Source organism: Ceratotherium simum, chromosome 15, assembly GCF_057802395.1.
Source record: "Ceratotherium simum simum isolate JZ-2026a chromosome 15, ASM5780239v1, whole genome shotgun sequence".
In the NCBI taxonomy this organism is placed as follows: Eukaryota; Metazoa; Chordata; class Mammalia; order Perissodactyla; family Rhinocerotidae; genus Ceratotherium; species Ceratotherium simum.
Window position 1 is genome coordinate 50,493,328 of NC_141914.1, and position 72,089 is coordinate 50,565,416.

Consider the following 72,089-nt stretch of genomic DNA (forward strand, 5'->3'; position numbering starts at 1 on the left):
CCATGCTTCTCCTCTTCTTATAAGGACAGAGTCATATTGGATTAAGGACCCACCCTACTCCAGTATGATCTCATCTTAATTAATTACATCCGCAACAACCCTATTTCCAAATAAGTTCACATTCACAGGTACCAGGGGTTAGGCCTTCAACATATCTTTTTGGGGGTTACAATTCAGCCCATAGCAATTATAATCATTGTCAAATCAGCACATTTTAGACTGGGTATTTTCATGTGAGGTAAAAGGTGATCGCTTCTTTCTTGTCATAGCCCTGGACAGAGCAGGCTCAGAGCATACTTGTACTCATTTCAGTCAGAAAACTGATTTAAACACCAGGTTTGTAGAAGTTTCAGATCTGCTGAAGAGAAAAGAAAAGAGCATTTTTAATTTGTGAAGAAATTGCAAAGCCAATGCCTTCATACAACTCTCTTGTTTTCATTTATGGAAGCTATAAAGAAGTCAGAGTAGTTTCATTGTGGCCATTTCTCTCTGACCAGCAATTTCTTAGTATTCTGGGTTTGCACAACTAATTCCTCCAGAAGTTCCCTAGGGGGAAAAAAGACAACTGAACTTGAATAAAACGATGACTGTGGCACTCCATGTATATCTAATCCCAGTCCTGAGACTCTCCAGGACAATTTGTTCTCACAGTGTATTCAGAAGAAGGTACAATAAGAGCAATGCACACATATGTGTATATGTATACGAATGTAATATATATGTGTGTGTGTATATATATGTGTATGTGTATATACATACAAATATATACATACACGCATATGTGTATACATTGCTTATATATGCAAAGGGTGAGTCATTATCATTGCTCCCCAAATTGATTTATTATTTGCCATTGATAATGTAAGTGTAGGAGACAAATGTTATCAATAAATTTCAAGGGAAATGAGTAAATAGGAAAAATAATTCAGTAACATTTGGTGATGATTTGAAATCCCCACTCTTACTTGGCAATATGTTGCGGACTCTTGCCAACTGACTCAAAAACTGTGGGCCATTTCCCGTTCTCCATGTCACAAACATCTTAAATCAGTCATCATTTCTATGGCCACTACTAAAATCTTGTTACATCACCGTATTGGAAGTGTTATGGAGATCATATTTTTATTCCAATTTGTGAGCTTTGAGTTGTGCATTATTTTCCTGTGAGTCGTTTTGAAACCCAGGATGCTGCTCAAGATCTCAAATTACAGTGATTTTAAACGCCGTTGTTCGGTTTCTTCCACATGGAGAACAGATTCTAATCTGAATCTAATTGAGTTAATATAATAAGTGCACTTTTCATGCGAGCAAATCCCTGGTGGGCTGCTGCTTTCTCTTTGAACATGAATCACAGGTTATGAAATCTATAAATACCAAAGCACATTTGCTTGTGCATCTAAAGGAGGAAAGCTACCTTGTCATATCTTAGTTTATATTCAAAACTCCTTTTCACCGAGGGTGAGATATTTACTTTCTAAATCTTTGACTAATAGTAGATTTCTCAGTACTTCCTTGAGGTAGAAAATAAGATAAGAGAGCTAAAATGGATGACAAAATGTCCCAAACCCGTAAGGATAATGTGAACCAGTTTTGAGTCTTATCCAAACTACATTTTCAAAACATTGCATGGGAGTTCTCGCCAGAGCATTTCCCACTGATTTTTATTTTTCTCCATTAATGGTTTGTTCATTCCTGAACCTTGCTTGTTCACATTGAACAAGCAACAGTGACAGGCAGGAATGACTCTATTCTCTCTCTTCTTCTAAAAATGGCCTCAGGCAAAATATCATTTTTTTCTTCCTGCTTTCTTAATGAAATCAGAGAGTGGGATGGCACCCATTCCAAAACGAGGGCAGCGGCATGAGGTCTGTGGCGGAGCCCAGTCACTCTGACTTGAATGTCTATTAGTCAGGCATCTTGTAGGGCATCAGAAGCTCCTGGCAACTGCTACCAGGTTTTCTCCATTCTCCCACCCATCACTTGACCATCACACTACTTGCACCAAGCTTTTGAAGTCCCTCCGTCATCATGCATTCATTCATTAACCAACATTTATTAAACCACTGCTATGTGCTAGACACTGGCCTAGGTGGTGGGGACCCAAATATACTGTCCCTATCCTCAAGGACGAAGTCTGTTGATCTCTTAATCTCTTGGGGCCCCTAGAACACTTAGGCATTAGTCCCTGAACACCCCAGCAAACCCTTTCTGAGTCCCATAGAACTGAAAAATCTAAAGGGAATGAGTGTTTTAGTTAAATTTCTACCTTCCAGTCTGGCTTTGTGGATGCAAGGGAAACATTCAGAAGTGGGGTAGGGGGAACACTGACATTCCTCTGCCTAGTTTTTTTCCATAATATATAACCAGCCTTGTCTGTGGGCATAGTAACTTTTGGGAGTGGCTGGTGCCGTTTTGTTTATGTTGCTCTGTAAGCTTAAACTTTCTTCATGTCTCCTCAGCTGTATTATCAACAACTAGAGAGAAGAGGAGGGACCATGCCTTCCGTTTATTTGGACTCTGCATATGGTATTATGCACCCAGTAGGTTCTAAATACATGCTCTTGAGAGACATATGAATGCTTGTCACCGATTCACCATCAAATTTGTTCTCAGTGTGAATGTACAGATCAGTGTTGGCACCAGCTACTTCGGAGACTGCTTCCTCCTTCCTCCCTAAATGGCTCTTGTAAGCACCGGCCTAGCAAACCCCAGGCCTCTTTTTTACACACTCAACACACCTGCTCCTCTGTGATACCATGCTCATATCGTCAGAGCTATAATAACCTCTGGGGTAGTTCAAAAATTCTGAATCAGGGGCCGGCCCGGTGGCACAGTGGTTAAGTTCGCATGGTCCGCTTCGGTGGCCTGGGGTTCGCAGATTTGGATACCAGGTGTGGACCGATGCACGGCTTGTCAAGCCATGCTGTGGTGGCGTCCTGTATAAAGTAGAGGAAGATGGGCTTGGATGTTAGCCCAGGGCCAATCTTCCTCAGCAAAAAGAGGAGGATTGGCAACGGATGTTAGCTCAGGGCTGATCTTCCTCTCTCTCCCTCTCTCTCTCTCTCTCTCTCTCTCTCTCTCTCTCTCACACACACACACACACACACACACACACACACACACACAATTCTGAATCAAACCACCACTAAGCACAAGGCTAGGCATACAAGACAGGCTTAGAAGATATTTGGAGTTGAAACCGATGTTCCAAGAGAGCTGTCTTAGGGGATCCTTCTAAGATTCAGACCCTGTGACTTTGACTTACTCTTGCTGTTGTTAGTGCCCTCTGTTGAATTTCTACTCCTAGCAGCCCTGGGGACAGCAGAGTGAAACCCTGTCCAGTCTTTTTGTGGCATCCTCTCACCTTCTGGTACTATATCAGACAACGCTCTACTACTACTCATAGGGTTTTCATGGCCAATTTTTTCAGAAGTGGGTGGCCAGGTCCTTCTTTCTAATCTGTCTTAGTCTGGAAGCTCTGCTGAAACCTGTCTGCTATGGGTGACCCTGCTGGTATTTGAAATACTGGTGGCTTAGCTTTTAGCATCACAGCAACTTGCAGTCACCACAGTATGATAACTGATAGATGGGTTAGTGGGTGTTACCCTGACCAGGAAAGAACCTGGGCTCTTTCCTGTGAGAGCTCAGATTCTTAACCACAAGACCACCAGGGCTGACTTGACTTACTCTAGCCCTTCCCCTTCCCCCTCTCTAAAATACATGCCAACCTGCTCTCCTCCCTCTTCTTCCCCCAATTGCCCTGGAGGGCACAAGGCATGCTCCCTGTTGTATCCTGAGTGACTGGAGTTTACCTTCCTGGTAACATTCTTCTGCTGCCATCTAAAACAAAAGAAAACAAATATCTGGGACAAGGAGGCCAGCCTGCATATTTGTTACAGGCTGGGACTCTGGAGTCGGGAAAACTTGTGTGCAAATTCAGGCTCATTTGCCAGCTTTGTGAGTTTGGACCAATTATGAAACTTTCTTAATGCTTATTTCCTGATCTGTAAAATTAGGCTAATGATAGTGCCTACCTCATCTGTTTATAGTGAGTATTAAATAATAATGGCAAGGGTTTAGCAGAGAGCCTGGCACAGAGTGAGAACTCGAAATAAATGTTCCCCATGATCCTTCTTCTTAGGTGTTCTTTTCATATGCTTCCTGAGATGCATTTTGGCCATTGTAACTCTCTGTAGTTCCTGGAATCCCTGCTCTTGAGAGTCTCCTCTGCTTGGCTGCCTCTGCCACTTCTCTTTCTCATCCATTGCCCCACGTTGGAGGTGCAGATTCTGATGTACCCCAGCCTGAAGGTCTAACTCCCAGGAATGAGTGTTCCCAGTTGGCGCTTCGTAAGCAGAAGGCTTTGCAAGGAAATTTGAGAGTCAAAGGTCTCCCTGACCCCAGATCACTCTCGACCAAGCTTCTCTTGGCTGGTTAAAGGCGGCTTGTGGCCTGAATGAGTTAACACAATAAGGAATAATTTTGCTCGATTACAATTTGTAAATATGTTTTTGATTTTATGGGTATTAAGAGGTATGAGCATAAGCTTTATTTTTTATTTTATTTTTTTTTATGAGGAAGATCAGCCCTGAGCTAACATCCATGCTAATCCTCCTCTTTTGCTGAGGAAGACCGGCCCTGGGCTAACATCTATTGCCAATCCTCCTCCTTTTTTTCCCCAAAGCCCCAGTAGATAGCTGTATGTCATAGTTGCACATCCTTCTAGTTGCTGTATGTGGGACGCCGCCTCAGCATGGCCGGAGAAGCGGTGCGTCGGTGCGCGCCCGGGATCCGAACCTGGGCCACCAGTAGCGGAGCACGCACACACAACCGCCAAGCCACGGGCCGGCCCGAGCATAAGCTTTATATTTAAGTAACATGTCATAAAGATAATTCAAGCAAATGCTGGTAACCTGCAATAATTTCTTTCCTTTAAAAGATTCTATGTGTTTTGCAAGTTGGAAAAGACTTGTTTAATGGACTAAAGTTATAACATTGTGGACCTTGTTTATGAAATATATAACATACTAGTATTCACTATATTAGAATTTATGTAAATGCCTATTAGATTGTAAGCGTTTTGAGCAGAAATGGATACATTTATGTATTTTCTACAGTGCCTACCACTGAGCTTTGCCTATAACACGTCTTCAATAAATATCCCAGTCATGAAACAAATACTTACTGACCGAATGTCTGCTATGCGGGAAGCATTTTACAAGGCTGTGAGGAACACAAGGACGAGTAAGACACAGGTTTGTGGTCTGGGAGGACAAGTGATATGTAAACAGCCAACTACAATACTCAGCATAAGTGGAGAGTGATTGGTGTGGTTGGGAGGAGAAATTAAATGCTAGAGGTTCAGAGAAGAAGCATGTGCCTGTGAGTGAAAACCTCTTCCTGGAAGAGGGGGCATTTGAGCTGGGATTTGAAGGCAATGTAAGATATAGACACAATGAGATGGTGCAGGAAGGCTTTGTAGAGAGACTTGACAGTCTAATCAAAGGCCAGAAAGCACAGAGCACAAACAGGACATGACCAGACATTGACTTGGTGTTAGTTAGGCATGCTAAGTAGAAGGTCAAGCTGTTAAGGTTGATTGGGGTCAAATCCTAAAGAGCTTGAGTGCCAGCTGTGGGGAGTTATTTATGGAAGATTTTTGACTGAATAAACAACATGAATGAATTCTCCTGGCACCTCCCACTTTCTCAGACCAGAGAACAAATATCCTGATGAAATTTAATCCAGAATCAGAAAATTTTGAAGGATGTGATATAATTGGGAGGGTAGAGAATTTTCCGGAATCCACTGCAAAGGCCAGAGTGAGAATTTCTCAGGAGCTTCTGGCCTCCATGGAACTTAGAGGTGAAGCCATACATTTTAGCTCATTGTCATCCACATTATTGTGCTGCTTACTGTTCAGCTCAGTCAAATAAGGTTACTTATGACTTACTGAAAGCCTCAAGGTCCATGCCAGCTGATAGAACCAGTAAATGTTTCTCAAAGATGAGTAAGACACTGTGTAGTCCTTGCCTTCAAAGAGATTTCAAGGTAATAGGAGGAATAAGACAATAATTCAGATGGCTGTTGTTGAAAGTTTGTGCCCAAAGTAAAATGACCCAATGAGAATGGAGCCGGCTGAGTGAGAGGGGAAGAGACTGGTTGTAGAGACACCAGTGAGGAGGCTAACTCAGCCCTCTGTGGATAGTAAGGAACTAAATGTGAGGGCCACCAGGCGGAATGGAAAAAAGGGAAGATGGAAGTTTAAGTGTAGAATTAAAACAAACAGAGCTTGTCCCATCATTGGATATTAGATGAACAAGAGGAAGGAGGAGTCCAAGATGACCCTTGTGCTTTGGGTGGTTAGATAGATGATGGTGCCATCACCTTAGCAGTAAGAGCATGTCGGGAAATGGGGGAGTTGATGAGTTTAGAGTATTTGAGACATCAGTACCACCGGATTAAGAGTATCTTTATTTGGTGGTTTATGCCCAAAGGAACAGATTGTGTGATGTTCACCTTAGTAGCTCCAGCACCCAGTGTAATGCCTGATATTGAGAAATTGCTCAATAGATGTTGTGAAGCTGAATTGCTGAATCGAAGGGCTCAGTGCATGGATTTGCTGGCCTGGTGCTAGGGGAGGAGTGGATCTGCTAAGAGGTGAGAGTTGAAGAGGAAGAGTGTGGAGCAGAGGCAGAGGGCAGTACCTTCCATGGGGGATGACCACACTGGAGATGGGCCAAGGAAGAGAAGCCCATGAAGGAAACTGAGATGGATCCTTACAAAGGAGAAGAGAATTGAGAGAATGCAGGGCCCCAGAAACATTGAGAAGAAAGGACTTCGAGAATAAGGGTTAGGACACCAAAAGCACTAGCCATTAAGGAAAAGATCAAGCAATTTAATTAGGATTAAAAACTCTGTCCTTCAAAAGTAACCAATGAGAGAGTGAAAAGGCAAAGCACAGAGTAGAGAAGATATTGTTGACACATATAACTGTTACTGGACATGATGGAGACTTTATGAAAAACTACTACAAAGAAATGAGAAAATGAAAGACAACACAGAGGAAAAACAGACAAAGACTTGAAAGTGTACTTCATTAAAAAAGGTTATCAAATGTCCAAAACATGGAAAAGTTCCCTATTAGCAATCACAGGAAAGCAAATTAAAAACACACACCTACGTTTATGGCTAAAGTTAGTAAGACTGACTTGCCAAGATTTGATGAGGATTTAGAGCTGTGGAAACTGATATATTGCTGGTAAGAGGGTAAATCAGGACAAACACTTTGGAGAACATTTTGGCATCGTTTACTGAAGTGGTAGATACATGCAGTCTATTACTCAATAATTTCACTCTTAGGCATATCCCCAAAAGAAATTTGTGCCCACACACCAAAAGATATATACAGGAACATTCATAGTACATTATTCATACTACCTCCATCTGAAAACAATCCAAATGGCCATCAACAGTAGAATGGATAGATAAATTGTGGTATATAGTGTGGAACTCTATAAGAGCAATAAAAATGAATAAACTACAACTGAATGCAAAAACTGACAAATCTCACAAATATAATGTTCAGTGAAAGAAGCCAGATCCAAAAATGTATGTACTGTGTAGTTCCATTTATATAAAGTTCAAAAACTAGGGATGCACATTAGTAGTAAAAGAATAAGGAAAAGCAAGTAAGTGATTGACATAAAAGTCAGGCTATTGGTTGCTTTTAGGAGGATGGAATGGAGGTTGGAAGGGTCATAGCCCACTCCTGGGGTACTATATGCTGGCACTGTTTAATTTCTTGTCCTGGGAAGTTATTATATGGACAGAAATCCATCAAGCTGTACATTTATGTGGCAGGCACTTTTTGTATGTATACTTTATTTTATTTTATTTTATTATTATTATTTTTTAAAGATTTTATTTATTTATTTTTCCCCCCAAAGCCCCAGTAGATAGTTGTATGTCATGGCTGCACATTCTTCTAGTTGCTGTATGTGGGACGCGGCCCCAGCATGGCCAGAGAAGCGGTGTGTCGGTGCGCGCCCGGGATCCGAACCCCGGGCCGCCAGCAGCAGAGCGCACGCGCTTAACCGCTAAGCCACGGGGTCGGCCTGTATACTTTATTTTAGAGTAATAAAAAGTTTTTTTTTAAAAGAAGAAGATAAAAAATTACAGATATTTCAGTGTGGGATTTAGGCGGATAATAGCATGGAGAGACTCAGCTTTGTGGGTTACTCACTGTTAACCTTCAAGAAAGAAGTTTCAGTAAAACTGTGGGGGCAGCAGCCACATTTTAAGGGGTTAGGAAAGAAATAGGTTTTAAGGAAATGGAGGCTAATAGTAAAGACTTGCAAAAAGCTTTCTGGTGAAAGGAGGGGAAAAGATGAAGAAGTAGGTTAATTGGGTAGGAAGTTTAAATTTTTATTCTATTTTATTTTTAAGGCTGTGAGAGACTTCAATGAGAAGACAACATGGAGAGATTGAAAAATGCCAATGATGGAGAAGATAATTGATGGATAAGGTCTAGGGTTATAAACCGTAGGTGATGGGATTGGCTGTCGCAGGGAGGAATTGCTTCCTCAGGGATGGGCATAAAGGAAGAGAGAGCTCTTGGGGAATGGAAAGGAAGAGATCAAAGAGGATGGCTGAGAATCACTGGTTCCCCTTCTGTTCAGAAGGTAAGAGGTGCTAAAGTGGCCTTGGGGACCTAAGAGAGGTGCACATGCCCTAGGCAGATCCAGGGTTTGTGGGTTGCCATCCAGATCCAGCTGAAGTTGGCAGTAAGAATTTGGGTGGATTCAATCAGCAAGGCTTTGGGGATTCTCTGGAAACACAATAGCTTGAGAAGAATAGCAGTAGATGGGGCAGTGCCGTTGATCATGGTCTGCAGGTTGATGGTATGGACAAGCATTGCTATGGACATATTTGCAGGGAAAGTTCGGAAAGCTGAAGAGGTCAGAAAAATGCTATTTCCTTGTTTTTCTCAATAAGGTAACAGACAAGATTATTTGCTGAGGATGGAGGGATTGAGAAAGAATCTTAAAGAAAATGGAGAAAATTTGAGTCATTGAGGAAGGAACTGATCAAAGTCAAGTACAAGAATTGAACTGGCAGCACGGAGAGTCTGGCTGAGGTTTGAGGCCATGAGTCTGCTGTTGCAAAAATCTGTGTGGTTGTAGAATTTTCTCCATTAGCACTCAGCATGTTGGAGAAGGAAAAATAAAACTGCAGCACTAATCCAGTACCATATTTTGCTGGATGGGTATATTTGCTAGGGAGAATGGGTGGTGGCAAGAATGTGAAGATGCTGGCAGAGAGTGGTTTAGGCTCTCTAGATTAGCAATATTTGCCCATGGCATCAGTGTTGGAAAGAAACACCAGAAGAGCAACTGCTGAATAAAATGGAGGTGCCATGGTCAAAGAACAAGGGCAGAAGAAGTGGAGTCATGGGAATATTGGAAAGATTGAAGATTGTTGTCACTTGGAAGGATGTTATACAACTGTTCCAACTGATGGCAGTTTCTAGGGTGAGAGTGGGTAGCTGAAGTGAAGAGGTCATTCAAATAATGAGGTCTAGGAATTACAGGGCTGGGTTATTGGATTAGTCTCTTAAATAAACGTTGAAAGCTTCACAGGATGGTAAAGAGGTTTCAGATTTTATGCCAACTATGATTGAGTATTCTGGCTGCCTTGACTGTTCTGTTGAGAAAGATTCTGAGGCCATTTTAAGGTTCAGATAGAAAGAATACCATGATAGATTAGCAATATTTGCCCATAGGAGGAGGAAAACGTAACAAATGTGCCATATATTTGTGATGCTTGTTCAAAGATCACGGCAGGATTGAATGCAGAAGAAACTGAGTGAGTTATGACTCAGGAATTCAAAGAATGAGAGGTAGTGACTAGTTCAAGATTAAGGGCATGCAGTATATAGTAATCATTTAGTTGATTTTCTTTTCTTTCTAACTATGCTTTATATCTTCCTTCCTTCATGTCTCCTCAACTAGTTACCACCATGAATCCACGTTCCCATCCATTTTAAAGGTGGTCTAAAGTCTTCCTTCACCAACTTTTTGAGGTTTGCTCAGTCAAAGGTTATTCAGTGGAAATCTCTACAGCAATGTCCATATGCATTTAAGGAATTCTAAACTACTCTTGCAGAACCCCGTTGAGCCCTTAGGAAAGCTCACAGGATTTTGCAGAAGAGAAAGAAAGCAAATTGGACCTTTTATAGAAGACATACTTTTATTATCTGTGAAATTCAACTGGCTATTTAGAGTAGGATTGCTGTGTACTTGGAACAGTGGAAAGATGGGCTAAATTATAACTCCACCTTATTGAGCATGCATATTGTTTCAATTAATACTTATGATGGTCTTGTGGGTCAGATATTATCACCGTCATTTATTGTGTATTCTGTTATTTTACATTATTTTTAAAATTACAAGAAAATGATTCCTCCTTATAACAAAGCACAGAGGTATGCATACCATAAATTGAGTCTCTTTCTTAACACATCTCATCTTTCACCCTTGTTGTTTTGCTGATAGAGACAGTGGTAGAGCCAGTGAAGAAAGCCAAGTTTGCTTAACTAAAGACACTTTAATCCCCGTTTTATTGCTTAAACACTGCTGCCTCGCACTGATCTTTTCAGGAAGAATGTCACAATGAAAAGGAGAGATAATCAACAGAAATCCTGTGGACTACTTTTTGTCCATTGTTAACTAAGCAGAAAGATCAGGCAATGTCAAGAAAATGAAAGATGCTGTGAATAAAGAAACTTTATCAAGATAAGATGACCTAAACTGGTTCTGTGTACGGTTCTGGACTTGCTCATAAAAGCAAAGGAACACATAGCCGACTTCCACTCCGGCCAAAGATGGAGTAATAAGCACAGGTTTTACCTTCCCATTTGAAAAACAAAATCTGGGCAAAATATATGTAACAACCAAGACAATGGACATCAGCAACGAAGGACAGTGAGTGCTATGATTGCCCCAGATGACTGCCTGGAGAGGATGTGCAAGATGTGGCACTGGCAGGTGGAATGCAGGTGGGCCCAGTGGCCTCTCTGAGTGGAGAAGGTGAATGACGAGCCTGGGGTGGCCAAGTCAGCTAGAGTTCTCAGGGCAAAGTAGCAGAGAGGAGAGTGCTGCACACACAGAGAACTCCAGACATCTACAGAAGGTCTCCCTTGAGTCTTCAGCTTCATACTGATTGGCACATGAAACTATCTGGGGCTAGTAAATGAACCAATGAAGAGGATTCTGGAGAACATAACTGGGGCTCACACAGAGCAGGGCATAGTTTCTGATCCCACCAGCTAGCGTGGAAAGCTTCATAGTCCACATCTAATAGAGTACTGGAAAGGTAGTAGCTTTCCCCATCCCATCTTCACCTCTTCCTTGCTTTCTCCTCTTTAAATCTCACCACATGCTCCAGAGTGCAGAGGATTTTCCTTTTTTTTTTTTTACCCAACTTGGGTATTAGCATGAAAATCTGTTTTTCTTTCCCACATCTTCTCAGCTGCTCCCCTTTGCCTCCTTCCCCAGGCCTCTTTCCACTGTTTTACCTCTGTGTTCTCAGCTTTGTAAATCCCCAAGCTGTTACTGACTGTGTGAGACGAAGTTTAGTTCTACCCCTGGTAACCGATGGAAAGGTCTCCCCATCACCTGCCCCACCGAGGTCCAGACTTCTCCCTCCTATGTAACTGCTTGTCTCAGTTATTTCCCAACCTCTGGTCTATTGCTCAAAGCAAGTCACAAGGCTGATCCAGCATTCATGTGGGAGGGCAAGTAGACCCCACCTCTTGATGAGAGGAGTGGCAAAGAATTTGTGGCCATGTAATCAGTCACTAGTAAAATAAAAATAAACAATAAACATTTCCATAGTTAAGATATTTTTTTTTTGGAGTTAAGATATTTTTACAAACATTATCTCATTTTAAAAGATTAGATTTTACTTTTACTCCCATTTTTCCAAATGGGAAAAAAACACATGGCATAGTGGAGTTAAGGGACCTGCCCAATATCACTTGTCTAGGAAATGACAGAGTGAGGGCTTGTGTTAGGTCTCCCTGCTGTTCATCTCGTGCTTGTCCCGTTACTTCTCATTGCCTAGCTGTAGCCCTAAGGGAACATGGAAGGCATTATTTTTATTTTCCATTTGCCTTTATTTTGGCAACCCCAAATAAAAATGCTAAACAGCTAGAGAGAGAATTTGAAGAGCTATGAAAAATAGAACTGAGGAAACAGTGGACTGAAACATATATTTATGACCCTAAATCGTGACTTCAGGCTTTGTCGAAACTATGTTGAATAAGATAAGAGGCAAAGCACAGAGAAAGCTATTAACCACGGTGGGCTATGGACATGGTTTTCATTTATCAAGGAAATGATTAGAGACATTTCAAGGGTGGATCTAGGCAATGTTTCCCTTGAGCTGATGACTTGCAAGCTTAGGTACAAGTGTATAAATCTAGTATGTTATTCTGAAATAGCATCTTAGTGCCCAGGATGGGGCCATGCCAGCCAGTTAGCTGACAGTGAGAATACAAAGGAGATAAAGGAGGAGGGACAGGAAAAAGGCAGGAAGAGAGGTGGAGCAGCTTAGAGAAGCCCAGGCCTTCTCTAGCTGCCCAAGCCCTCTGCTGTTCCCCCAGCCCAGTGAGGACACAGCTCTGCAGAGGGCTGCCCTGGACAGTTGGGCAGGTTGTTCTGCAGAAGAGCACCCAGCAAAGGGGCAAGTGGGAGCTAAAATCCAGCCTGCACTCTACTTTCCAACCATGCACTAAGGACAGACTGTGTCTACTCAGGGTGGGGAAGGGAGAGCTTCCTGTTTTACTCAACAGCACGTCTCTTTTCTCGTGTCACATTCATGGAGGGGGTGCCTTTTTCTACCCTGTCACGAAGGCACCTTATGGGCTACCAGGGGCCCTGCCCCAGCAGCAGGTCAGCAGCTTACTGCAAAGTAGGCTTCAATTTCATAAATTAAAAGCGATGCTCAAGCACTGACCTTTCTAAAGCCTGTCACCCCCGACCTCAATTCTCATTCAGATCACACAGTCGGTGGCCTCGCAGCATGAAAACCTGCCCAGACTTGTGTGGGTTTTTCCCATTGGCTCTTCCACAGGCCATTTGGACTGGTCACTTAGCTTCTCTTCCTCCCATTCCTATCTTTGAAATGAACAAGCTGGACCAGGTGACATTGGTGTCCCTTCCCGGTTCTAACATGCTGTAGCTTATAATTCTGTGAATGACAACAAGTCAGGGAGAGGGTCAAAGTGAAAGTCCAGTCTGGGCTTTTCTCTGGATGACTTTACTTTATATTTTCTTCTTTCTTGCCCTTCTGTCAGTCTTGACTAACACTTGTGATCAGAAGACCACAGGTATCCAGAGAAAAAAGATTTCAGCTTGAGATAAGATAAAGACTAGTAAACACAAGCAAACGTTAGGTCTCTCGCTCTCCCTCAGTTCACTTTCTTATCCAAACACATATGTATACCTGGGTGTAAACATACACACGTGCACATATATGCACACACACGCACACACATACCCATGCTGAACTTAGGACCGAACTTCCCTCATTTTAAAGCATAAGTAATAAGATACAGTTTCCCAGACATGATCATTTAATACACTCTAATTTATTTCTCTAAAACCCAGAAGCAACTAAAGGGCAGAGACTCCATGCCCGGGGCATTTCTATTTGCATGTTTCCACATACAATTTTTGAAGGAAGTAGTTCATATTAATAAACGAGTTGGTTTCCCTCCCCAGCTCGCTCCTCACAGTAAGTGCTTTCAAACCTCATAAATCATTCCACACTTCCCAGACTCGTCTTTGTAACACAAAAGGAGCCCTACTCCACTCTGAAGCCTTCTATTTATCTCCCATACACTCCATGCATTTCCATTATTTATATTTTTCCATAAAGCAAATGATTCCCCAGCTACCCGAGGCAGGCAGATAGATGCTTTAGTCTTTCTGCTGATAGGTTATAAGGAGTGGGAGAGAGAAGAGTGGAGGTGGAGAGGCTGGTGGAGGAAGCCTGACTTCTTGGATTATGAAATGAATACAAATGAGGGAGAGGGAAATTTGGGGGCAGGGAGAATAAAGGGATTCGATCAACGTTGATTTAACACTTACCCAGCACTGCCTTTGCCTACTAGAATGTCTGCCTGGATGTCCCACAGGCACCTGCTAATCAGCAATTTGAACTCATTCCCCACTATTGCACAGACATGTCCTCCTATCCCCCACACTGTGAATGGCACCTCCATCCATCTGGGGATTTCACATATTATCTCATTCAATCCTCGCATCCACCCATGAAACAGAGATGATCACCCCTAGTTAACAGATGAGGAAACTGAAGCTCAGAGAGGCCATGTGTGACAGTCTGCTAGGGCTTCCATTACAAAATACCAAGGACCGGGTGGCTTAAACAACAGAAATTTATTTTCTCACAGTTCTGGAAGCTGGAAGTCCAAGATCAAAGTGCAAGCAGGGTTGGTTCTTCTCTCTATGTCTTAACATGGCCTTTTCTCTATGCACCTGAGTTCCTAGTATCTCTTCCTCTTCTTCTAGGGGTACTAGTATTATTGGATTAGGATCCACCTGTATGACCTCATTTGACCTTAATCACTTCTTTAAAGGCCCCATCTCTAAATACAGTCATATTCTAAGGTACTTAGACTTCAACATATGAATTTTGAGGGGACACGATTCAGTTCTTAATAGCAAAGACCCACCTAACACAACAAGGATCCATGTTCAGGTCCTTTCAGCAATTCCAAAGCATCTTTACCTGCTTTCATTTACTAACTTTTCAGAATAGATGGTAGGTAGTAAATTGAGAGGAGGAGGAATCCCAGAGCTTGCGGGATTCAGCCATGGACTGGCTGGCTTAAACAACAGAAATTTATTGCCTCACATTTCTGGAGGCTAGAAGACTGAGATCAAGGTGTCGGCAGGGTTGGTTTCTTCTGAGGGCTAAGGGCCTCTCTCCTTTGCTTATAGATGGCTGTCTTCTCCTTATATCTCTTCATATTGTCTCTGTCCAAATTTCCCCTTTTTATAGGGAAAACAATGGTATTGGATTAGGGCCCAACCTAAAGACCTCATTTGAATTTGATTACCTTTGTAAAGAACTTATCTCTAAAGAAGGTCACATTCTGAGGTACTGTGGGTTAGGACTTCAGCATATGAATTTGGGAGGCCACAGTTCAACCCAAACATGACCTAAACCAACAGACTTTTCTGGGAGGCAGCATTTGGAGAATGGCATTGTCTAGGTAGAAATAGGGGCAGTGGGCAGGGATGGTGAGAAAAGAGTTCTAGGGAGAAGCAACATTATCTATGAAGACTGGAAGGGAGAAAGAGCAGGACACAGCCAAGAACAGTTTGTAGGGAGGAGTTTGAGGCTGCCAGGAAGGGTCCTGACCATTCATGAACAAGCCATTCATGGCCCAGCCCAGCAGGGGCTGAATGCCAGGGTAACACCCAGCAGGGTGCCCTGGGGCTTGCCAAACAAAGATGTGTTTCTGGGTGCATCATGACAGAGGGGAGAGCTGAGTTCGGCTGGGCCAGAAGAAGTTGCCTTAGGTTGGAGCCAAAATATACCAAAGAGATCTTTGAGTTCTAAGACTAACTAGAGCCAGGCAAGGGGTGAGGCTTAGGCACGAGGAGACAGAGTGGAGAGCAGTACTTGAAAGATAAGCTGGACAAAAAGGGACAATTTACAACTAAGGCCAAGAACACTGGGGTCCCCTACCCACCACAGCCCTGACAGAGGGCGTGAAGGAGAAGGAGAGAGCGGGAGGAGGGATAAAGCTATATTTCCCCTACTTCACAGTCTCGCCTTCTCCTGGTACCCACAGAAAGATGCACTGGCTACAAAATAGGGGCATTTAACCATTAAGGTAATATGGAATAAACTGTGAGAAGAGGCAGACCCAAATAAGAACATCACTAAGCGAGGAGCTGGGTCTTAGCTTCATTTATTCCCAGCCTTTGGCACACAACACGGAGTCTGGCACAGGGTAGGAATATGAGGAATAGTTGAATATTTGTCCCTTTGGTTACTTAAGAGGTCTTCCCAAGGGTACCAAGAGTTTCCGGGTGAATCCTATGAACCTATCCCCAGCCTGGGAGACCTTCTCCTGAAAAGGCAGAGATTATTACAGTTCATTCCATTTTCAAATATTTTCAATGTGGATTTTGTTTTTGATGTATTATTACTGCCAGGGGCTTTTTAGTAAGGAGAGATATTACACGATGCACAGATCTTGGAATTTAATAGCTCTTCTTCAAGAATGAAATCAGATTCTCTCTAAAAAATATCTAAAATATTTTTGGCTTAATTACCCAAGGAGAGCATGCTACACGGGAAGATGTGGATATTTTTAGAGCATGTGTTTTGAATTTTATATTTTTGGTCCCATTTACCTGGCTAAGCCACATTTTTAACTTTCCCTATTTTCTGCCTTTAAACCTTAAGCTTCTTGTGTCCTTGAGGACGTCTGGTTAGAAGAGGACCCAGGATGCAGATCTTTGCATCATTGAACTGCTACACTATTTGTCAAACCTACTGTTTGCTGGTTTTTGTATTGAGTGGCATCATAATATGAAGAAATTGTCAGACAAACTATATTATTCACTCCCAAAGTTGCAGCTCTGAGTAAATGAATTACAAAGAAAGAGCTAGAGGGATTTTTTTTTTTTTTGCCTCTCCTCTAAAATGTGTCTTTAGACGACTTTAGCAGGAGAGCAGAGAGAGAAGTGAGGCCTGGAGTTCTCCTGGGGAGAAAATGTCTGGTGGAACTAGGAGTTGCTGAGAGCTGGGAGAAAGTGGGAGAGTTAAGTAGAAGACACATTTAACACCTACCATCTAAGGTGCAGGTGGGAATAGCATGGAACAGATTGAGCAGAACTGAGAACACAGATTGAGGAAGAGGTATGCTGGGTAATTTTTTTTTTATTGATGTCCTAGTAGTTTACAACATTGTGAAATTTTGGTTGTACATTACTGTTTGTCGGTCACCATATAAATGCCTCCCTTCACCCCTTGTGCCCCCCCTAACTCTCTGCCCCTGGTAACCACCAGACAGTTCTCTCTGTCCGTGTGTTGGTTTATATTCCATATATGAGTGAAATCATGCAGTGTTTGTCTTTCTCTCTCTGGCTTATTTCGCTTAGCATAATACCCTCCAGGCCTATCCATGTTGTTGCAAATGGGACGATTTTGTCTTTTTTTATGGCTGAGTAGTATCCCATTGTATATATATATACCACATCTTTATCCAATCATCAGTCGAGGGACATTTAGGTTGCTTCCACTTCTTGGCTATGGTGAATAATGCTGCAATGAACATAGGGGTGCATAAACGTCTTTGGATTGTTGATTTCAAGTTCTTTGGATAGATTCCCAGAAGTGAGATAGCTAGATCATAGGGTATTTCTATTTTTAATTTTTTGAGGAATCTCCATATTGTTTTCCATAGAGGCTGCACCAGTTTGCATTCCCACCAGCAGTAAATTAGGGTTCCCGTTTTTCTACAACCTCTCCAACATTTGTTGTTTTTCGTCTTGGTGATTATAGTCATTCTAACGGGTGTAAGGTGATATCTTAGTGTAGTTTTGATTTGCATTTCCCTGATGATTAGTGATGTTGAACATCTTTTCATACGCCTATTGGCCATCTGTATATCTTCCTTGGGAAAGTATCTCTTCATATCCTCTGCCCATTTTTTGATCGGGTTGTTTTTTTGTTGTTCAGTTGTGTGAGTTCTTTATATATTATGGAGATTAACCCCTTGTTAGATATATGATTTGCAAATATTTTCTCCCACATGCTGGGTAATTTTTGACTGAATGTTAGACATTGACAATTTCACCTGGTTGAGTGCTGGATATTTTTGTATTCCTATAAGCATTCACAAGATTTGTTCTGGTGCAAAATTAAGTTACCTAGAAGCAGTCTGATCCTTCTGGGTCTTGATTTTAAGGTATTTTATGTGAGATCAGAGCAGTATTTATTCTAGAGCTAATTCTGTTCCTCTCTAGAGGCAAAGACATTTTCAGTACTGGAGGGAACGAGCAGCAGGACCCACAAACAAGTAGCCAAACAGATAATGGAGCTGATGGTGGAGGCGTCCTTAGGAAAAGTAGTAGCCATGGCAACAGACATCCAGCAAGGCCATCAAGAGGCTGGGAGCACAGAGTGATCCAGCAGGGACAAATGCAATGGGAAAACTTGAATAGCAGAGATGTGGAAGCCGTTTAGACCCCTTGGGTGAGGCAGAAGTGGGGGTCCCGGGTTTAGCTTGGAGCACGTGCTGCACTTCCCCTTGCCTCGCTCTCCTTGCCGCAAGGCGCACATAAGCTTGGGGGATCCCGGTTACAGAGGGAGCAGAGGAGGATGAAGAGATCTGGGAGCTGGGATCTGCTTGAGTCCTCTCCTCTTCGACTTCTCTGTGTTTCTGAGAACTTCTCTCCCAGATCTTCCTTAGCTGTTTCCTAGGAAGGTAGAGCCCAGGCTTCTGGGCGGACTAAAACATTCCCGAGATGAATGGAGCCCAAAACACTTACTAAGAACCATTCTTAAGAGTTTATGTGAAGTGTGGGGGTGGAGTAAAACAGCTCATTAGAAGGATAACTGATGATTTGGGCGAGTCTCAGAAGCAATTGCTTTGAGCCATTGTTTATCCTATTTTCCTCTATGCACCTTCTCCCATCCCAGCCTAATTTCTCAGATCCTTTACTAAGTGGTTAAGAAATCCATTTACTAAGTGGTTAAGAAATCTTCCTTCTCTTCCCCAACCTATTTTCTTTTGCTGTCAGAGTCTCTATTTCCACTTCTATTTTTTTCCAGATATTAATGCAGCAAACCGTGCGAAAACCTAATTGAACTTTTTTTTTTAATGTGAGGATTTAGAGCAGAATCGAGCTGAATGGATGCTGTGCAGAGGGTCAATTTTATTTCAGCAGAGCATCCTTTTTATGTGCTAGAAAAGACATGATATTCATTAAAGGATAGTTTTCAAAAAAAAGCCAAAATCATGACTCTGATAGAGCTATAAAATGAACATGTGTTAAAGATTTTATTTGACTCATTAATTAAGTGAGAGAACCAGGCAGATATTATAAACTGGATTAAAGGAGGAGTCAAGGAAACACAAATTTATACTCCAAATTTATATAGAGTAAAGGAATGCTGAAATGAATGTGCAAATGAAGGCAAAACTGCCTTTTTCTTGGAGTCAGGGAAGCGTTGTCCCTCCCCTGGACAGAATTCATTTGCATGTTTATAGACAAGAGTTCATTTGCATTGCTATCAGTTATCTACAATTTTCAGAGTAAAATAGGTCCCATGGAATCAGAATCAGACAACCCAGAAGGGTGTGTTTAGACAAGGCAGAGTTTTCCATTGAAGCATAAATTTTTTCTTATACATTTAGACCAAATGCTTCCAGCCCAGGAACTCACTCACTGGCTTCTTCCATGGATGGCTTGGGCTACCTCAGAAAAAGTAGATTACAGTTAACATCTTAAATTTATAACAATCTAAGTTGAATTAATACTAATTAACTTCAAGAGTATACAAAAACTCTGCTCCTAATGAGCTTCATCCCCCTTATGTTGTGATTGTCGCAAATTACACTTTTTTACATTGTGCTAAGAAAGAAACCTGGGGGCTGGCCCCGTGGCTTAGTGGTTAAGTGTGCGTGCTCCGCTATTGGTGGCCCGGGTTCGGATCCCAGGCGCGCACCGACACACCGCTTCTCCGGCCATGCTGAAGCCGCATCCCACATACAGCAACTAGAAGGATGTGCAATTATGACATACAGCTATCTACTGGGGCTTTGGGGGGAGGAAAAAGCAGGAGGATTGGCAATAGACATTAGCTCAGAGCCGGTCTTCCTCAGCAAAAAAAAAAGAGGAGGATTAGCATGGATGTTAGCTCAGGGCTGATCATCCTCACAAAAAAGAAAAAAAAAATAGAAAGAAAGAAAGAAACCGTAGTCTAATTGCAATTAGCTTTGCAGTGGCCACATGAATAACCCAAATCTAAACTTCACCCTAATTTTCATGGAAGGGTATTAAATTGTATTTCGTGCTGAAGTAAACAACCAATATTGACTTTGGCAGTCAGAGACCTGAGATCTAGTTCCAGCTTCTGGCTAAAGGGGTATGTAATCTCTGAACCTCAATTTTCTTATCTGCAAAATGGGGAAGGGCAGACTAGATGTTCTCAAAGCTTCCTTTTTGTTCTCAATTCCTGTGATTCTACTTCTCATATCAGTGGGCTGTTTTCTGTTTTATATTACTGTGATGGTTAATTTTACGTGTCAACTTGGCAAGGCCGTGGTGCCCAGATATTCAGTCAAATATCATTCTGGATGTTTCTGTGAAGGTGTTTTTGGATGAGATTAACATTTAAATTGGTAGACTTGGAGTAAAGCAGATTGCTGTCCATAATGTGGATGGGCCTTATCCAGTCAGCTGAAGACCTTAATAGAACAAAGACTGACCTCCCCCAAGCAAGAAGGAATTCTGCCAGGAGACTGCCTTTCGACTTAAGCTGCAACTCTTCCCTGAGTCTCCAGCCTGCCAGACCAACTCATTAGATTTTAGACTCTCCAGGCCTTCAGAATTGTGTGAGCCAATTCTTTAAAATAAAGCTCTCCTTATCTATCTATCTATCTATCTATCTATCTATCTATCTATCTATCTATCACCTATCTATCTATCTATAATATAACATATAGAGAGAACCAATAGGAGGTGTGCGTGTGTGTATACATATATGTATATAAACACACATGTATATATTAGGCTTCGCCAGAGAGACATATATAGAGAGAGAACCAACAGGATGTGTACATATATACATACATACATAAGAGGAAAAAGGGAGGAAGTTGTTGAAAATGGACATGTTTAGACTCCTCTGAAATCTGATAAAACCTATGATCTTCTGCTCATACTCAGGACAGAAACACAAAGTTTTGCATACAATGTCTACCTATTCAAAGAACCTTCCAGACTTCTTTCATAAAATCCAGCACATTCATTGAGTAGCAAGAAGAATAGAACATGTTTGAAAGTGAGAGTCTGGTTCTCTGGTCACAGATGTTTCATATTTTGACCATCAAGTGGGGTGGGCAGCTGTCATGTAACTGACCTGGAGAGTCAGCAGCCTGTAAGTCCCTTCCCAACTTCCTAGTAAAGTCTGGTTTCTTCCCCAGGAACTAGAAAGTTAGGGTTATTATCCTTGATTTTTCACTGCCACATCCACATGAGACAGGATGAGAGTCATCAAGTTTGAAAACACTCATCTGATTCATGGATTTATTAAAGCCCAAAGGTGAACAGATGGGATGAGGCAGAGGAAGCTGGTTGGAAACCAAGGGCCCATTCCATACTGGCGACACATCAAGACCATTCAGGTAATGACACCAAGTGTGCCAATGATCTGTTATGGAACAAGCAATTCTTACAGCATCACTTTTTTCAGCATAAAACATGCCATGATGATATTGGGCTCCTACAACATGTTAGGCTCTATTCACACACTCATGCTAATACATGAATGTGTACATTCATGCTAATACAACGTCCTTACATCCTTTCTCATCTTTCTTTTCTTTTCTTTATTTTTTTAAACAAATAAGAAAATTGAAGGGACAGTAGAGTCAAGTGCCTCACACAAGGCCACAAAGCTAGTCAGGAGCAGCGACAAGAATCTAACCCAGATTCTCTGGCTATAAACCTCTTCTCTTTTTATTGCATCATAGCACCTCTCCTGTGGCCCATCCTTTCTCTGCCACCCCTCCTATTGAGTGGCCATGGACAAGTGCATCACAGAGAATGCCAAAGATGAGAAGGTGATGCTGCAGTGAAAAAGAAGGAAAAGAAACACAGATTCTCAATGCAACAATCATTGGCAAGGGAAGCAATGTTGTTGTGAAAACATGGTTCCCACAATACTGGGAAGGTAAGGATCACACACACACATACGCACACACACAAACATATGACTAGTAGAGTCCAGATTGGAAAACCAACAGGATAATCCTCATGACTGTTTCCGACTGAGGAAAATTCCCAAAAGATTCCTCTACATGGTTTGCCCACATATGCCTCCTATAGAAGAGGCTTATAATTTCACATTGCAGATAAGCTTTATGGTGAATATGTAGGGTTTTAGTCACTAAATGGAATTTATTAAGCATCTATTATGGTCAAGACTCTGACTCCAAAGAGGCTGCAGAGGAGCTCCAACATAACAGAATTCCTGGGTTCTGCCCTCCAGGAGTTTTTAATCCAGGCTTGCCAAGGAATATTAACACTAGTGCTGGATAGACATATAACCAGTCTGCCCTATTAGCTCCAAGAAGAAGTGTTTAATTTCAATTGGGGAATTGAGAAAGGCTTTATAAAGTAGGTGAAACTTGAGCTGGACCTTGCAGGCTGAGAGCAACTTCAGTTGGCAGAAAATGGAGGGAACTGCGTTTCCAGCTAAGGAAACACTCCATGGAAGTGCGTGTGGTGTTAGGGAGAAAGGAGACCAGCTGATGTGGTCAGAGCACAGACAAGATAAGGGATGTGGTGGGAGATGAGGCTGGTTCTAATATGGATTTTGAACACGAGAATAAGGAGCATGTGGTAGATTTTATTATCGTTACCAGCTCTTCACTCTTCCTTCCTGCAAGAGAAGTACACATCTCCAGTCATTGCCGTGGGGTTTTCAGTGCATTCTGTAGGAGGAGAATACATTTCTGCTCTGATGACATTGGGCTTGGTCGTGTGCTTGCTTTGGCCATGACGTGTGGACTACACATGCTGTGTTTGAGTAGAAGCCTTAAGAGCAATTCTTTGTTCCCAACAGCTCTCTTGCTTTTTTCCTTCTGCTACCAGAACGGCTTATCCCATAAAGGAATTGCTTCTTCAGCTGAGTTCTAGAATGAAGATGACCCATGGAGCAGACCCAGAGTTGACCTATAGCTAACATGTAACATGAGTAAGAAACAAATCTTTGTTGTTGTAAGTAACTGAAATTTTGGGGATGGTTTGCTGCCACAGCAAAACCGAGTAATTTTTTTTTACTTTATTCTATAAGCAATGGATTTTGGAAAAGACAACGGAATTTTTCCCTTCTTCACTCTCTGGCAGTCCCATGAATTTCAGTGGTGAACAAAACCATATTTTGATTTCTGACTCTATTCAGATTCAGTTCCTTTTTTCATACCAGAGACATTCTGGAGGGAATAGAATGACAATTAGCTTAATGCTCACTGTTTGTAGCCACTGGATCGGATTCACCTGGAATCCATGTAAATTTGATAAACAGTGCTGTGGGCTCCCAACATTTTGTAGCTGATGGCAGCAGAAACATCACTTCCTTCCAAATTGTTAAGTATATTGCCAATTTGCCAGATAGGAATAAAGATTTCAAAAGTAAACTTGAAGCTTTATTTTTCAACGATGGAGTATTCCATTCAGGCTCAGGAAAGAAATACACAGACAGATGTTTCGTGCTGAGATGACCACCAGGGAAAAGGCTTGGTAATGCTGGCCACAAAGCTGAAAGTTCATGCTGCCACCAATGTAAGCAAGCTCAGAGAGGTTTAACCTTCATTAGGTTAACAGGAAGGATTTGAGAATACATTTGTTAGTACCTCTATTTCTTATGTATCACTTAATTGAGTACCGACAAGGGTTATCATTCATCATGCAGTGTAGGAGGGAGCATGACAAGTGGAGAGCACATGAGCATAAATAAGACCAGTAATAGTGACGATGATCAAGAAATAGAAAGAGTGGGCTGGCCCTGTGGCCTATTGGTTAAGTTCAGCATGCTCTGCTTTGGTGGCCCAGGCCTGGTTCCCAGGCACAGACCTACACCACTCATCGGCGGCCATGCTGTGGTGGCGACTCACATGCAAAATAGAGGAAGATTGGCACAGATATTAGCTCAGGGTGAATCTTCCTCAGCAAAAAAAAAAAAAGAAAGAGAGAAAGAGAATGGGCTCTGGATTCAGTTAAAACTCAATTGTAAGAATGGCTTGCAATTTACTAGTTACAGGTCTGGGGAGAGCAACTTTTTAAAGTCCCTGGAACAAAGTTTTCTCATTTATAAAATGGATGTAATAATACCTCCCTGCTCTAGGGGTCATGAGGATAACACGAGATAATGAATGTAAAGTACTCGCGTGTAGTTGGTGCTCCAAAAATGTTGTTGGAGTTTTCGTTCTTCGACTTTTAGTTTTTAACCTGCATCTCACCTGAATGCTTTTCCTAACCATATCAAAATCCCACCCATCCCACAGTGTCTGGATTTACCATCTCATCAAGGCCTTCTCTGACTTCAGCATGTGATACTCCAGCTTCTCTGAAACAGCCATAGATGTTCTTTGTTTGAATTTATCAATTCATCCATTTGTTTATTCAACAAATATTTCTGGAGTACCTACTCTGTACCAGGTACTTTTCTAGGTGCTGGAAATGCAGCTGTGAATAGAGTCTTTGCTCTCACAGAGTTTACATTATAGTAGGAGGAGAGGGGTAATTAATAAACAAATAAACATGTAGTAAGTCAAATAATGATAAGTGCTATGAAGAAAAATAAAATAGGACAAGAAGAAAAGGGAATGCCAGAGTGGGGGGGATACTATTTTATAGTGGTCAAGAAAGGCCTCACTGAGGTGACACTGGAGTAGAGGGAGTGAGCCATGAGGAAACTGTGGATGAAATTTCAGAGTAAAGGGTCCCTCTAGCCAGTGCAAAGGCCCTGAGGCAGGAAAAAGCCTGGCATGTTCTAGGAGGAACACTAGTGTGGCTGAGCAGAGTGAGCAAGGGAGAGAGAGGTGGGAGACGAGGTCAGAAGGATCGGGTCTGGTCGGTGATGCAAAGGACTTTGATTTTTAGTCTGAGTGAGTTGGGAATCCATGGGAGGGTTTTGAGCAGAGGAGTTACACTATTTTACTTAGATTTTTTTAAAGACTCACTCCATATGCTCTGTTGAAAATAGATTTCAGAGAAATAAGGACAGAAGGAGAGACAAAGTTAAGGGGCTTTTGCAGTAAGAGGTGAGAGACAGGATGGTAGTAATGGAGATGGTGAAAAGTGGTTAGAGTCTGGATATATTTTGAAGAAGAAATAAAAAAGATTTTCAGGTAGATTGAGAATGTGATGTGAGAAAAAGAAAGGAATCAAGGTTGGCCCCAAGGTCTTCGGTCTGAACAGCTGGGAGGATGGGGAAGATTTGGGAGGAGTAGATTTGAGTAGAGGGAGAACTGGGTTCATTTTGGCATCCATTGAGTTTGAGCTATCTGTTAGACATCAAGTGGAGATCCAGTAGCCAGTTGGATATGTAAACTTGGAGTTAAAGGGAGAAATCTAGGTTTTAAATATGAATTTGGGAGTCAAAAACATATAAATAAAATTTACAGCTGTGAGACTGGAGGTCACTGAAGGAGTGTTCAGGGCTTGGGAAGATGAGAAGGAACAAGGAAAGGGGACTGGGAAGGAGCAACCAGTGAGGAGAACTGACAGTGATGTCCTGGAAGCCAAATGAACAAAGAATTTGAAGGAGGAAATTATCAACTGTGTAAAGTGCTGCCAATAAGTTGAATAAGATGAAGACTGAGAATTGGCTATTGGATTTTGTGATATGGAAGTCATGAAGATCCTGATAAAAGCAGTTTTAGGGGAGCAATTTTGAGAATGAAAGCAATTTTGGAGTGTATTTAAGAAGGACTTAGAGAGGAGACGGAAGTACTGGGTCTAGGAGGCTCCTTCCAGGAGAACTGCTGTAAAGGAGAGCAGTAGCTATGGGGCAAAGTGGGGTCAAGGGAGGTTTTGTTTTATTTTTGTAAGATGGATGGTAATTCAGCATGTTTGTATGCTGTTGGGAATGACCCAATAGAAAAAGAAATATTGTTGATCAGGAAAGAGAAGAGATAATTGCTGGAAATGTGTTTGTGGACAGGCAAGACGGGATGGGATCAAGTGTGCAGTGGAAGGTTTGGCTTTAGATAGGAATCCATCTAGGTCATCCGGAGCAAAGAAAGCAGGGCATTTAGACACAGATACGGTTTGTTGGGAGAAGTGGGTGTTGGGATTATAGGGAAGTTCTCTTCTGAGAGTTTCTATTTTCCCTCCAGTGAAATAGAAAGAAGTAAAAGGATGGAGGGGGTGCTGGAGGTTTGAAGAGAGAAGAGAACATGTAAAATGGTTATCTAAGGAAGTAGAGGATTGAATGGATCTTGACAATGTAGAAGGACCAGCAGCTCCAAGCGCCCACTGAGGTTGAGAGGTATGAGTTTAAAATGAGACTTAGCGTGGTTGTGGAGATTCTCTCCAGGCACAGTCAGGTTCTGGGGTGCAGGTGTAGAGTAGGACGGGAGTGGGATTTCAGCAGGGTTTTACCTGGCAGATGTATGAAGGAAAAGTGACTTAAGGGAATGTGAATAAGGCCTGTGAATGCAAGCAAGTGATTGTTAATAATGGGCCATGGAATGTAAGCTGAGTAGGGGGGAAGTAAAGGCGTTAGGGAGACAAGGGACAATGAAAGGGACAGATGGTAGGTCCTGGTGAGGTTGAAGAATTGTTGGAGTTGGAGTATTAGAGCAAGTGGCCTGGAAAGGTGGGGTCAGTAGGTCTGAGAGTGGGATGCAGGAAATGGCCAGGTCTAGGGTACGACTGTGGAGTAAGTGACTGAGGCGAGGCAGAGGACAGTCATTCATCAGTTTTCCCCGGGTCTAATGTCCCCAGTAAGCACTTATAGGAGAGGAGCCATATCTTGCAAGTCTTTGCTTTTCTCCTCAAGTGTCTAGCACAGTGCTATGGGTTTAGCAGGGGCTTCATTAATGTTTATGAATAAGTGTTGAATGAAAAGTTCAATCATGAGGAATACGGAAAAATTGGGGCAATGAGACTCAGATTTTCTACTATAAACTACCACTTTCTGTATTCCCCCCTCCAAAATTATTGCCAAGCCATTGGGATCAACTAAAGGGGATCCCTGGCCTTAAAGGGTTTAAAGTAATGGTTTCAATTATTCAAAGCCAACCGTAGAGTTCCACGGCAGGAGGTCATTTGTAATTTGTGAGAGCATGAATTTGGACTTAATGGTTTTGAGCCTTAGCTGGTGAGTTAGACTAGCCAGCTACTTAATGTCTACATCTTGGTGTGGCCATGTTATCTTATAGCTATATCAGATCTGTAGATATTTTCTGAAGGGAAAAAAACAAATTATTTGTAAAAATTGCCTAAAATTGAAAGCAGTACTTTCATTGGGGAATCCATAGGGGTGTCTGCACACAAACCTTAACAATGTGGAAAACAACCAAATTTCACATCACTTAAATGTGCTCACTGCTTTAATCTGTTATTTCAGCAAGTTACTACTCAGGCCAAAAAGTACCAAGCATTGGGGAAAACAATCTTCAGGCCAAACTAGTATTAGCGACAAGCTCAGGGAAACAACAGAAAAAAATTTTGGGGTTCATGGGCTAGGAGAATGAAAATAAACCAAGATAAAACACACACACACACACACACACACACACACACACACACACACCCCTTGTCAAATAAGATGTACTGCCTCGCCCAGCAGTGGAGGGATAATTGGGAGGCTGAGGCCTATAGTAATCAATCAGATCTGATACACAGCGCTTTGGCAAGGAAGAGAATGGGCTTAAGTTAATGTTTTGGCAAGAGCCTGCTCCCTCTCCACTTGCCCTGCCCAGAGAGATAAGGTCTTCAGAGAGATTGGTCATAACAGTAACACCCACCCTCACCCCCATGTGGTCCTCACCCCTGTGTGGTTTTCTGCAACCCACAAATCTCACTGAATGAATTCCCACAACCACACTATGCAATAACTATTAGTATCTCCCTTTGAGGATGTGAACTGCAGGCTCAGAGGGTCCAGGCGATCCACTCAAGGACATCCAGCTCATCAGTGACAGAGCAGTGTTTCAAACCACATCTTCTGTATCAAGGTCAAGACTTTTTCACACCCTAATCAGCACTATATTTGTGAGAGTCCACCTTGGGGGGGACCTTGTCAGCTCACACAGGGCTAGGTGACTGATGGTACATTTCAATCAGGATTACCATTCAGGAGGAAAGAATCATCCCAGAAGCAGGTTTTCAGCCTTGATTTTAAGAGGGTTGTGTCTTCCTTCATTATGTCTCGTATCTGTCTCTTCCCCTTTTCAGCCCCACTGCCCCATTACCTCATACTAGGCTATTGTATCTAAGCCAAACATTCTGCTGCTTGTGCCTCTTTCTTCCAAACCATTTTTCACAGTGGTGTAGATTAGTTTTCCTAAGATGCCCGCTTCATTACTGATTTAAAAACATTCACTGGCTGTTGTTCTCAGGATCAGGTACAAACTTATTGGCTTGACATTCAAGACCTTCAGAACTTGGCCTTAAATTATTTTGTAATTTTATGTCCTGCTCCTACACCCCTGGTCACCCTAGAGTTTGCATATTGCCAAATCTGAACCATTATGTCCTGTGTTCACTCTGAAGGGGTGCTCTCATCTCTCTTCTTAGACCTATATGTTTTTACTTCTATTCTTTCCAAGCTGAGGTCCATTTTTACCACCTCACAGCCTTCGCCAAGACATTCCAGTGCTTGGCTATTCTTTCAGGGCTAGTGTCGTCTCTTTCCACCCTCTCCATCTGGCTCTGTGCCCCAGGAAGTGAGTTCCGTGGGCTGCCTCCCTTACTCTCCAAATACTGAACTCTCTCTGTGGTTTTCTTCCACCCAACACTCACCTTGGTAAATAGCCTTTTTAAAAAATTAAAGTCTCAAATTCCCAATTTGAATCTGCCGTCTGCTTCCTGCCAGGACCCTGACTGATATCTTTCCATTCCTCTATGTATTTGCAGGCCTTACTTATTGCTTTAAGCCTTCAAGTACCACATCAAAGGCTGCCTTTAATTAATAGCTATTTTCCTCTGTGATTATATAATCCCAACCTGACTGAAGTTTCCTGAAGGCAAGAAATATGTATTATGTTCCTATGTACGCTTGAATATATGCCTTGCCACCTTCTATCCCAACAAAACTCAGCACATCTTTTATTATTATGTGTCCCTGTGTAAAGAACACCTAAATTGGTTAAAAAGCAGACCTATTTAAAGCCGTAACAAACACACACTTGAAAGTATCTAGTTATAATGGAAATATGGAATTGGATGATGCTGGGAGTTGATAACGATATATTGCACCTTCCTTCCCCAGGTAATTGGTTCCAATTTAGCCCTGCTCAGAATTAAGCAAATTATTACAATAACTCAAAGATATTTCCATTGGTTGGCCTCAGCTTGCTTACTTCCTAGCCAGCGAGGGACAGCTACCAAGGATGCTACCAGCGTTAAGAATCTGACAACAAACTTTCTGTCCCTTAGAAATGGCTTCTAAAAGATCTGGGAAACAACTTTCCAGAAATCAAGGAAATAACAAAGTTGTTGTAAAAGGTAAATCTACCTCCCATGACTTTTGTGAAGACTAAAATAATAAATATAAAATACCTAGCTCACTGTCCGGCACATGGTATTATTCAGTAGGGTAGCTCCCTTCCCCTTATATTCACATGCCTATATGTCATATATATATAATTATAAAAGAAATGGATACATAGATTTAATCATAAATGTGTTGCATACATTAAACGTAGCATCAACATAATACAGATTGTGCTTTTGGAAACTTAAACCGAGAACAAAATATATATGCTTTTAATTATAGTAAATATGCCATACATTAAGGGAAATTACCATTTCCCAAATTCATAAGCAAGAGAATCACTGCCTAAGACAATTTGCTGAAAATTAAATGTGATCTGTACAGTGTCTTTGTGGCTATTGAGAACTGCAGATATGGAAATGTTTTATTTTATTTAATTGCCCTAGGCATTATAATTGGCTATGAATATATAGGATTTAAAAGGATGCTTTAAGAAGAAAGACCACTGAAACAGTTGACAAGAAAAGAGAGTTATAAAGAACCAACTAAAAAGTTGTCTTCATTTCCTTATAAAAATCTCATGAGTAATGGGAATTTGAGGACTGCATTACACTGAATCCCAACTCTAGGGTGGACCGGAGTGAGCTGGGCTTTTTCAGATTGCCTCCATCTCTGCTTTGTTCTCTTCCTGCTTTTCTTATTCCTCTGCTACTTTGTTTCTTGGGCTCTGCTTCTTTGCAGTCCTTCTTGCTCATGGCTTCTACTGCCTTGTGGCTTCTGTTCTCTGTCTCTTTCTGTGAGTCCCCTGGCTTCCTCTCCACCCTACTGTTAGCTGAGTCTGTGCATCTCAAATGCCCCAAGTCAGGGGATCTTCTAGAGGGTCAGTCACCACCCATAGAGCATATCTGTTGGACTGAGCTCTGGCGCCAGTCAGTGCTGGCATAGAGATGGCTGTTCTGCTTTAGGAGCTGCTCCAGGCTCTACTCTAAGCAAATGTGGCCAGGGGATCCATGTCACATGATATCTACATTTGAGGAACTCCTCGAAGTGGTCTGTGGACACAGCTGGTACCAGTGTAACTGGCAGACCATTCCAGGAGAATGACTTTTGACGTCACTTCTAACACTAAGAGTCTATGACCACCAATTCAGAATGAGATTCAATTAGCATGTGATGGAGGAGTGTTACCTGCCAGGTATTCACACACACACCATCTCATTTATTGCTTGTAAAAAACCAGGTAGTGTTTTTATCTTAGTTCATTGAATATAAGATGTCACTAGTTGTGAGCTGAACCGTTATTTTATGTACCACGAAGATTGAAAGAATATTGCCAATTAAATTTTGACACAATATTCTCTTATCACTTATCTTTTTATGGTGTACATATCAAAATAACTTTCTTAGACATACAGACATAGCTTTTTACTACATACCATTTTTGTATATATATTGAAAGGAAAATATAACAAAGTAAACTAGTTAGGGTATTCTGAAAACCTCTTCACTTTCAGAGTCTGACTCTTCTGAATTACTTTTCTGTTGCGTTGTCCATAGATGCCTGTGTTTTTGCACTTGATATTGTCCTCTATACCATCAAGTGCGTTGGTAATTCTGCTGTTCTTTAAAAAGTGCTCCACTCTTGTCTCTGATATTTTCTTTCATGCTGCTAATACCCAACCCATTTTGCAGATTTTGATCCTAGGACCTTCTTTTTGTCTTATCAGAAGCTGTGGAAAATTTTCGACGCACAACCAGGACTCACAACCTTCCTCAAATTATTCTCAAATGGTCAGGAGGGCTGTCATTGTCCAGTCACGCCATCAGGAATAACAGTAAGTTCACACATCACAAGTAGTAACGCCCACGTCACAGCTCCCCTCTGGCTCTCCAAGACTGTAGAATGCTGCTGATTGTAAGATGTTAAAACGACAAAAGCGTATCTTAGAATCAACAAAATAGGTATCATTATCAATTTATAGATGAGGCTCAGGGCCATTTCACCTTGTTCCCTCTGGAAGAGCTGGGAAGAAAATTAGCAGTTACTGAGCATCTACTTGTTTGGGTGTTCTAGACACTTCATTTGTGTTATGTCATTAAATGCTTAGAGAAACTCTTTCAAGTATGTGGTGCTTCTACAGATGGGAAAATTAAGGCTAGAAGGTTAAATAATGTGCCCGCAATCATAGATCATCAAATGGCAGAGCCAGAATGTAAAGCCAGGCCCATCTTGTTCTGAGCTAGGCCTGTCCATAAAGGTTGGAGTGGGATTAGAAGATGGGACAAGAAAGACAACTAAGATTTGGAGAAAACGTTCTTTAACAGACCAGCAAACTACGTATCAAGGATGCCTGTGAATGAGTGGATGCGGCTCCCCCATGTCTGAGGTCTGGTGGTTAATGCTGCCTGCTTAGAATGAGAAACCAGCCCCTGGCTTGCTGCCTCTTACACCCTAGGCTTTGAGTGGGGTCTCATCAGCTCTCAAGGGCCTATCACATAGGAGAGTCACACTATGACAGTTACATTCTGCATTCACTTCTTATCATTTCGTCCAGCCTGCCTCAGATCTGACTGTGGCCTTCTACTGCGTCTAAAGCCCTTACTTGCTTTTTTCTGCTCTTTTGTCATAGTTGGTGGTGGTAGTGGGTTTGTTTATTTGGTCCTAAAGTACTAAAAGGATTCCATTTCATAAGGAGATCCCAGAGACAAGATTTAAATGATTTTCCTCTCATTTCATTCAACAGATAGACAATAATGAACCAGGAAGTTATTTAGTATAAAAAGAACTTGAAATGGGAGCACAGCTGTTTCAGAGTGTTGTTCCTGAGATTAAAATTTCCACTGTGGGCAGAGGGGAAGGGCTGGATTATTATTTCAGATTACATTGTTGCTCTGAGCTCCTCAAACTCTTGGCAGGCAGTCAGGCGGCTGTGTGTCTAAAATGAAAAGGCAAAGGGCAAGAAGTCAGACCAAACGGGGCTAGAGCTCGCCACGAGCTGGGAGTGTTTGATGAGATTCACTTCTCAGCTCCCGTTGCCCAGATGTTCCAGAGGTGTAGCTGTAGGAAGCGGGGCCATCTGCCACTCCTATGAAGCCACAGCAGACAGACTAATTCCCAGCTCCATGAAATGCCATTGGGCAGAAGTGGACTCAAGGTCGCTCACCCTCTCCTGGACTCCCTTCCATGCTGGGGAGAAGCAGTTCACGGAGAGGTCTCTGTCGAGCTCTGTGAGATGGGGTAGATTTCAACAACAACACTAAGTGGCTACCAAATATTAAGAACATACCATAGTTTGGATGTTTCACACTTTTCATCTCATTCAAGCCTCACAACTGTCCTATGAATATCTATTATTATTCCCATTTTAAAGTGAAGATACTGAGATTTGGAGTGGGTTAAGCAACTTGCCAATATTTGCACAGCCAGCAAACAGCTGAGTTAGCACCCGAATCAAGGTCTGAGCGACTGCCCAGACTGTCCTTCTGTCTGCTAGGCTGCACCACCTCACCATTTGGAAAACCAGGGCCTGGACTGGCCATACCTATGGTGACTAAGCAAAGATTTCTACTCCAGAGAAAAATAAAGTAAAACGTCTGCAGGTTGAGGTGAGCTCTACTTCAGTTCATAGAATCATATGTTTTAAAACAAACAAATTAATAAGCAAAAACAAGAATTTTGTATTTTCTCCTACCTTGAAGGCTGTTAGCCTGAGTTTTCCGTTGTTTGAGCTGGGTGCTAACCCCTTCCTTTTTCTTCAGCTCTCTCTTTGACTACCAGCTCCTACATCCCAACCAGCTCCTACATCCCAACCAGCTCCTACATCCCAACCAGCTCCTACATCCCAACCAGCTCCTACATCCCATCCAGCTCCTACATCCCAACCAGCTCCTACATCCCAACCAGCTCCTACATCCCAACCAGCTCCTACATCCCAACCAGCTCCTACATCCCAACCAGCTCCTACATCCCAACCAGCTCCTACATCCCATCCACCTCCTACATCCCAACCAGCTCCTACATCCCATCCAGCTCCTACATCCCAACCAGCTCCTACATCCCAACCAGCTCCTACATCCCAACCAGCTCCTACATCCCAACCAGCTCCTACATCCCAACCAGCTCCTACATCCCAAGCAGCTCCTACATCCCAACCAGCTCCTACATCCCATCCAGCTCCTACATCCCAACCAGCTCCTACATCCCAACCAGCTCCTACATCCCAACCAGCTCCTACATCCCATCCAGCTCCTACATCCCAACCAGCTCCTACATCCCATCCAGCTCCTACATCCCAACCAGCTCCTACATCCCATCCAGCTCCTACATCCCAACCAGCTCCTACATCCCAACCAGCTCCTACATCCCAACCAGCTCCTACATCCCAACCAGCTCCTACATCCCAACCAGCTCCTACATCCCATCCAGCTCCTACATCCCAACCAGCTCCTACATCCCAACCAGCTCCTACATCCCAACCAGCTCCTACATCCCAACCAGCTCCTACATCCCATCCAGCTACTACATCCCAACCAGCTCCTACATCCCATCCAGCCCCTACATCCCAACCAGCTCCTACATCCCAACCAGCTCCTACATCCCAACCAGCTCCTACATCCCAACCAGCTCCTACATCCCAACCAGCTCCTACATCCCATCCAGCTCCTACATCCCAACCAGCTCCTACATCCCAACCAGCTCCTACATCCCAACCAGCTCCTACATCCCATCCAGCTCCAGGCTGTCTGATGTCCTGACTCTTACCTTTTTGACCCCTGGCCTCCATCCTAGCTCTATCCTGGCTCACCCCAATTTGAAAACCTACTCCTTTGGCACATTTCATACCTGTAGCTATTATCTGAACACCTCTTCCATTGAGTTCAGCCGACCAAGTTGGCAAAACAGCTCCAGACAGAGGGTCTCTGGGAAATGGGTGGGAGTTGAGAAGATGAATCTCCTCGATTTCCCCACAAGGCCTTGATCTTCACATAAAAGCAGTTGAACGGGAACAACCAGGACACAAAAAGAACTGTATGGTAAACCAAATTTGAGTGGTCAAGTTCTGTTGGAATTCTGTGATTGATTGTTGGGTCTCTAATGTTAGAGAGCTGGCACCAGAGATGTCTATAGAGATTCAGGTCTGCTTAGTCCTGGTTCAAGGTTCAGTGGTGGGGCTTCTAGGCATAGAAGAATAGGAATCATTGGAGTGTGTGTGTGTGTGTGTGTGTGTGTGTAAATGTGGAATTCTGACTGAGCAGGTGAGGTGCGGGAAGATTGTGTTGGAGGAAAACTAGAAGCTGTGATTCAAGAAGGAAAAGGTAAGCAGATACAGGGTATTTTAGAACTTTGAATAATCTTTTCCTCTCATTCTTTATCTTTTACTTTCATAATCCCTTCTTACTTTTTCCTCATTGGTCAATTTATTCACTCAACAGATACTCTATTATGTCTGAGGTCCCAGGACTCTGCATTCACTTTACACAGGGAAAAAGTTCATTCTCATTCAATTTCCTTGTGAAGAAGAGCATTATTTGAAATATGACTCCACATATCCTCCCTGGAGTGCATTATTGACTCTTTACTGCATCATCTCACTCCTCAAGACATTTCTCCTCAGGGAGGCCCAATAAATGCTTAGCTGCCTCCCACGAAGGAAGTCGGAGGCAAGATTCAGACCCACCATCCATCTAGAGACACATGTTGTTACCTCAGTGCTGTACGTTCCAAACGAGGCTCCTGGCGTAGCAGCCTGAGAGATTTGCCAGTTCTGAATGACTGATTTGCCCTTCCACTGGCATCCCATTGTTGCTAAAATCAGGGACAGAAAAGAAATAAAAAAAGAAGAGAGGAAGAGAATGGTGAGAGGAAAAAGGAAGGGATGGGAAGGGGAGGAGTAGAGGAGGGAAAAGAAGGGAAAGGAAGGAAAGAAAATAGGCATTTCCCCTTGCTGGTCTGAGGAGAATAATTCACTGGGTCATGAAGAGCATCTTAATCTAGGGTCCAGTTGTGTGTGTGTATGTTTACATGTATGCGTGTGTGTGTGTGTTTAGGCACAAGAGCACATGTGTAGTTTTTACTACTGCTTAGAAGTCTTATTAAAATTGATCACATTTGATGCATGACCAGGGTGCTGTCTATGTGCCTTACAACTAAGGTACAGTTACGTTTAATTTACTAAATAAGCCAAGCTGAATAGCTACCAAAACTGAAAATGAGATGCCCCTCTTCCTTGGTTCTGACTTAACATTCCTTGATTGAGTTACTGACAGGTCTGTTTCCATTTAGACCTATTTTTTCTTTCCAACAAGGGTCAGTTCTGGTCTAGAGAGACCATATATTTTCAACTTCTATCCAAATTGAATGTCTTGGTGACTATACTAGTACAGAGGGTAATTACCAGGCTGAATAAGGTACAAAGGCATCCTGTATAATAACTAGCTGCCTCTCTTCCCATTTGGTCTTCAACCTCAGGGTCAGCCAGAGACTCTCCAAAGCTTTGCAGGGACAAATATATCACTGCTGTGTCTTAGTATCTATGAGTCTTAGCATCTGTTTCTCTTGTTCTAAGTTTTCATCAGAAAACTGACTCCTATGCAAGAAATTTTGCTTGAAAGAGTTCAGCTCTGCATTCTTGGTCGTTCTATTATAATGTTCACCAGAACTTGTTACTCATTATATGAGTCTGGTCAATGAGTCACCACTGACATTGCCGTTACTCGTGTGCATGCTTGTTTTACTCCCACAGGTTATGACACTATAGAGGGCAAGACCCTGTCCTTCTATTCATCTTTCTATGCACTTAGTAGACTCTCAATAAATCTTTGCTGCAGAATCCCTGTGTGGTTGTTATCTCTAAACAAATGCTCTTCAAGAATGGGTAAGAATTTTCAGGTATTGACAAATGGTATTCCTTTTGATAGAGACAAGTTCCAAATTGCTGAGTAGTTTTGAATTTGCTTAATGGTGTCAGCTTGGGTACAGCATCATTATTTCCAGCAGTGCATACCATTTTTAAGTACTTACCACCTGCACTATGTTTGACATGTAACTTTTTTCTAATCTATTCAATAGAAAATGGATACACATTTTATTACTTTCGTTTTAAAGAAGAAGAAGTTGAAGCTCAGAGAGATTATGTAACCTGCCCAAGATTACACAGACAGTGAGCAGTGTTGTTGGGATTCTTACCCCAGTAGGTCTACATTTTCTTACTTCTTATAACCAAACTCCAAAGAAGAAATAGAAACTCCAAAGTTACTTGGGTTGTGTAATTTATGCAGTAGGTAGCTTTTCTGGAAGCAAAACCATTTTACTTTCATATACCATTTTAGAATGTATTAAGTACCTATGCACACATTGCCTTATTTGATCTTCTGCCGAACCTTATGAGATATTATCTTCATTTTTATAGTCTAGAGAATTTTATTGGATCAGAAAGATTGGAAAACCTGCCCCAGGATACATGGACAGAAGTAGCATAGCCAGAACTAATCACAAGATTTTTGTAGTTTCCACCACAAGATTCAACATCCCAAAGATAGCCAGGAATCCTAAAAGACTGAACAGAGAAGCAGTCAGCAGACGGGCTCTAGTCTAACACTATGGAAACAGAATCGAAAGTCAAATATGTGCTAAAATATAATGCTTCAAGCATGCACACTTAAAGAACATATATAGCAACCACACTTCAGTGGTGATTGGGCATGGTTTCCATAGCAATATGATCTATTTGCAGTAGAATTTGTCAACTTAAAATAGTAGGTTTCCCCTCATTAAAAAAAAAAACAAATAAGAAGTTCACCGATATTTGTTTTTCCATTATACAAGGATCATAATGTTTGGTTATGGCAAAGAGACAATAATTCTCACCACAGAGCAAACAGGAAATAAGGTCACCACTGTTTGTCTGGAACAAAATGGATTCCTGTTGATCTTGAGGAGCTGCAGCAAACAAAGGACACAGTGCCAGCCGTGCCATGCCAAGGCTGAAGGTCGATGCAGTGCCAGCAAGTTTACTATGATACACAGAAGTTTAAAGTGGCCTTCCTTAAGTAGAAAAAAAATTTAAAGAGAAAGAAGAAGGATTTTCTCCAGGAAGGAGCACTTAGCCTTGAAGGGAGCAGGGAAGCCTAGAACTAGAAGCAAACAGCAGTAACGAAAGCCAACATTTAGTGTGTTCTTTCTGTGTCAGACACCGTTCTAAGATCCTCCTAGAATGACCTCAGTTACTCTTCCCAACAGCCCCGTGAGGTAGGTACTATTACTATCCCTGATTGGCAGATGGGAAAACCAATGCACAAGCAGTTCCTTATCTTGCCCGAGGGCTCACAGTTGGAGAATGGCAAAGCTAGGATTTGAGTTCTGGAAGTCTGGCCCTGGAATCTACACTTTTAACCACTCTTCTACAGAGACAAGGAAATAAAAAAGAGAAAGTTTCTTACCCAAGCTCCCACAGTGGTTAAGTGATCGAACTTAAGATCTCAGACGGCAGGTTCACTGGGATTTCCATCTTGCCAGGCTGGCTCTTCAAGCACAGGCTAGGGAATTAGGAGGAGGAAGAGGCTGGTGAGAAGCAGGGTGATGACAGCACTAAAGGCACCTATTTTCTCATGGCTTTTAATAAACACACTCATCCCTCTGATTTCAAGGAGTTCTCTCCAAAACTCCCTCACAGCCCAAACCCTGCTAAAGCTACTTTAAGGGTGTGCCCAAGTTGGGGTGGAGCTACAGTTTGAGTAGCTAATCATTATTGAGCCTCAGATTTGAACTTGAAATGCCTTTGTCATACAGTGATGGTTGTGTTTGGAGGGATGGGGTTTTGTCTGCATTCCTTGTAGCCAAGGAGTGATGATGCTATAAAATGGCTGCATTCCACACACCAGCTATCTTTGCTGACCTTATAGATAAAAATATCTTGATTAAAAACAGGGACTGTGGTAGCTACTTGATGAGACTGAAAACCAAAAAAGTTCATCTGTGAGCTGGAGTATGAAGATAAACTGGGGAGAGGCAGTTTTGTATAGTGATTCATAATGTTACACCTACCAGGGGTCAAATCTCCCCTCTAATATCTCCTAGGTCAGTAATCTTGAACAAGTTGTAGAACCCCTCTGAGCCTCAGTTTCCTCCTCTATTAAATGGGGCTAATAATACTAGCCTCATAGTGTTGTCAAAATTAATCAAGATAGTCAATACAAAGCACTTAGAACAGTATCTGGCACACTGTAAGCCTCACCCCCTGCTTCCTTTACCCTTTGCATCCAACAATACTGAACTTCTCTTAGTTCTCCCAAGTGCCATATTCTCTCAGCCTTCAACTCTGCCTAGGAGGCTTTTCCCCTATTTGTCCCCTTGAAAAACCCCTCTTTGTTCTTCAAGTTTAGCTCAAGTGCTGCCTAACTCACCCAGGCAGCCTCACATATCTCTTCCATCCTTCCACTGATTCTAGTAATCCACCATTACAATGCTCATTAAATTGTAATGATCTGCCAGCACGTCTTTCTCTTCATTCCGCTCCCTGAGTGTACATTAATCCTTGGTGCCCAGTGCAGAGTCTGCTCATGAGGGGCATTCAATAAACTGTTGTTGAACAGATGGACAGGCAAATACTGAGTTTCAGTAAAAAGTCCTGGCTTATGTTCAACAAAATAAGAAAATCTTCTGGAGGTCTTAACAACCTAATACAGTCAATCAGGAAGTCTCTAATCATAAAGTCTAATGTACATTTCCCATCTTGGTTTCAATTGAACGCTAAAGCTTTAGAAATTATAGTCCAAATATAATTAGACCCAAAAGAGATTCTAGATCATTTTGTGACAGAAAGAGACTCATGAAGCCAGTGAAAGGAGGCTGAGATCATGACCCAACTTTCACCAGAGAAATTCCACAGGATTCAAATTCATGTCCCATACAGCAAATTATCATTGATTTTTTTGCCACCTAGTTAGTATTCTGAATAATAATGCACTAAGAGACATGGGTATATAAAAGCACATCAAGAATAACTAACTAGGTATTGTCTTTCACACTAAACTATGGAAATAGTTGTACCCCTTCCGTTGTTCCAAAGGGTTATCCAGTTCTTGGGCAGTTTCACCGTAGTGGAAACAGAGCTACAAGCTAAGTCTGGAAAGCAGCCCATCCACACAGTTCAAAGCTTCTCTGGCCTAGATTGCTCTAGCAGGCAGGATACCAGCAGATTGATGAGGGCAGAATATTTCCACATTTTCTAAATGAGAACTGGGGGAATATACACTAAAGAAAAACTTTGTAAAGACACACTGCAGAATGCCGCCCTCATGTACCTTGCTGACTAGCCAGTGGAAAACTGCATCAGCCCACAACCAATGGAGAGCGTGGAAGTCAGTGGTATCAGGGTTGAGGCCGGGTACCCCAGAGGCTTCTGGGTAAAGGCCCTGCAGTGCAGACAGAAAGGCAAAACTTACTCTCAGACAAGTCCCACAAGAATTTCTCACCTGTGGCTGGATTATGAGGATACCTCAGGCTTGGAGGGGACTCCGAGGTCCCACAATTTCTTTTATAGACTACTGCTGCTTTTGTAGACTCCATCTGCAATGTCAGATTCAGAAGGTGTGTGTGTGCGTGTATGCATAAGAACACCACCATGTATTCCTCAACATATGGGACAAACTGATTCTTTTTAAAACATCGATACTGGGAAGGCAGAAGTGTGTCCAGATTGAGACCCACAGAATCCAGTTTCCAGAGTTTTGTCTGGCCGGACCGAGGGTAGCTGTGCGGGTTGAAGTACGCAAGCTGCAGAATTTGTGAAAAGACTGAAATCATGGCAGGTCCAGAAACTGATGCTCAATTCCTTTTCACCGGTATTAAAAAACGTTTCAACTCTTCTACTCTCACAGGTAGAATGAACTGTACACTGACCGCACATGGAGGCATTGCTTGGATGCTCTTGGACTTCAAGTGAAGGTCTAAAGAATCTCCAGCTGTGAAAGCAACATATGGATTCTAAACTCTCTGCCCCTCACGTAAGTTCCCACACCTGGAGAAGCTAATGTCAACTCATCATGTGATATTCAATTTGTACAATAAATTATGAACCTGGGGGAAAAAAGAATCCAGTTTACATTTCTCATCATTTTCCCGCTTGGTTGTTTTTAGGTTTTCATAGGACAATGGTTGTTCCCTCCTCTGATATTTCCTTCGACGTGCTGGGCACTCGATGCGAGTAATGCTTCTACTGTCTATCTGCTCCCTCACTGATTCCTCCCCAGGGTGGAGTGACTGCTCTTACTGGTGACTTTGGGAGAGGAACCAGGCAAAGGGGGCTCAGTCCTTTCCTCTCTCCTTCCTCTATGGAGTCAGCTGGGTTCTGTTCTGATTCTCTGTGCTAGAAGTTTTTCGGTGGGAGACTCCATGTAAGGAGGCTAGTGGCTGTCCTGATGAGCTTGTGACCAGGTGGGTAAGTCTGCCTGATTCTGGGGTGCAGCATTAGGAGGCTCATTCTTACTGTACTTAAACCACATTCACAACCTAGTCTTTGCCAGCAAAAGAACTGATACATTGGACTCTATCTGCCCAACGGTTCTGTGTATCCCAATTGGTTCAAAACTGGGTCAGGGAATGGGGTATACTTATAGGCTCCCTAAAACCCCAATAGGTTTGTAGACACAGTTAAAATTACCCGTGGTGTTACCACCTTGTCTTTGCCACAGCAGGACAGATGGCAGCGTCTAATGGGTGTCCACTGGCCCATCAGGGAGGCGCCCAGTAATCAACTGGTTCTCCAGGATAAAAACCCTCATCTGCTGTGTTTGCTAGTTTCCATGGTGCAAATACCACACCATGGCTGATTTCAAGCTACCCTTGGGACATCGTTGAACAGGGTTGGGAGGAGATGTCCACAATCTGCTCTCTGCAGCCAGTAAGGAGCCAACTCTTCCAACTTGCTGCACCTCTCTAGCACCGGAAAAAACATCCTTCCAGAGAGGCAGATGCCTCTGGCCGTGGTTAGATGCACACCTCTCAGCTGGAATTCCTGTTTGGTGATTGTTTGCTGCCCTAATTGAGAACTGGCTCAACCGTAGGGAAAGGCCGAGCTTTTCTGCCATATACGGTGGCAAGTCTACCGTCGGTTCAATACATAATTAAAAGAAACAAAATGAGAACAAGGTCACCTTGCAGGTGGCCACACCAGGATCCAGCCCAGCGTGGATTAGAAAGACTTTCTTCCCAAGTTCCTGCAGTTGCGCAATTCCTTGGTCTTATATTGGAGTTTGGTCATCACTTCCCCATCATATCAGAAAGGTCATTTTTCTGTCCCTAGTTCTGATTTTGTAAGTGACAGAAATACTGGAGTTTGAATTCTCTTGATAGTTGAGTGATCAGAGGCTGGTTGCTTACACCATCCTGACCTTTACTTTCCATATTCGAAAAAATGGAGATTGTGATATTTTCCCAGAAGGTTGTTGGAAATATTATAAATGATGGTTCTAAAACAGCTAGGATGGTGTGTGGCATGCAGTAGGCATACAATAAATGGTAGAGATTTAATCACTCCTTTGTTGGTGGCCAGGGTGCCAACACAGCCCAAGGAGTTGGGGTGGTGAGCAGAGCTCAGTGAATGCAGTTCCTTTTGATTCTCTTCCAATTTCCTCAGTGTGTGATGTTTACGTCAGTTTTGCCCACTTTGCCAGACTGCACACTGTCCTTCTTCCAATTCCGTCTTCTTCTGGCCCTCCCTCTCAGATCACTCCTAAGGGTCTATGGGAACCGTAAGCAGAAGTGTGTGGAGGCAGGGCCCTCGCTCCCAGCAGTGGATAAAGAAAAAAATGTCCTTAACATGCCCATATTATTAGCACTTTTTCATGTTTTAAAATATACATTTTGAGTGCAGGCATAATATTCCATTTAGTAGACACACCATATTTTGTCATAATTTAACTAGATCCTCAATTAGGTTGTTTTCAATATTTCACTATTATAAAAAATACTTTATTGAACATCTATGTGCAAAAAATTTTGCCTACATTCAAATTATATCTGAATATATAATACATATAATATAGAAGGGGATATATATATATTCTATAAAATGTTATAATATTTTTAAACGTAGCAAGCAGGAAATGTGTGCCTACAAGAAACACTTCTGAAGCCATTCCAAGCCCCACCCAAGGAAAGTTCTCTTCATAGTCAACCCACAGTGATCTTCCAGACTCATTCCTTCCTCCCTCAATACTTCTCCCATTATTTTTATATATAACTTCCTAAAATAATCCAGTAGATCCAGAACAAAAAGACACCTTGGGATCTTAGTAAATCCGTTTCTTAGATTGGATTCCCCAAGAAAGCACCATGAAACAAAGATTCAAGTGCATGTAGTTTATCTCTAGGTGAAGGAGTGGGAAGACGAGATAAGGAAGAGAAGGAAGCCAATAAAGGATGCCGATCAAGCCAGTTACCACTATGGGCAACTGGAACTTAATCTCCTGAGGGAACCACTTTGGAGCCAGTGTAAACATATGCCTCAGGGATATCCCACCCTAGGGACAGGGGACCTGAGGGATTTATTCACCAAATCCTGTTAGTCACTGATTGAGAGCCCCTGCTGGAGGACATTAATACCCTAGCACTTCCTGTGGCACAGGTGAGCAATGTGGCCTCTGTGGCCAGGGAAAGCCCTCAAACAAAGGAATGCAAGTATTGGTAGTTGGAAGTCCACTGGCAAGCACTGAAGTTGTAGGTGTGAGGGCATATGGGTGAGACCCCAACAGCATCAGCTAGAATCTACCCCAGGGAACACACAGCTGAATTCCTGGAATGTGGTTGTTGCTTTAAGTCGTGACAAGCCAGTCCTTATAAGAGGACATTCATGATTTAAAAGCCATGCTCTCCACTCTATTGCATACCTATTGAATATTGGGTAAGCTATGAAAACAGACCATAACACAATAGGACACAGTAGGTGTGGCTTCACATCTAGGAAGATGACAATCATTAATTTAACAGACATTTATAGAGAGTCTTTTAGTCTGTCAGGCTCGATGGTAAGCATTAGAATACAAAGATGAATTCAAGACCATCCCTGCCTATAAGGAGCTTACTTTACAGTCTGGTGGAAGAGACAGAACCCTCAGACCAGAAGGTGGGATCACAGAGCAGAGGAGACCCGTGGCCTGATGTCCAGGTAGACGACTTGGGAGGTAGCAATACCCCAGAGAAGAAATACTTACTTGTATGTCTAGGCAGACAGGGCCTCAGAGAGCCTCACAGAGTCCCCCAGCCCCAGCGTGGTCCAGAAGTGGAGAATGGTCCCAGGTAATCCCCAGAGGTGCTGCAGGATGAGTATTATGTGCCCAAAGGGGCACGAAAGCAGCAGAGAAAATTGTTAGGCATGAAGGGTGTTGGTTATGAGACTGAGGAATGCTGGATGTGACCGGAGGGCAGGATGGATGGCTTAGTGGGCTCCAGTGCTAACAGACAACAACTAAGAACCAGATGCCCCCCCACCCCACCTCAAAGTCCTCCCAGGGCTTGGATGGAACGAGAAGTTGAGAGAGAGGCAACCTGGATTGACTAAGAGTCCTACCTCTGGCAGAATGAGGTCTTGTCCTACAAATTCCATTGAGTTTTAGACAAATGAAGCAGAACGTTTCTTCTGTACTCAAGTTTGTGGGTTGAAAGCTGTACCCATTGCCCATCATGTTGTTCTCATCAACAAATCTCCCAGAGTGGTGAAGTAAAGAGAGACTAGTTTCTGAAGTCAGACAGACTTTGATCCAAGTCCTAACTCTGCTGATTCCAGTCCCCATTCAATGTGATTATGGGCAAATTAACAGTATTTAAACCCTTTGGAGTGTCAGTTGCCTCACTTGTAAAATGGTGGTTAGTGTGAGGATTAGTAAGACAAAATAGAAGATCATTTCCTGGGGAGTCTGAGCAGAGGAGGCTTCCAGAGGGGAGCGGTGTGATGCTGTGATCCCTGGCTTCATGTACTGCATGACGATGTCACCATGGCTCCTGGACAGAGGGGAAGGAACCCTGATGGATGGGCCACAGTGGCTTTGCCCAGACTGCTTGACATTGTGAAGACCTCATAGACTTCATGGAGACATTCCAGATGCACAAGCTGAGAGGGGAGTTCGGAAAGGAAAGGCCCTGCTAGAGGAACAGATGGCACGGAGAAATCTTCTTAGAGGAGCTATTGTGTCATCCTCGCCTTTCTTTCTGCAGATGCAATTATATCAACTCCCAAGGATGAGGGAATTTTCCACAAATCAACAAGCATTTCCAAAGAATAAAAATTTGACGTGTGTGTGTGTATCATACCAGTTTTAAGGTGATGAATAAGCATTGCAAATTCTGATTTTTATTATGAGAAACACTAAATAGAATGTATTATTTTCGTATACATGCTTATGTGTCTAAAGATTTAGGGTTTTATATAAGATGCTATTTTTTTCCCTCTTTCAGATACACCCAGATGTTTTTAATCTATGCAAAGTAATGATGGATCTGTACTGCATTCTTCAACTGATTTGCAAGATGTATTTATATAAAAGAGTTTTAAAAACACAACTCTTTCAAAATTTATTTTTTACCATATCTTATGGGCTGGAAAATTATTTTTCTATTATTTTTCTCTTTGGAGTTAAGATAACCAAACTTCAAAAATATTGTTAATCGGGACAAATCAAGTCTCAGGAGTTTTGGAAACAATTGCCTTCTGCAATATGTGTAAAAATATTATACACAGTTAGTGCTCAACAAAAGTTATTTTCCTCCCTTCTCCCCCCATTGCCAGCGGCCATCTGGGAAAGAACCCCACTTTCTCATCATTCTTGCATATTGGCATTCCCATTCGTGGTCTGCCTCAAAACATGAAATATCTTCAGATATTTCTCCTTAAACTGCACCAGCTGCAGGGAATGCAGAGAAGGCTCCATCACTGCCCTAAGAAGCTGACAGGCTAGAGGGCAAGAAAGACATGCAAACCTTGGCAGACTGGCAGTCTGACACTCACCTGTCTGGATTTAATTCCACAGTTCCCTGTTACATTATACAATGACCTTCTCACCTGGCTGGCTCCCCATTGGCTTTCTTCTTCCTCAGGCCACCCGGTCCAATGAATGAGGTCAACCCCTAGCAATTAGGCCTGCCTCACACAAGTCCTTCAGACTCGAAACTGCAGAAGACAAACAGCTCCAGGGTTAGGCTTGATAGATTCCTTGAACAGGCTTTCTAGATGAAGGAGAATCTGCTCCTGAATTGAAGAGAGAGAGACTTTATAAAGCAATGATTCTAAATTAGAAAAAAGAAAAAAAAGCAATGACTTTATATGTAGCAAAGATATCTGCCTACTCAAAATTTAGATTTTAGGAAAGAAATTCCCTGACTCTCTTTCATTTTTATCCTTCTAACCTTTCATTAATAAACGCATAGAGGCTGCCTGCCTTGGGCCAGTCACTGTATAGGCATGGGTTAGGATGAGGTAAACATGGTACCTGCCCTCAAAGAGTTCATGGTCAAGTGGAGAAGAAAGGCAAGTCAACAGACAATTAGAGGAGAATGCAATGAGGGCAACAGCAGAGTCATGCACAAGGAGCTTCAAATGGGGATCGCCTCATTCGAAAATTTGCCCTCTCATGGTGTGCCCCTGGCCAAGTTAATCTCCATTACTGTAAGAGCAGTGATCCTGGCACAGAGAACAAGAAGTTATTTTTCCTCATTTCTATTAGGCTCCCCAGTGAGGTGGAAGTGGTGTGTCTTAATGTTTGCATTCTCCCTGCTAATGCCGTAAGGCTGTTGAGAAACTGGTCTCAATCTAGCAGTCTCCTGGACTCTGTATTCTATGTCCCTGAGGACATCTCAGGAAATGGCAACAGCAGGACTGTCATCGGCATTGTCAAAGCTCCTCCCGATAAAGTCTGGTGTAGGACCGTTTTTGTCCACAGTGAAGGGAAGCTTACCTCCTCGTATATCTAGTCTTGGTCCATTGGTATCCCCGTAACAGTTGGTGCTCATCACCACTTCCTTGCTTATCACCATCCCTAAGCTGGATTTGGTCTAGTAGAAAGCCCTGATTTTCCTCCAATTCTCCCTTTCTTTTCTTTTCTTTTTTTTTTTTTTTTGGTGAGGAAGATTAGCCCTGAGCTAACATCCCTTGCCAATCCTCCTCTTTTTGCTGAGGAAGATTGGCTCTGGGCTAACGTCCATGCCCATCTTCCTCTACTTTATATGGGACGCCACCACAGCATGGCTTTGATAAGCAGTGCATAGGTCCACGCCTGGGATCCGAACCGGCGAACCCTGGGCCACCAAAGCGAAGCGCGCAAACTTAACCGCTATGCCATGGGGTGCCCCCTGAGCCTGTTTATTCTCGTAATGGGACTGGTGAGCTGAGGGGCTGAGGAGATTCTCTCAACTGATTCCAACTCAGAGAACTAAGAGATGGGGCATGTCTCTCTTTTGGGTCCCACCGCTGCCCTGTCTAAAGTAGGAAGCTGACCTTTGTGGTGCTGGAGATGGAAACAGGGTTGGAAGAAAAGATTCAGGAGAGGCCCTGAAACGTGTGGCAGAACGGGAAGCAGGGGAGAGCAGCTGGCAGTGGGCCTGGGGGGGTGGAGGTGGAAGTTGGAAGGAAGTCTCATCAGCCAGGCAGAACTCAGCACACAGAGGAACTATATAGATGGTGAGCTTCAAAGTGCTTTTTAAAAAAAACTTATAAAATTCTTAAAATAACATTTAAAAATAAATAGAAATCAAGCTTGAAATACTTTATGCTTTGAAACTGACAGTTGTTTATACATTTTTTGGTGAGGATGAAAACTCATTTACAAATTGTAGGAGTTGCTGGAAACATCACCTTAGGTTCTAAGGAGGAGTTGTTTATGAATTTAGAGGAGCTTCTCAGAAAACTGTTTTCTGGTTGAAAAAGGTTTTTACACTGCTGTGTGACTGTAGTGTGACCACAGTGTTACTTTTTCTGGTTTTGCTCTATGGAAGGAACAGAGAGGAAACCCTCCAAGGAGGAGAGGAGAAGTGAGGCTGGGTTTTTCTCGCTCTACTCACAGATCTTCCTCAGTTTAATGAGTGGCAACAACACTCAAATCACAGAGAGCAACTCTGGTTGGCTATAAGAACAACATGTTACTCCAGTGCAGAGTTAAGCTTCATATAAGCTGAGAGACTTCAATGGCAAATCCAAAAGGGGAGAGAAAACAGCCAGGGTTTTGTCTACAGAAAGATGCAGGAAATTTTAAGAACCATAATCATTAAGGCTTAGCTAATAAGATGCTAAAAATTTATATAGGTGTTTATTTTTTTAAATCTTGTTCTATACGAATAGCATGTTTAAATATAGTGTTCTTTAACGTTCTTATATATTTTTTAATAATATTATATTTTATAAGATGATGGCTGGGTAGAAAAGCAGGGTTTCTTTCTTAGTTCACTTGCCTGCTATGCAGACTCTCTGACCAAAACTAAGATGCCTCAAGTGACCTCAAGTCAGAATATCCAAACTGCAGGCACACTCTGTAAGGCAGTTGGCGTCAGCAGACTCTGAAGTGATGAATTTGCAACCTAATCATAAAGTGACAAAAGGTATTCAATAAATGCCTATCTGAAAAATAATGTCAATCTCATAGTGACGAAAACATCTCAAAGATTGCACTGGAAGCACTGCAGAGAAACCATTCCCACTGAGCTCTGAAGGCAGTCAACATGAGCTAAGGTCTCTGCAAAAATGATTTTGGAAGTCAAAGGGGGGCTTCTATGGGGATTAATTGTCCGAGTTGGAATCTAAGCCAAAGTAGCCTCTGAGAAAAATGCAATCTCCGACACAGTGAAAGATGTGATTTTTTTTTTTGTTCTGAGATATGGGCAAATTATTCAAAACCATAAGCAGTTCATGCTTTGGATACCATGTCTTAAAAGAGGCTAGATAACAAGAAAGCCATCTACGCCTCTCTTGCTCTCATGCACACTTACTTTAGGAATCCAGCCACCATGCCGTGACGAAGTCCAAACAATCTCAGGCAGAGAGACCACACTGGGAGCCACATACAGGTATTCTGGCCAACTGAGCCCAGCGGAGGCCCTAACCAACAGCAACTGCCAGACATGTTGAGTGGAGACGCCTCAGATGATTCCAGCACCTAACCATTGAGTCTTCCCAGCTGAGAAGCCCCAGTCATGTGGGGCTGTTCTTGCCATGCACCTTCTGAATTAATTGACTCAGAGAATCTACAGCCTCATAAAACGGTTGTTCTATCCCATTAAGGTGGTTTTTTTTGGTGGGGGGGTGTAATTATGCAGCAATAGTAACTGCAGTAGTTATGATCTTTAAGTCCCCCAGGCCAGAGACCCTGTTATAGTATCCAGAGAATAAATCTCCATCTTCCTCTAGGATAGAGGAGAGGCAAATGCCAGTCATTTGGATTTGGGGAGAGGATCCCAGGATCTAACTGCTTTTTTAATGTACTTTCAGTCAATCTTGTTGTCTTTAATCACACACATACTCCCGGTTCTAGAGGTCGTGGTGCCATCAAATCCTGAGCCCTTTGAGAAGTCTGCTAGAGTTTTTTTCTCACCTTTCCCTTCTGCCAGCTCAGGATTCAGCTCTCTCTGGTCTGCACTGTCAACTATCACTCATCCCTTTAGGATCCCAGCTTCCAAAATTTTGTTGCTGCAGTCTTCTCTTCCATTACTTTTCCTTGTGAGTTTATGCTTTTAAAAAACTATCTTATTGAAGTTTTAGTGGGATTTTTGGAGGAAATGGAATTAGATGCCTGTGTTCAATTTAGCATCTCTAATTGGAATATTACCTAGACTTTTTATATCTTCTCTGGATATATTGACTCCATTTCCTTTTATTTATTTAATTAAAATAAATTACTCAGGAGTACTGGATACAAGAAGACTTATGCTTTATTGGAAAATAGCAATGACAACAACAACATCAACAAAAAACCTTTTCCACTCTCTTTTTTCAAATATTTCAGTTCTCTGAGATTTGTCCAAACACATGTGAGTCTGAAGCTCCTCTTTCTCTAGTTCTAGTCCTCATCATCAAACAGCTTTTGTGTGTGGTCTGTGTTGCATATTCATAGGAAGTTACAAAAACACAGGCTTATCCCTGAAGGAGAAGACAACCTAAAGATAGAAAACAATGTAGAGATAGCACAAAGACCATCAAAGAGCATGCCATGATTTTCAATAAGTAGACTGGATGAAATATTCACAGAATGAGTGGGTTGAGGGTTGAGTACACCAGTAGGTGGTTTGGGCCATGAAGTCAAGAGAGTTTGAGGTTCTTGCTGTGGTAATAGCTGTTACCACTTATTAGAATCGCCAACATGCCCCTCCCTGCCCCTACAGACAGGGACGGGGAGGCTGCTATTCCAACTGTTGGACACTCTGGAAACAGGAGAGTTTCCCTCTCCTTTTCTCTCTGCTATGGCAGAAATGAAAACTCCTTCCTGTAGAATGCTCTTCTCTAACCTCTCAGTTCTGAACCACAGCTTTTCTGTTCCCAGGTCTTCCTGAGGGTCTCTCTTGGATGGCCACAAAGGGCTGCACAGAGAAGCCATTCTCCACAAACCGAGGTAACCAGCACCTCTGCTCCCTCATTTCTTGATCTGCTAGTGTTGGACAGCCATTCTGCTAGACTTCTACACAGGCTGACCCATTCCAAACTCTAATTCTTCTCTACTTGGGAAACTCTCTCTCATTTAAAAAGAAAATCATATATACCTGTATATATATTCTTGTTTTAAAAGAGTTAGGGCATAGCCTGATGTGGTTTTTCACTGCTCCCACTAGCCAATGAAAGTTCAAGTATCCTGTAATCATGTGAAAACCACACCTGCTAATTTACAAGTGGTGGCTTGATAGATGTGAGGTAGGTAGTCCTTAGAAAAATTGTATGCCTTCAAATGTTTGGGTTTTAAAAGTAACCTTAGAATTTCTTTAGGTGTAACCTTAAGCTAGTGTCACTATTTTAAAAGTAGCGCATAAAAGCATTTTTGATAATTATATGCATCTGTGAGCATATATTTATGTAAATGCTTTCATGTATTTTAGAATATGTATTTATTTAATCAAAAGTCTAAATGATTCAAGGAGTATAAAAATGGTTGAAAAAACAAAGTGCTTAAATGAGTGCCGAATGGACTAAGAGAAAAAATGAAAGACTATGAAGACAAAGAAGACTGAAGAAGGAGGTGTATCAGAAACAAAAAGGAGTGAAATGATATAAGACTAATGAAACAGAAGCACCTGATGAGATAACTAACAAGCTGTAATCAAGGTAGCAGAATGTGATAGAAAATACAACAGCTTTCCATAAACGTCAACATTGATCTCATACCACACACACCTTTCATTCCATCTGACACAAGTGTACTTCCCAGAGGCAAACTAGAAAGTTCTTTATACATTGCACACTTCTATAGTGACTATGAACAAATCAAAGGGGCAGATTTTAACAGAATCTGCTTATACCTCTGTTTTTATTTACAGTTATACATTGGCCTCTCAATAATTCTACCATAGAATCCATTAAGTGTAGTATGGCTTACTATGAACTGAGATTTTACATTACAACTGAGATTGTGCATTAAAACAAACTGTTTCCTCTACGCTCACCACACTTCTGACATCAAATATGTGGGTTTTTCCACACTAACCAATTCTCAGCAGAGTGGGGGTCCTACAATTTAACCCAATTCTGACACTAACTACTTGGAGTTAGCGTAGACACCACAGGGTAAGGGCTCAGTCCCACAAGAGTGCTCCCCAACTTCAGACACCGTTGCACGTTCCAGCTTGTCATCCATATTTCTCACTGACCAGCTATAAATCAGAGGTTCTCACCCCTTGGGTTTGATAATTTGCTAGAATGGCTCACAGAATCCCGGAAAACAATTTACTTACTATTAGTGATTTATTACAAAGAATATTTTAAAGGCTGCAAATGAACAGCCAGATGAAGAGATACACAGAGCAAGGTCTGGAAGAGTCCCAAGCACAGGGGCTTCTGTCCCCATGGGGTTTGAGGCACACCATCCTCCCAGCAAGTGGATGTGTTCTTGTTCCCCAACACAGAATCTCTCCAAGCCTGTTATTCTGGGTTTTTATGGAGGCTTCTTTACATAGACATGATTGACTACATCATTGGCCATTAGTGATTAACGTAACCTCGAGCCACTCCCCCCACTCCAGAGGTTGGGGGTGAGACTGAAAGCTCCAACACTTCAATCACACGGTTGGTTCCTCTGGCAACCAATCCACTCATCCTTAGGGGCTTTCCAGCAGTCACCTCATTCACATAAACTCAGGTGTGGGGGAAAGGGGCTTGTTATGAATAACAAAAGATGTTCCTTTCACTTTTATGTATCTGGAGCTATTTCGGAACTGGGGACAAAAACCAAATATTTTAACAAAAGATGCTCCTATTGCTCTCATCACTTAGGAAATTACAAGGGTGTTAGGAACTCTGGTCAGGACCCGGGGACAAACAGCAAAATGTATATTTCTTATTATATCACAATATCACATATATTATGTTCAAATGACAAATATAAATAAATAATTAAAATTCAATAATGCTTTATCAATATGTTTAAAAATCTTTAAATTCAGGTTTGTTACTCCAAAGTAAATGTGACAATCCTCAGGTAAAACATCAGAGTTCTCCCTTATTTCTCTCTCAATTTCCATTCCCCTCGTCAAAGGCCACCACTGTTATTTAATTCACTAAGTAGTTACATATGTGTTCTTCCAGTCTTTTCTTATGCATTTATACACATATGAGTGTACGTATGCTTGTGGTAGGCAGAATAAAGTCCTCCCAAAGATGTCTCCATCTTAATCCCTGGGATCTGTGAATATGTTGGGTTACATAACAAAGGGAAATTAAGATTGCTAATCAGCTGACATTAAAATAGATTATCATTTATCTGGGTGGACCCCATGTAATCACAAAGGTCCTTAAGTGCGGAAGAGGAAGGCAGAAGAGGTCGGAGAAATGAGATGTGAGAAAGACTTGACCTGCCATTTCTGGCTTTGAAGAGGGAAGGGGGAGGCTAGCAGCAAGGGATGCAGACAGCCTTTGGAAACTGGAAATGATAGGAAAACAAATTCTCCCCTAGAGCATTCAGAAAGAAACACAACCCTGCCAACATCTTCATTTTAGCCGAGTGAGACTCATTTAGGACTTCTGGCCTCCAGAACTATAAAAGAATAAATTCATGTTGTTTAAGCCACTAAATTTGTGCTAATTTTTTACAGCAGCAATAAGAACCTAAAGTTCAGAGCCAACAAGCCTTAGACACATATTCAGTTTCCAATCGGCTCTTTCCCTTATTCATAATCATGAGCACATAGACAAGGATCCCCAGACATCTGATGAAAGTCTCAGAATGAAAGATAAGAGAACAAAACAACTTGAAAAAAAAAAATCTTGATGTAGTCAAATCTGTTCATCTTCTCCTATAGGGCTTCTAGATTTTGTGAATTGATAAGCAAAACCTGCCCTCATTTCCCATCAAGGTGCTAAAATTAGTTTCCCATATTTTCTTCCAATTCATATGTTTTAATTATTAAGTTTTAGCTCTTAGATTCTCTCCCTTCTACCTATAATGAGCCTGGGCTGATGGTCTCAGCCTTCTAGGGCATATATAGATGATCAATGCCATTTATCATGGTCTCCCCCTCCCCAAATAGTACTAGCCCTCAAGGTTTTGTAAGAATAAGTGGGTTAATGATTGCAAAAGTAATTTAACAAAAATTTTTTAAAAATAGAAAAAACACTACTCAAATACAAAGTTTTAGCATGATGACTATGATTATCAATATTTCTGTCAATGCAAATAACCCATAATCAATCTATAAATCAAAATTGGGGTGGGTTTATTATGAGCCAGATCTGAGGACTAGCCCGGGGCCTTCCTTCCTCAAGGAAGGAAGAGCACCAAAGAAGTGGAGTGTACAGAGTGGTTATATACCGTCTTGGAACAAAGAGCATACATCACATATGATAGGAACGTCCCTTTTACAATTGTCACGAGATGCTTAGCTGGCACAGCAGATTGGTGGCCAGCAGGTCAGTGGTCACAAGGTGAGTGGTCACAAGGTGAGCACAACAGGTCAGTAATTAATCCTTAGTTTAGGGAGAGATGCTTATCCTAAAGGAAATGCTGATATGAGGTGGGGGGCGGTGGTTATATCCCTGTCTTGAAGAGCATCGTTCTTGTCTTTGGAACATAGTAAATATTTAAAGCAGATGTACAATGCACGTTCAACAGGCCACGTCAGGCCCTTTTGGAAAAGATAAGGTCAGGCCAAATTAGTTTTACACCAAATGGCTTCCTCATACACTCCAATATATACTATTGCTTTTCATTTATTTATCATTTCCAACAGCCCTACTCTTTGCCAATTATCTGTAGGTACTTCTTCCTCATCATCCCATCTTTATATTCCTGACGTCTCTTTTTTTCCCTCCTCATCTCTCAAGCCCCCAGACTTCCAGTGAGGAATTCTGCATTGCCTGGGAAGACCAACTTTTCATCATCAGAAACAGGCCTGGACAGCACAGGAATCTTGGAACTCTAGTTACAACTCCAGCGTCAACATTTGGAAGAACTTTAATATCGACAGCTGCTCCACACAGACACAAGCAGATCATCCTCTGGCTCCACCCTGCTGGGGTCTATTGACCAGGCCAGTATTCCAAACAGAAGCTCCATTCACTTCACCTCTCTTTCAGGCTTCAGAGGGTGGCAGAAACACATTCCAGGCCATCGTTGAACCTGGGTAGGCTTGTTAATCAAAGTTTCTTTAGCTTCATCTAACAACAGGGGTGTGTTGAATAAAACTCCCAGAGTCAAGTGTTGGCTCTGCCTCCTTGAAAGGAAAGCAGTGAAACAGGAAAGGCATCCAAGTGAGATAAAAGCTAAGTTAACAAATGATAGCATTTCCAAAACAAATCATTGGGCTCGAATGCCCTGGAATGAGTAGAAGAGGAGGGAGTGTCAGAGAAAAACACAGGCTGAGCTCAACCCTCTGGTCAAGAAGGCAGGGAGCTGACAGAAGGCTTTGGTATAAGATATGTGTCTTTCTGACAGTTTTTCCAAGGGCCCACCCTGCCTCTATCATTCTGCTCTGCCTGTTCTCCCCATATTTCCTGTCTTCATCACAAGGTGCGTGCTGAGAGGACAGGTTAGGCTGTTGTTCTGTGTTTAAAATTTTCACTGTTTTGTCTAAGAAAACAATCTATTGGAGAGAAACACAGAGCTGATTGAAAAGAAATAGCCTCTTCGTTTTAGCTTGGACAAGGAACAATGAGAAATACGGACCAAATGTGATGATGGAAAGCTGTTTGATGGTAGAGCCAAAATCAAGCCCAGGCCTCTTAGATCACACACTTGCTCCTACATCCTGGTCAAGACTCCACTACAAATCGCTGGTGATAAGATACACATAGGTGATCTCTGAATGAGAGTACTAAGGAAACACAGATGGGCCCTGAGCTGTGCTGCAGGAAATCATCTCAATGCATGATTTCTTAGTACCTTTTCTGTGCTAGGTTGGAAGAGGCATAAAGATAAGCAAGACATCATTGTGCCTCTATGGGCACATTATCCAGCAGAAGAAATGGAAAAGCAGGAACATGTAACCCAATCATTGAAGGCCACCAACTGGATTTGGTGACTGTCTTCATTAAAACTCTTTTGGTTTCAAGGATGAACTTGATCTAGCCTTCAAGTGAGGGTGGATTTTATTGGTGCCATTCTGTGAAAAAACCAAGTATTGTAAAGGGCAGTGATATAGTGGAGTCTCAGAGTCAACTGGAACCAGGGACTTGAATGCTGTTAAGAACTGTTTTTGCATCTCAAGCAACTGCATCTTTCTTTTCCTCTTCGTCTGTTGACTATTCTCTGCCTCTCTCGTAGAGTATTCAATAGCATTCAGCTACTGGAGAGAGACTATTTGTGTTCTTTCTTGATTCCCAGTCTGAACGTGCTGGGAAGGGTCTCACTGATCCATCTTGATTCATGTTCCCACCTCTGACCAATCCATTGAGGTGAGAGAGCAGATCCATATAAGAGAAGAGAAGCTTCAGTGAAAACCTCACAGGTACACTCCTCACCTTGGTAAATGCCTCCAAGCTTCTCCTCTCACGCTTACTTGGTTTCTCTTGGTTATCTGTTTCTGTTTTGTTTTGTTTTGTTTTTTCTGTTTTTCTCATAGTCTTGTATCCAGATTCTCCTTCTTTGCTCAGATATTTCAAAATGATGAGTGATTTGAATGATCTGTATGGTTTGAACCAGCTTCTCTACAAGACGTTGCCTCATGGATCTCCCACCTCAGCTTTACAAACACTGGCCATAGGCTTATGATGTGTATCCACCCCAGGCTCCCAGATGCCAGGTACCTTTGCCTAGATAGTGAGATTAAGATGTCAATCAAATGACACACAGAGCTATCCATAAAGCTGTTAGAATGTCTGGAGCCCAAAGATGCATTAGGATTGAAGGCATTGGTTTGGGGGAATCATCTGCCTGGAGATGACAGTGGAAGTTGTGGAAGTGTATACGATTACCAAAGAAGAAAGTGGTGTGTGAGAAGAGAAGAGGACCAAGGAGAACCTGGAGTATCCTATGTATAAGAGATAGGCAAAGGATAAGAAGCCTTCAGGTAAGAGAAAGACAGAAGATGAAGAGAAGGATGGGAATTTGATTGACTTAGATGACCCACTTGTGGTATACTGCAGGCCACTGTCAGCAAGTGGTAAACTTTTCAGGTCCATGATTTCTCCCTATTTTTCTGTTTCTAATCCTCTATTTCACTTCTTGATAACATTACCCCTTTGGGACTGAGAAAGCAGATGGATCAATCTCATTTTGCTTCCAAGTACTAGGCCTGATAAAAAGGACTGAATGGGAAAGGTGTAAAGTAAAAATTTTATTTTCTTACTTATGGATTTTTATTCATCCCTCCAATACTGCATTAAACTTGACATAATTCCTTAGTTGCTTAGGATTCTAAGCAACAAAGTGAAAGACTTCCAAGTTTAGGAGCCCGAGGTACGTAAGGTCGCTTATTATTCGCTAGGCAGGTCTTTCACTATAGGATGCCCCTTTTATTTCATCCTGTTTCCCTTGTATTTACACACTTGGCATTTAAACCATAGCAGGAAATGAACAACTCCACTGAGAAAAATATATGTCTGTGTTAGTAATAGCATTCACTGCCTAACTGCTTTGGCCAATTTCCAAGCTTCTGAGAGTATGTCTAAGATGCTTGTGCCTAGCAACTGTGAAAAGACATAACCATAAATTAACATAGTTGTTGGAGGTCATAAATGATTTAGAAAAGGAGTTCCTCTCTCATTAATGATGTAAAATCTTCCCTAAGGTTTTGAAAATCAAATCCTGTGGGTCATATTATGGTTCTTTGCCAGGCAAGGTTCACGTACCATGATGTGTTTTTAATAAACAGCTCATAACAATTTTCTGCAAAAGCCATTCATCATCAGCTTCTGAAATTAGCAACAAAGGAAATTTTCCAGTGCCCTTTAAAGATTCCTTTGTTTTCATACTTTGAACAATGAGCCAACTGAATGAAATCAGAAGAATCCTTCCAAAGAAACAACAACAATTACAATAAGTAGAAGTAGCAATCGTAGTAGTGGTGGGACCACCCTAGAGTATCAGTACCAGTACCACACTCAGCTGGGCACTTCAAATATTTAGTGACAGGGATCATGGTAAGTTATTGTGTTTGCACCGTATTAACCTTCAGTAATCCTACCAGTCTCCTACATCTTCCTAATCTTGTTTAAGCCACATTTCCTACACTCGTTTTTGTCTTAGATATTCCTCTCCTGAGCTGCTCAAGGGCTCCCTTTTATTTATTTATTTGTCTGTTTGTTTGTTTGTTGCAGTAACATTGGTTTATAAGATTATATAAATTTCAGGAGTACATCATCATATTTCGATTACTGTATAGATTACATCATGTTCACCATCCAAAGACTAATTACCATCCATCACCATACACGTGTGCCTAATCATCCCTTTCGCACTCCTCCCTCCCCCCTTCCCCTTGGTAACCATCAATCCAATCTCTTGTCTTTATGTGTTTATTGTTGTTTTTATCTTCTATTTATGAGTGAGATCATACGGTATTTGACTTTCTCCCTCTGACTTATTTTGCTTAGCATAATAAGGGGTCCCCTTTTAAATGTGGGGCCCAACTAGAGCAGAGGGCAGCAACAGGACTCACACTTTCTGGAGCCTGAATATTGCATTTCTTTTCTGCACCAACTTTGATAGCAATTGCTTCATTAGTGACCTACTTCTTGTGTATTGAAAGACATTTTATAGAATGGTTTATGTAAATCATCTGGCTCTGGAAAATCTGAAATTTGAAGCATAAGAGTTTTGGGGGCTGAAACAAATTTGAAGAAATGTTTCTGCCTGAGGAGCCACGGCCAGAGAGAGAGGGGTTGGGAGAGATAGCTTACTATTCTTAAGGGTTAGGGGAAGGCAAAGATGGGTTAAGAAGTAGTAAGATCTATAGCGAAGGAACTGAATGCAGGGTGGGATCAAGAGTGAAATACGGGCAGAAAAGAGTAGAACCAAACTCGACGCCACAAATAGATGGAGTATCCCAGAGCACTTTTTCACAATGTCCTATGAGTGGTTTGGGAGCAGGAAGCATGGTTTATTAGACCAGGCTAGACAAGATCTACTTAATTAAATATTTGCAACAAAATCAGATGAGGCATTTATGAACTTCACCTTAGTTGATGGTTTCCAAATGCTAAATAAAACATTTGACCCCAAGTGGGGTAGTCATTAGTGCTATTTGCAAATTACTTCTAGCTGTCATTTACTAAGCATTGCACTTCACTTCCCCTTTGAAGTTCGTTGTGGTCATGTGATTCTCTTCAGCCAATGATTTGTGAGTGGAAGCCTCACAAGTCAACGCAGTTTGCCACATTCTTTTCCCACTGCTGAAATGATGGCGAAAGCATATGTCAGGATGATGCCTCTACCAGGTTGAGTCTCAGAGGGTTTACAGTGGGCTAAGCCCTTCCTCTGACCTGTTTTGGCCATGTAGCATCATTGAGAAGTAGGATTCCAAACTGGATTATTTTGAGAGTGAAAGGGACAATAGGCACAATTTGAAAATGTATGGTCATGTTACCAAGATCAAAACTTATGTTAAGCCACCGACTTGGGGCTTGTTTTTTACTGCAGCGTAACCTAGCTTATCCTGACTGATATGTGGAGGCATGTGTAAACGACCTGCAATAACCCCTTTCAAGAAGGCCGACAGGTGAACCTCATTATAACTGTGGAAGGCTGGTAAGGTGAGGTCAGCTATATTGGCACTGACAACCGAGTAAACTTTTGGGATCCAGAGCTCTTGGCTTCCAAGTGAAGGCTCTCCTTCAGATCTTGCAAGGAAATACTGGCCAAGGAGCTGCATTAAGGTCAAAAGCAGTTAACATCAGCAAAGGGTTAGTATTGCCCAGAAAGACAAGCTTCAGTCTTGCCTGTATGACCCTATATGGCTCTGCGTAAAAGTGAGGCACCAAATTTCCCCTGCAGAGCACCTGAGAGCCAAATTTGGCTAGAGAATTTTGTGTGTGTGTGTGAGGAAGATTAGCCCTGAGCTAACATCCATTGCCAATGCTCCTCTTTTTGCTGAGGAAGATTGGCCTCAGGCTAACATTCGTGCCCATCTTCCTCTACTTTATATGGGAAGCCACCACAGCATGGCTTGACAAGCGGTGCATCAGTCTGCGTCCCGGATCCGAACCCATGAACCCCGGGCCACCCAAGCGGAGCATGCGAACTTAACTGCTACACCACCGGGCTGGTCCTAGAGAATGTTTTATTTGGCCAGCAGGATACTGTGGAGAAGAAAAACCATGCCTTTAGGTTAAGCAAGTACTCTCAGGTTTGCCACTGCCTTCTGTTCCTTTCTGTTGTTATATCCTATTCTTTTCCCTTTCTTCACTTCAATTACATTACCTGCCTGGCCCCTGAAGGCATTAGAGTTTGGACCTCTGTAGAGAGGCATTGTGCCTAAGAAGGAAAGAATACATAGGGCCAGTGGTCAGGTGCTCACGTGACATGGGGAAAAGCAGACATGGATGTTAACAACTTCACTTCATTATCTCTCCCCACTCCCCGACACCTGCTGTCAGCTTGGCCTGGCTCTTTGCCATCCCCTGGGCCAAGTTGATGCCCAAGCCCAGAATCTAGGTGAGCCCAGCTAGGTGTATATGAAGAACATCTTGCACATGACATGGAGTAGGAAAAGAGGAAGTAGTCACACATCTGGGAGCAGCCAGTAACATCTTCTGCTCTTCCCAACAATGCAGGATGACTTTATCCCTTCTTTTGTGGTTAATTAGAAGAACAGGAGAGAGGAGATAGGCTCTAAATATTACCAGACTCAAAGCAGTAGATTCAAAACATCCTACTTCACAATTAGGCTCAAGTAGCAGTGAGCATACCTCGCGCCCAGATCTTGGTTTCTAATACCATTCCTCAGTAAAAGGAACCAGCGCTCCTTGGAGAAATGGCTGATTCTAGGTCTGGGGTTGATAAAACACGAGATGAGCCTGGAGCATTTGTAGTATCAGAAAGTAAGACAGTGCTCAAAAACAAAGAATGGGGCAAGGCAAAGATAGTTTGGAGCCCGTCAAGAGAGCTCCCAAAGGACAAAGCTGGAACCATTTGAGCAACACAATAAATAACATATTATTGGATTATAACCAAAGTATAAAATAAACATACATGTGTCCATACTGACATAAATAAATGACTGAATAAATAAATGGGAAAGAAGAGACAAGTCATCCTTTCAGGAGAATTCCATTAAACATATAGAGATACTCCCCACTTAGGAACTTGATACTATACTCGCCTAGGAGTGGGATGGATTTAGTGACATGCTGCCAAAGAGTAAAGAGTGGAAAGGGGAAAACGCTAACTTGACAGTGGAGAAGTCTGGCAAATCTTATATAAGAGATGAAGGTTAGTTAGCATTAACTATGATGCCATGTGGATCTCACTACCCTCTGAAGTGGCGAGAAGGGTTCTTCTCCTCTGTGGTATTCTTTTCAGAAACCCATAACCCCAGTCTAATCATGAGGAAAACATCAGACAAACCCAGATTGGGAGATATTCTACAGGGTAACTGGTTAGTACTCCTCAAACTGTCAAGGTCATGGCAAACAAGGGAAGACTGAGAAGCTATCAGAGACCAGAAGAAAATGGGGGTCACAACAACTAAATGCAATGTAGTACCCTGGATTAGATTCTGTAACAGAAAGAAGTGACAAATGGAAAAACTGGTGAAATCTAAATAACGTCTCGCGTCTAGTCAATAGTTATGTACCAATGATGGTTTCTTAGTTGTGACAAATATACGTGGTAATATAAGATGTTAACAATGAGAGAACCTGAGTGAGGGGTATTTAGGAACTCTCTGTTGTTTATATTTTCAACTGTTTCTTATTTTTCAACTTTTCTGTAAATCTAAAATTATTCCAAAATAAAAATCCTATTTAAAGAATTCTGCTTCATATAGTGATGAAAAGACATCACTCTTACCTTCAAGGAGCTCCTAGTCCAACAAGGGAGATACAACTAAGCATAATAGTGGCAGGAACTCCTGACTAGTCACCAAAATCCCATCCCATTTCCTCTCCTTCCTCAGCGCACAGCTGGATCACATTTGCCAGCCTCCTTTGCTGGTAAATGTGGTCACGTTACTGAGCCTGACCAAGGAAATATGAGTGGAAGTCATGCTGCCACCTTCAGGCGCAGCTCAGAAACACTTCCTGCATATGTTCTTCCTCACTCTATCCTCATCATGGCTGATGACGACTGAGACAACCACATCAACCTTGGAAGGCACTTGTTGAAGACGGCAGAGCTGTCGTCAGCCTGGGTCCATGGATGATGACATAAGGAAGACCTATCTCTGACCTAGAATCCCCACCTTGATTCTTAAATAGCTAAGAAACAAACCTCTATTGTGTTGAGCCATTCAGTGCTTGGATGCTTATTACCAAAGCCTTGTCTACCTCACTAACCCAATAACACAATGTGGAAAGAACCTCATGAAGGTGGGAACAGAGAAGAAGGGTCTTTAATAGGCAGGGTGGGGAGGGCAGGCAGGGAGAAAATGGCTCAGAGAAGGCTTCAAAGGAGAGGTGGTGTTTGAGTTGGGCCTCTGGGGACAAGTTGGGTATTCCAGGCAGAGGGAATAGCACAAAGAGCCACAAGGGCATGAGAGTGTCTTTTCATTGTTTTTGCAAAACCTCATGAGGCCTAGGTGACTTCAGTTCATAACCACCTCCTCCCTTCTAAGAGGCCCTTAAGGCCACTTGCACCCATCCCAGGGTTTACTGCGGACATTCTTGTTCCATTTGTAGGCAATTCCCCATGGCCTCTAGTTCCTCTGTTGAGTGCAGGGTAATGTTTGAAGGATCACCCCAAGTTATCATACTCATTCATTCAACAAATGTTTATTGAGGACATATCCTGAGCTGGATTCTATTCTAGATGTTACAGATACAGCAGTTTATGCAGTGGACAAGTATTCTAGTGGTAGTAGTGGGGGACATGGAGAGTAAGAAGAAATAAACAAGGTAATGAATAAATAAGAAAAATAATTTTGGACAAGGAAGGTTCTATGAAAACAAAGACTACATAACTTATCATCTAAACTAAGACACTTTTAAGAGTGAAAGGGGATATGCTAGGACAACAGGTATAAACCAGGACTGTCCTGGGCAAACCAGCAAATATGGCCACCTGGGCTATGGAGACAATGAAGCCAGATGGTGGTCAGGTAAGGCCTGTCTAGGGAGGTGGCACTTGAGGTTAGACCAGGAGGATGAGAAGGAGCTAGTCATGTGTTGATCTCAAGGAAGGGTGTTCCAGGCAGGGGAACAGAAAATGCAAAGACCATGAAGCAGTAATGAACATAGCATATCTGAGGAACATCAAAAATGTTGGGTTGTTTTGTTTTTTGTTTTTTATCAGAGTGAACATAGAGGAGAGCAATACAGAGATCAAGTCAGAAAGATATCAGGGGTCATAGCATGTAGGGCCCTATGGGTCAGAGAAAGGAATCTGTATTCCACTCTAAGGGCAAAGAGAAGCTGTGGAGACTTTGAAACAGAGAAATTGTATGGTCCCATTTATTCTATTAAAGGATCTAACTGGGGATTGGATTGTGGAAGGAAGGGTAGAAGAAGAGGAGCAGTTTGGAGATTCTTGCTGGAGCCCAGGAGAGATAGATGGTGGTGACAAGGGCTAGGCTGGAGCGAAGGAGATGGTGAGGCCTGAACAGATTGAGGACATATTTTGGAGGCAGAGCTATCAGAATTTGCTGACGGATCAGATATGGGGATGGAGAGGAAAGGCAGGAATCAAAGTTCTAGGTTTTTAGCCTTCATAACTGAGTCGATGGTGCCATTAACTGAGATGGGAGTCTTAAGGAAGAGAAAGTTTTAAGGAGAGATGGGTGGGAATCAAGATTTCTGTTTTGGCCGTGCATCAGTTTGTGATCCCATCCATTCCCATGGCACCAGGTATCATCTGCATGCTCACAATGCCCAGATTTATGTCTCCAGCCATGAGATCCTTACTCCAGCATCAACTGCCTGACATTCCAGCTTGTTTGTCCAGTAGACATCTCACTTCTAACACCTTACCAAGAGAAGGCACCTACCTCACACCAGGGCTGCTGGAACTCTCAGGAAAGTGGGTCCTGGGGGTTTCTTCAAGGAGTGACAAGTTCATTTCCTTAGGTTTCCCCTTGCCTGCTATTGCCTGCAAAGGCCAGACCGATTTTGCTCTGGATGCCAATGCATCACCCCAGCATAACAGTCTTTCCAACTCCACCAAGAAAAATTGTCATCCTTTAGCCCAAGAAACACACCCTAGACCTCCAGTGCTCTGAGACCTCCTAGGTTTGTCCTCAATGTTCCCTATGTGACACTATGACACAGTATGTAAAGGTATTACCGCAAAAGGATTTAAGAATTCTTCAATTTGGCATAGGTTAGAGGAGTTTTAGCTAAGGAACATTATAACTGGAAGAGATATGGGATGACTGTGAGTTTAAGAAATGGTGGCAAGTAGACACAGCAAGAACAGTGAAAGTATCCCATTCCTTTTATGAGATTAGTAGTGCTGGGAGACAGTAGTGCAGAGGGACCCCTCCCCCAGGCCCAGCGTAGGTGACCCAGTTCTGGCCCACTTCTAGCCCTGTCCCTTTTCACAGGGCCAAGGAAATGGGCTCTAATACAGCCCATGTCTTCCCTTCTTGACCATGTTCCAGATACTCGAGACTCTGTAATTCCTTGCCCACATGTCCCCAGACCTGTGCAGGCCTCATCCATGGCTCCACCTTCCAAAGGGTGGACTGTGTTACCATTTAAGCCCACTTATGACCTGGTGGTGGCCAAGAGGAGGCTGTTGGCAAGCCAGTGTGGACAGAGCTTGGGCAGGTAAGCTAATATGCCTACATGTAGGAGGCTCCCCGTGGGTGGGATGGAGCCAGGGGATGGGAAAGGAAGATGGGTGGGCTGTCAATGGGGATTGGGAGCCAGGGGCTAGCTGTCCCATGCCATTGTGTTCTGGGGAGGAACTCTGAGGAGTCCAAGAACTCTAAAGTGGAGCCTGGCCTTCCAGGTCTTTATAAAGACATATTTGTGAGAGTAGGGGAAAAGAATATATTAATTTATCAGTCTCTGATCTTGATGTAAAACTTTTAAGTATTTAGACATATGGCATTGGGCCTCATTTGGCATCTGCCCTGGGCCCTGTGTGTACAGAGCAGGAAAGCACATGGAGCTGGTGCTGTGTCCCTCTCCCCGCACCCACTAGAAGGGGTGCTAACGGCTTGTTGCCCTCTCTCCGCTGCTCTGCAGTATGTGTATCTTAGTAAAAGGTGTGCAGCCCAATTTAATGAGCAGAGGATGGACTGAGCACAGCAGGCTCAGGATAGAAGTTATTATCCCTCTACCCCCACACCGTCTCCGGGGGCAAGAAATGTTATCTAAGTGGGGATAAAGGATTTCATGGCTTTCTGTACAGAAATTCCATATGTCAGAACATATGTGGTTGGCTTTAAACATGAGCAGAGGGACGCAAAAGGGTAAAAGTTGGAGTCTGTATGGGGAAAACGATCAAGATCAGTGCTGAAATGTTAGGAAGGAATAGACATGTCTTTGATCTGCTGGAACTAGAAGAGTGTGTGTAGGTGTGTGTTGAAGGGGTGAGGAACAGGTGTGTCCACCAATCCATCTAGAGGTCAGACTTACCCTGAGAGCCATGCCACTCAGCCTCACATGTTCAGAATAAGCCATCAGGCCCCACCCTTCCATGTGGGCTCTGTTCTGAGACCCAAGGAAAAGCATCTGGGTCACTGTTTGGCCTCACCTTCACCTGCCTATTGGAAAGCCAGAATATGCTTGAGCTGTTCATGGCTGACACCTTTTTATGTATTTATATTACTTATATTATTATAAATAATAAACAAATATAATACAATTTAAAAATGCATATACAAATATAAATATATATAAACATATCCTCATCCATTTATGTATATTTTATACAAAGGAAGCCAGGAGAAGACACATGGCCCACTTAACATGCAGCAGCCCAGAGGGGAATTGCCTTTCCAGCTCCCAGCTCCCAGCTCCCGCCTGCACACTGCCACTAGGGGGAGCCAGCGCCTGTGCTGCCAGTGGTGGGGTGTTGATTCTCCCAGGTGGTTTAAAGCTCCCAGTTCATCCTCTTTTTTTACTTCCCCCATTGTCCTCCTGCCCATTAAGCCCAGGGCAAGGGGTAAATGGAGACATTCAGGAATGGTGTCTTTTCTCTCTAACAGTACATAGTTCTCACCCCTGCCCCCCACCCCCAGCTCCCCTACCAGGGATTCTGACTCACTTGGTCTAGGCTAGGGTGTAGTCTAGGCACCAGGAGTGTGCAATCTCCCCACGTGATTCCAATGTGCAGCCGAGGTCAAGAATCTCTGCTCTAACAGCACTTCCCCCCCACACACACCTGCGAAGAGGTGTTTAGTTTCAGTCCAACTTTTCTCAAACCACCCCGCCATTGAGACTTCATTCAGGAGAAAGAAATCCTCAGGCGTGGTTTCAGCAGCACCGGGCAAGTCTGCACTGCTACTGTAGACACAATAATGGTGAACTTAGACTTAATGCAGTGTCAATGGGCCCATAATATCTCTCTCTCCCCTTGCTTGCTGTTAATATCATTTTTGGCACAGATAAAAATCAATATAAAAGTAGCTTACTGTGAGGGATGGAACTTAGATACCTCAACCATTTCACTATTTAAAAAGCACAATCCGAGGCAATATTTTGTATCAAGACTAAAAAATACTTAAGAAAGATTTTAATTATAAAAAAATTATAATACTTATTCTTAATAATTATTAGTCTTTTCATTTGCACAGAAATCTTTTGCATGTGAGCTCTTTTTTTCCCAGAAAGGATGTAAGGAACCCTGAAGCATGGACCAGGCTCTCTGGAATCCTCACCATTGACCATTTGCCCTCAGGCCGAAGGAGGCAAAGTTGAACCTCTCGAACCTCTCCCAGGACCTCAGTCCTGACGCTGACAGCCTGGTGTCACAGACTGGCTGCTGGGCCCATGTCCCTGGTCCTCACTCGACCATACTTTTTCTATTTGTTGAAAGACATTGAGAAGTAACCCAGAAGAGAATTTGAAAAAGATAATGAATTGGAAAGTCACTGATAATGGTCTCCCCCTCTATATGGGGAAAAAGAAAGTTAATCTGAAGGATGAAAAAAGGGGGTGGCATGGTAGATGACAAGGAAGAGATTAGGAGTCATTGAATCATAAGATAAGACCATCCAAAGAGCTGATTTTCAATTTCCGATGGCATTTGCTCTTGAATAACTTGAGGCTGAGAAACAAGTCATTTTCCACTTCACTGGTGATAAGTCAATATTTTTACTCCAAAGAATGAACACTTTCATCTTTTTCTTTTACCTAAATGAAATTCTTAATTGATTAGTGTTTAACAATGTAAAACATTCAAACAGAGGTTTTAGAAGAACATCTCTCATTTCGCTCGGAACAGTCTCGTCTCAAGAACGTGTTGGCTCACCATGGAAGTCATCCCATGGCGTGGGCACCCTGCTGCTGCAGTCAGAGCCTGGCATTTGTGTGTTACAGACAACTGAAGAAGATTCTCTCAGAAAGCTTCTGAAGGTGAGAAGGGATGAAGCAAGGTCAAACACTCTAAATAAATCCTCAAAACCACTCTGGAAGTGGTAATTATTTCCATTTCACAGATTGGTATGGCAGGCCTATGAATAAAGGCAGAAAAAAAAACAAAGGACCATGAACACTTAGCACATCCCTGTCATAGGAAAATAGATGAGTTAGATTTTCAATAGAGCTTTTATAAATGTTTTGGCTCGAATTATACTTCTACGGAGGGTAGTTTCACACTATCTATCAAAATGTAACTGTACATACCCCACGACCCCACGTCCTGGGATTTATCCTACAGATACGCGCACGCCTACAAAATGTGCATGTGTGTTGTATTCATTTCAGCAGCGCTAAAATAGCAGAAGCTTAGAAGCAAACTAAATGTTTATTGATAGTGGACTGGTTAAACCAATTTATGGTACATCCATCAATAGAATATTGTGCAGCCATTAAAGGTGAGGCCACTCTTTCTGACGTGGAAGGACCTTCAAGGTATATTAAGTGAAAAAAGAAGATACAGAATAATGTGAATGTTCTATAAAAAGTATACATATATTTATTTACATTCATATATATTCTATATTTATAGGATATCTCTGGACAGATACACAAGGGCCTGGTAACGGGCTGCCTCTGTGAGGGGAGCTGAGTGGCTTCAGTAGTGTGTAAGAAAGACTTACTTTTCTCTTTGCGCCTGTTGAATTTTGTAGCATGTGCATGTATTACTTATGAAAATAATTGTTTTCAGCGACTTAAAAGGGGCCGATAGCCCTTAGTAAGGGCTCAAGGAAGTCAAGCCACAAGCCCAGAGGCACACAAGGCGGAAAGTGATGAAGCCAGGTCTGACACCGGGTTTGCCTCGTTCTAAGTCAGGGCTTTCCGGCCGCTGCTCTGCTCCTTGTCCTGTTCTCCCTCCATCGCTTCAGATGCTGAGACCTTGGAGCTGAGACAGAGCCCTCCCCATCTGAACAGGCCCACGTCCCGTCTTCAGCAGGACTGTCTTTATCCTCACCTGGAAGAGCCCTGCCTATATTTAAGTACTGAAAGAAATCCAAGAAGGAGATTATCTTACTTTTCTTGTTTCAATATCTTACAGATAATTTTACCCAGTGGAGCTTCTTTTTGATGTTTTGTAGCAAACCAAGCTCCTGAATAATTTACGTGAGAAAATATTACAAACCTGTACTGTGACTTTAAGTTACAACATTGAAATACTCATTCATTTATTTTAAGGACGTTTTCTGAGGGCCTATCATGTACCAGAGCCTGCATAGGCTGTCAGGTTACAGCAGTGAGCAAGACATGCCCCCAGCCCTCAGAGGGCTTGGATGGAGGCCTGTTGGGAGACGAGTCAGGCATGTGAGAATCTGCGAAATAAAGCAGAATGTGATGCCAGCTATAAGCCAGATACAGACGGTGTGGAACAGAAGGGTGGGAGGCACTTGCTGCGTTGTCCCTCCAGAGCCCTAGTCACACATCACAGGTCCACAGGCCCCAAGCCATACCGCGAATGAGCAGCGGGGCCTGTGGGCAGGGGGGCCGGGGCAGGGGGTGGGGTGCTCAGGCCCCATCTCAAGGGCTGCCACTGCTCTCCTCCCTGCTGTGGATGCCTCATGGGAGAGAGGGCCTGGTGTTGCCAGATCTTCCTATTTTATGTGAAATCTCGTAACTTGTATGTAGTGGCTTATATTTTTAAAAAGCCACCAGGCTTCTCAAACAAAATGTGTCTGTGGGCAAGTTCTACCCACAGATCACCAACTTGAAACCCCTGTTCTTGTGTTTTCATGTGCTTCCTACAGTTCCCCCATGGACAAATACAAAGGCCCTTCACTTTCTTTCTCAGACCAAGTAGAGGAAACTTCCAGTGCAGTAGCCTTGTTCTCTCAGCCAGCCGCACATTTACTAATGATCTCCCCTTTACCTCTTCATCACTTCCTTAGAATGTCCATGAGGACAAATGTTCAATTCTGAATCTTCAGGGCAGATTTTCCCAGGATGTTTCCCATAATTTCCCCCACAGATATATCTTATCTTTAAGAGCTGCCAGGGGAGTCACTGTGCCCGTAATAAGTGTGCGGTCTCCTGCCCATCGCTCCCACATCCTCACTGCTGACTTTAATGCAGGACTTCACTCACACAGGATTGCCTCAGTGTTGGAAGGGTATGGGAGAAGGGACCAAGCTCTAGACTTCTGGAAAATTGTCCAAAGATTACTTGGATGTGGGGGCAGCCTGGGCATGGAGCCGGGAAACTTGGATTTGAGTCCTGGTTCTGCCTCTAATTCACTGTTTGACCCTGGGGAAGTCACTACCAGTTAAATATCCATTTGTTCACCTGTACAATGCAGAATCTGATGAGAATATTCTTGATGTTCCTTCTGGCCCCTGTTGTCAAGTTTCATTCATCCTGATCTGAATGGACATAGAGAAAGCACCCTCAGTAAGAACTCTGTGGGTTGACACATGGCAGATCTAAATGACAACTGCAGGGCAGGGTGAGGGAAGGGGATATACTCCAAAGGCACCATACATTTTATTAAGCCATTAGAGGATGATGCACAGATTTTGTCAAAGAAAGCACTCGTCCTCAAATGCTTGAATCAGGGTGAGGCCACGCAGCATGGGGCCAGGAGAAATGAACCACTGGGTTTTTCCTTTTCTTCCCCTCTGAGCCCAGTTGGAAATTCAAGTGATAGATGCTGTGATGCAGAATGACAAGAGGCCTGGGAGCACAGAGGGCAGGCACCTAACCTGGAGTCAAGAAGAGTCCACATCTTCCAGGATAAATGCTCTTTAAGTAGAGGCCTGAAATGTGGGTAAGAGTCAGCCAGGCAAATAGAAAAGGGACATGCATTCTAATCAAGGAGAGCGGGGAAGATAGGGGCCCAGAGCTGCAAAAGAGTCATCACATTAGAAGTGACCCAAACCCAGTATCGCTGGAGCCTGGAGTGCAAGGAGTTGGGGCGTGGTTGAAGAGCACGTGTCTGGAGACTTAAGCAGATGCCGCATCATGACAACCATATTAAGCCATGAACTTCCATGACCAGTTCCTTCATTCACTCATGTATTCATCCATCTTTGCGTCCGGCAATCCTCTCATCCCTCTATTTACTTATCCATCTGTCTCTCATCCAACAAATAATGCAGTGATTCTCAATCTTGGCAGCTCATTAGAATAACATGAGAAACTTTAGATGTCCCAATGCCTGGGCTGCATCCCAGACCAGCTAAATCAGAATCTCTAGAGGTAGGACCTGGGCATAAGTAATTTTTAAGTATCCCCCCAAAAATTCCAATGTGTAGCCAAGTTTGAGAACCACTGAAATGATGTGTCAGTTTACACACCTATCAAGTTAACCGAAGGCCTACAATCAACTGCTCCACTTTCCGTCTCTTGCTCTGCGTCATGGTTTCTTTATCACAGCCGCATGACTCGTGTGGGACTGGACGTTCAGTCTAGACCACCTGCGGTCTATAGGACATCATTGTGCAAATTAGAACAGGCACTCTGCCCTCAAAACACGTTGCTTCACCATTTGAAACTGTCTTAATTTGTATACTGATTATACTAGAATAAAATCTGTCCATCTGTTATGAAATTTTTGTAATAATCATACAAATCAATAATGTCTACAGTTCGAATAGAGAATCCTTATATGTGGCAGCCTTGTACAGTGCACAACCTATACAATCACGTATGACGACCCTCATTTAATCAGGGGAGGTGTGTGACTCTAACTCCCTAACTCTCCAGGCTGAATGCAGCCAACTTGCTCATTGATTCCCTTCCAGTCAAGATGATCCATAAATAAGGGGAATATATTTCCAAAGCCTAAATACATACCCTTGGCACTGAGAAAGTCTTTTACTTTTCTGATTAGTGGATTTATTTAAATGAAAATTCCCATAAAAGGCATAGAAATTAAATCACATTTAGTTATTTATCTAATGAGCCATCTTTATTAAAAATAATTATATTGCATGAAATTGGAACTGTTCTGGAAAGTCTGAGAAGGATGGCTGCCAAACTCTAACCTCCAGACTGAAATTCTGCAGCTCTGCTCTCCAGTTCCCCATGGTGGGTCATTTGTGCCCCATTCTGTTCTCTATGCCTAGCGAGTTCTTTGTGGTTTAGAGGCCAGTGGTGACTAAGATGGTTTTGACTGAGAAATGAGAGATGCACAGAGCACCATCCTTGCTGTGCTCTCCCTCCATGGCCTCTTTTGCACGGAGATGGCTGCTTGAGAAGGAACAATTAATGCCTGCAATGTCTCTTTTTACTAACCCTTGGTGGGTACGCCACGGTGGTGCTGCCATGGGGTAGCCTGGGCTCACTAGTGGCCAAGGAATGGAGAAACAAAAATTGACAAGGGTGATGATGGTCCCAGAGACCCAAAAGGAGCATTTGCTCCACAGATGACCAGGAGGAAGAGAGATGCACCTTCGGAGGAGGAGGAGCTATGCTGGGCTGGATAACACCATTTGTCAACTTGAGCAGAGCATCTTCTACTCACCTGTGGAGAACAGAGCAAGGACTATTGACCAGTAGACAATACAAAGTAGTGAAAGTAATATTTCAAAAAACTATACAAAGAACTATTTCAAAGAACTTTATTTCAAAGAACTATTTTAAAGAACAATACAAAGTAGGGAAAGTAATCTTTCAGAGAACTATCATTCAAGTGGAGGAGAATGCGAATATGCTAAGCCCCATCCTTCACAGAATTCTTTGAAATAATCTAAGGGTACAGTGAAGAGTGATGTTCTAGAAGGTAAGATTCCAGTCCCAGACCCTATATTAACCAGCTGTTTGATGTTGGGCAAGTCACCTCACCACCTGGTACCTGTGAATCCACATTTGTGGAATAAGAAGGTGAACTGACCTCCAAGATCCCCTTCAGATCTAGAGGCAGCACAGCATAGAGCAGGGACTCCAGAGCCAGAACACCTGGATACACATCATGGTTCTACCTCCTGCTAGCTGTGTGACCTTGGGCATGTTTCTCATCCTTTATGTGCTAGAGTATAATGGGACAAAAACGGTACCTACTTCATAGAGTTGCTGTGAGGATTGAATGAAATCACATACGTAAAGTGCTCAGAACACAGCCTGGCACATAGAATATGCTTAATAAGTGTTCTTCTAGAATGGAAGCCACATGAGAGCAGGGATCTATGTCTGTTTTGATCATTGATGTGGTCTAAGTGCTGATAACATTATTTGGCACAAAGTAGACACTCAGCAAATATTTGTTGCAAGAATGAATGAACCGCTACACACCTGTTA

At 42.6% G+C, this 72,089-nt stretch overlaps 1 pseudogene; it reads left to right on the forward strand.

Moving 5' to 3' along the window:
• The first annotated feature begins 40,307 nt into the window (after positions 1-40,307).
• Positions 40,308-40,493, forward strand: LOC101389588 (ATP synthase F(0) complex subunit k, mitochondrial pseudogene; annotated as a pseudogene).
• Positions 40,494-72,089: the final 31,596 nt, after the last annotated feature.